The sequence below is a fragment of the Ranitomeya variabilis genome, chromosome 5, assembly GCF_051348905.1.
Source record: "Ranitomeya variabilis isolate aRanVar5 chromosome 5, aRanVar5.hap1, whole genome shotgun sequence".
NCBI classification, from domain to species: Eukaryota; Metazoa; Chordata; class Amphibia; order Anura; family Dendrobatidae; genus Ranitomeya; species Ranitomeya variabilis.
This window is the reverse complement of record NC_135236.1, coordinates 140,460,388-140,532,476: the sequence shown is the minus strand read 5'-3', so window position 1 is coordinate 140,532,476 and position 72,089 is coordinate 140,460,388.

Here is a 72,089-nt window from a genome sequence, read left to right as displayed (position 1 = left end):
CATCACCTGTCCTTTATTGTCCTGTCGTAGTACCCCTGCAGCATGGGGACCCCGGTCCACCCCGACGCGCATTTCGGTCTATGAACCTTCCTCAGGGGGCTACCAAGGTGAAGCTGACCCGGCATTGGGGGCTTCGACTAACCAGGGGGTGGAAGAGATGGAGGAAGTGCTGCATGAAGTAGACCCCATGCAGGCAGCCCGGGCAGATAATCAACAACAGCATCGACAGGTCTTGTGGGTTAATGGTAAATGTATGCAGGGACTAAGAGATTCCAGGGCAACTTTGACCCTTGTGAAGCATCATCTCATCCGGGACCAAGAGAAGACAGACCGGACAGTGCCAGTCCGTGTAGCAGGGGGAGCCATACATCAAAAAAAGAGAAAAAATGTTCCAGCTTCTTAAGAATAAAAATACAAAATTTATTAGAACATATTTAAAGTGCAAAATGCTCCAGAGACATCACCATAACACGTGCAAGGCAGACATGTCTGCCTCGCACGTGTTATGGTGATGTCTCTGGAGCATTTTGCATTTTAAATATGTTCTAATAAATTTTGTATTTTTATTCTTAAGAAGCTGGAACATTTTTTCTCTTTTTTTGCTGTGCTTCATCACATCTCATCAGGACGGGGTTCTGCGCTTCCTACAGGATTGGTGAGCTGGCTTACTTTCGTACTTGTTTCATGGGAGCCATACATCGACTGCCCACTGCCAGGATTGACCTAAACTGGGGAGTCGGGAATGGCCTTGATGTTGAGGTCGGCTTGATGGAGGATTTGCCGGCAGACATCTTGCTGAGAAATTACTTGGGGCACATGTTGTCTGCCTTCTCGGTTGCCCCTCTGGCTGAGACATATCGTGTGACCACCCAGAGACAAGCTCGAGCTGCGGAGGCGGAATCACAGTCAGAGGAGGCCCAGGTAAGACATCCCAGCCCAACACGTATTCCCATAACCAGACACATTTCTTGGACCACCCCAGCTGAATTTAAGAGGGAGTTACTTGAGAATCCTTCATTGGAGGGATATCGTGGGAAGGCACAGGAGGGGAGAGGGGTACTGGAAGGGGAACAGTTTGTATGGAAGCAGGGACTCCTCTACCAGATCACAGAGCAGCACCACGCAGGGACGAGCCCCACTATAAAATGACAGCTGGTAGTTCCCAAGAAGTATAGGCAGGAGTTACTGCGAATCTCTCATGACATACCCTTGGCTGGGCACTTCAGCGTCAGTCGCACCAGGGATCGTCTGACACAAAACTTCTTTTGGCTGGGGGTAACCTATGATGTTCATCAGTTCTGCCAGACCTGTGACAGTTGCCATTAGGGTTGAGCGACCTTTAGTTTTTTAGGGTCGAGTCGGGTTTTGTGAAACCCGACTGTCTTAAAAGTCGAGTCGAGTGAAATCGGCCGACCACCGTGAAAAATCGGGTTTCGGCCGAAACACGAAACCCAATGAAGGAAACATATATATTTTTTTTTTCTCTCTCTCTCTCTCTCTCTCTCTCCCCCTCCGTCCCAGCACAGAAAATTTCGTACTGCACATTCCAAATCCCTACTGCGCACAAGCGATAACATGACGATAGGCGTTCACTCCCCTAAGACCTATGTCATCACTCTGCCCACGCTCATTCATTGGCTGAAAAAATGGCGCTAAACGCGTCATACGAAACGCGACTTTGGCGCCAAGATCGCGTACCGCATGGCCGACCCCGCACAGGGATCGGGTCGGGTTTCATGAGACGCCAACTTTGCCAAAAGTCGGCGACTTATGAAAATGAACGACCCGTTTCGCTCAACCCTAGTTGCCATCGCATTGGCAAGAGGGGAGATCGATGCAAGTCCAAATTACGCCCCCTCCCCATTGTGGAGGAACCATTTAGCTGAGTAGCGGTCGATCTGATAGGACCATTAGCCAAACCCAGTCCGTCAGGGAAAAGGTATATATTGACAGTGGTAGATTATGCCACACGGTATCCAGAGGCGGTTGATTAACCTAACATACTGGCAGAGACGGTGGTGGCTGCCCTGCTCCAGGTTTTCTCACGGGTTGAATTTCCCCAGGAGATTATCTCGGACCAGGGTACCAAGTTTACAGCAGAGGTGACCAACCAACTGTGGAAGCTGTGCGGCATAAAGTTCATTAGAAGCGCCCCGTACCACCCGCAAACCAATGGGTTGTGTAAACGCTTTAACGGGACGTTAAAACAACTCATTGGGACTTTTACCAGGACCTACAGGGACTGGGAGAAATTCTTGCCACACCTCCTGTTTGTCTATTGGGAGGTGCCCCAAGAATCCACAGGGTTCTCCCCATTCGAACTGGTATACGGGAGGTGGGTAAGGGGACCCCTAGACTTAGTGCTAGAACACTGGGAAGGGGAGGGCATCATAGAAGGGGTACCTATTGTACCCTATGTGCTGGAATTCCGGGACCGCCTACAGGAGCTGACCCAGGCTGTACATAAGAACATGCAGGTGGCCCAGCAGTGCCAGCGCATATGGTACAATCGGAGGGCCAGAGAACGCACCTTGGAAATAGGACAGAAGGTCTTGGTGTTAGAGCCCACTAGGCAGAACAAGTTCCAAGCTGCATGGCAGGGGCCCTACCAGGTAGTGGGGAAAATAGCTGACACCACCTATAATGTCACCGATTGTGCCCAGGGTTATCCGCATGTTCCACGTGAATATGCTGAAGTCCTACCGGGAGCGCCCTGAAGAGGTAGTGGCCATCTGTGCACCTGAAGCAGAGGACTTAGCCAGACTTCCCTTGCCTGATGTCTTAGGGGAAAGGACTCAGTCTAAAACATGGGACCAGGTAAACTTGGGTGAAGACCTAGGTCCCCAGGAGAGACAGCAGGCGGAGGCGTTGAGGCAGCGACAGAGGATGTTTTCGGGGAGACCAGTGTACACTCACCTGGCACAACACAAGGTTGAGACCCAGGATCAAATCCCACTGCGACAACCCCCCTTCCACGTCCCTGAGTCTGTACGAGAAGGGATGTGACAAGAGATACAAGAGATGTTGCGTTTAGGGGTCATTGAAGAGTCAGATAGTCCATGGGCATCCCCGTAGTGTTAGTGCCCAAGAAGGATAGGACTACATGGTTTTGTGTAGACTATCGTAAGCTCAATGAGAAAATGGTGACGGATGTGTATCCCATGCCTCGTGTGGATGAGTTGTTAGACTGGCTGGCGGGGGCAAAGTATTTGACCACCATCGATCTATGCAAAGGCTACTGGCAGATTCCCCTTAGTCCTGATGCTATTCCCAAGTCGGCATTTCTCACCCTGTTCGGCTTATTCCAGTTTCAAGTTATGCCATTCGGGATGAAGAATGCCCCGGTAACCTTCTAGAGGCTGGCTGACCGGCTTCTGGATGGTCTCCAGGACTATGCTTGTGCCTACCTGGATGACATCGCCATCTACAGCGCGACATGGGAAGAGCATCTAAATCACCTAGAGACAGTGTTGGACAGGATCCACAAGGCCGGAATCACCTTGAACCCAAACAAGTGTCATGTGGGCAAAGCAGAGGTTCAGTATTTAGGGCATTGGGTGGGAAGTGGGAAACAGCGACCAGAACCAGCCAAGATTGAGGCCATAGCCAAATGGCCCACCCCATGCACTAAAACCCAGGGACAGCGGGGTATTACAGAAAATTCGTTCCCAATTACAGCAGCGTAGCTAAGCCCCTCACTGATCTGACCCGTAAGAACCAACCCTGCCAGGTAACCTGGACCCTAGAGTGTGAGGAAGCCTTCCGCCAGCTAAAGGACGCCCTCACCAATACCTCTGTATTGGCCGCACCCGATCCAACTAAACGTTTCCTTGTTCACACAGACGCTTCTATGTTTGGATTGGGGGCACTAATGAGCCAAGTCAGGCAGGATGGCCAAGAACACCCGGTAGCTTACCTGAGTCAGAAACTACTGCTCCGTGAAGTAAGCTATGCAGCCATCGAGAAGGAGTGCCTGGCGGTAGTATGGGCACTCAAAAAGTTGCAACCATATTTGTATGGATGACAGTTTTCCCTCCTAACGGACCATAATCCCCTAGTCTGGCTTAATCGGGTCTCCGGAGACAACGCCAGATTACTGCGGTGGAGTTTAGCGCTACAACCTCTGGACTTCACCATCCACTACAGACCCGGCAAACAAAACGGTAACGCCGATGGACTAAGTCGACAAACGAAACTTGTACCAACCCCATAAACTTCGGTTATCCCCAAACCGATCCGTTAAGGATCAGACTGTGTATGCCGATCGCGTCGCTGAAAAGGGGAGCCGTGTTACGGAACCCCCCAGCACCCGGAATATGTTGTGCAGTTCTATGTATGTATATTAGGTTCCATGTGAGATGCATGTCCCTAATGCATCAGCCCACAGGCTGCGCCCCTGGGCAGAGGGGACAAGATATCCCCCTTCTGACCTCCCCCACCTTTGTAATTCCCACAGTAAATATCGGCAGGCTCCGGCCAACTGCGGCTATTGTAATGTATGTTTGGCCTGCCGCTTTTCAATTGGTCCGCCCTCTGTATCTGTGTGATATATTCTGTGTCCTGTGAGTAAAGGGTTGACACACTGGAAATACGTGGAGAAGCAGTGATTTTTTATATGCGCCCATGTAACCAAGCAATTCCAGCCAGTGTCCTTCATTCAGACTCCAGCCAAAGCAGAGTGGACCTCCTGAAACACGGCTGGTACTGAAAGAGGTACTCCAGCACGATAGACCCCGTTACAATGGTAATTTAAGTAAAACTGAAGATTATGTAATGAATAGTGTTGAGCATTCCGATACTGCAAGTATCGGGTATCGGCCGATATTTGCGGTATCGGAATTCTGATACCGAGTTCCGATATTTTTGTGATATCGGAAATCGGAATCGGAAGTTCCCAGTGTATGGTTCCCAGGGTCTGGAGGAGAGGAGACTCTCCTTCAGGCCCTGGGATCCATATTCATGTAAAAAATAAAGAATAAAAATAAAAAATAGGGATATACTCACCCCTCCGGCGGAGCCTTGACCTTAGCGGTGTAACCGGCAGCCTCCGTTCCTAAGAATGCAGTGAGTTTAGGACCTGCGATGACGTCACGGTTTGTGATTGGTCACATGAGCGGTCACATGAGCGGTCACGCGACCAATCACAAGCTGTGACGTCATCGAAGGTCCTTCACTCTGCATTCTTAGGAACGGAGGCAGACGCTTGCAGCGGTGAGAACCAGGGCCCGTCCGAGGGTGAGTATATCCATATTTTTTATTTTTATTCTTTATTTTTTACATGAATATGGATCCCAGGGCCTGAAGGAGAGTTTCCTCTCCTTCAGACCCTGGGAGCCATCCAGGATACCTTCCGATATTTGTGTCCCATTGACTTGTATTGGTATCGGGTATCGGTATCGGCGAGATCCGATATTTTGCCGGTATCGGCCGATCCAATCCGATACCGATACCGATACCTTCGAATATCGGAAGGTATCGCTCAACACTAGTAATGAACATTATACCATTAACCTTACTGGTAGGGTTCGTGGATAGCACTAAATATAAATACTGATGAAGTGCGCAACCTGGGGTCTACCGTGCTAATGTGAATAATGGCGGAACACACAGCAAGCGATAGCTAGCTCACACTGAGTTAAACGTCACTCAGTGTATAGCACACAAGGCTGTGTCACTTGCACACAGCAATGGAAAAGATGCTCTGCAGTAGAGCTGTGTCAGTCGCACACAGCAACAGAGCAGGTATGGCGCTAAACATGATCCCTGTTAATCTCACTGGAGTATGCAATCCTCACAGGGGCAAGGGAACAGGTATTGGAAACAAACACAGGGTGTGCACGCACACAAACTCCTCAACTACGGAGGTGTCGGAATTCTAAAGGCTACACGCTTGCCCTGAATTCATCCAAACTCCTCTCCGGAGGTGCCAGAATTCTAAAGGCTATACGCCTGCCCTGAGCACAAGCAGACAGAAATTAAAAAAAAAAAGAAAATGGACGTGTAAGTGAAAAAATTTGTATATGAAAAAAATCTCTCTTGTTTTTATTATTTCTTGTGGGTTTTTTTATGTGATTGTATGTTAGGAATCAAGTTCCCACTGCTGCACAGGGGGAATCTCGAGCCGTGTCTGCTGCGGTCTCCCATTCTGCATCGGCCGCAGTGGAGCCTGCTCAGCAGAGACGTCGGTCACAGCGTCTCACTGAGTCTGATACTGTGCAAAGGGTTACTGCTGTCTCTCCAGGCTCTGCTATTGTACCCTGCAATGATCTGCTGCGAGCAGGCTTTTCTGGGACTAAGTCCAGCTTTGCACACACTGAGCATGCCCAGGGTAAGATCTCTCAGTGGAGATCAAGGGTCACATGCTCAGGTACCGCAGCAACTTCCATTGGTCCTCCAGGAAGGTCCTGTACCTGATCAAGTTCTGTGGCAGCCTTCCAGCGGTCCTTCTTGGAAGGTCCTGTAAGTGCTGACGCTATATAAGGTTCTCATGACAGCTAGTGTCAAATATGTACGAGCTCAGCGCCAGTGTGGTCGTGTGTGTGGTCAGGGACCTGGCTGAAATAAGCCCCTAGAATAGGGTTGAGCGAAACGGGTCGGCCATTTTCAGAAGTCGCCGACTTTTGGCAAAGTCGGGTTTCATGAAACCCGACCCGACCCCTGTGTGGGGTCGGCCATGAGGTCGGCGATCTTCTGAATCTGGTATCGGAATTCCGATACCGAGTTCCGATATGTTTGCGATATCGGAAATCGGTATCGGAATCCACATTTAAGTGTAAAATAAAGAATTAAAATAAAAAATATTGATATACTCACCTCTCCGACGCAGCCTGGACATCGCCGCTGGTAACCGGCATCTTCCGTTCCTAAGAATGGCGCTTGAAAGACCTTTCGATGACGTCACGGCTTGTGATTGGTTGCGGCCGCCCACGTGACCGCTCACCGACCAATCACAAAGCCGTGACGTACTTTTCAGGTCCTAAATTCCTCATTCTAAGAATTTAGGACATGAGAATTACGTCACGGCTTTTGATTGGTCGCTGAGCGGTCACGTGGGCCACCGCGACCAATCACAAGCCGTGATGTCATCAAAAGGTCCTTCACGCGCTCATTCTTAAGAAGGAAGGCTGCCGGAAAGAAGCAGGGCGCGTCCGAGGGTGAGTATATACCTAATAGGAATATACTCACCCTCGGCTTCTTTCCGGCAGCCTTCCTTCTTAAGAATGAGCGCGTGAAGGACCTTTCGATGACGTCATGGCTTGTGATTGGTCGCGGCGGCCTACGTGACCGCTCAGCGACCAATCAAAAGCCGTGACGTAATTCTCATGTCCTAAATTCCTAGAATGAGGAATTTAGGACCTGAAAATTACGTCATGGCTTTGTGATTGGTCGGTGAGCGGTCACGTGGGCGGCCGCGACCAATCACAAGCCGTGACGTCATCGAAATGTCTTTCAAGGGCCATTCTTAGGAACGGAAGATGCCGTTTACCAGCGGCGATGTCCAGGCTGCGTCGGAGAGGTGAGTATATCAATATTTTTTTATTTTAATTCTTTATTTTACACTTAAATATGGATCCCAGGGCCTGAAGGAGAGTTTCCTCTCCTTCAGACCGTGGGAACCATAGTATCCCATTGCACTGCATTGGGTTTCGTGTTTCGGCCGACCCCGACTTTTTTATAGGATCGGCCGATTTCACTCGACCCGACTTTTGAGAAAGTCGGGTTTCGTGAAACCCGACCCGATCCTATAAAAATAAAAGTCGCTCAACCCTACCCTAGAATGCTGGCACCTCCGGCGAGGAGTTTTGTGTATGCAGTCAGGGACCCGGCTGAAATAAGCCCCTAGAATGCTGGCACCTCCGGCGAGGAGTTTATGTGTGAATTCAGGGCTGGCTAATAGCCCATAGAATTCCGGCTCCACCGGAATGGAGCTGCGTGTTAGTTGGACTGCATGACCACTGTCGGCTCTACACATTAGCTGTGTCCCCTGTGAGCTAAACAGGGCACAGCGTTCTCTTTAGTACGGGCTCTGTGAAGTAACAGAGTTCGTTTATTCTAATTTGCTTCGCCGCCTTACTTAGCAGTAGGTTCTTTCCTGCACGGTGGATCCCGGGTTGCGAACGCACCTATCCCATCTAATATATATATTCGGTGCGTTCCGCCAACCCTAATATTGTATATATATTGATTTTCTATACTGTGTACATAAATATATCAAATCTTTTTATATCCTTGTTGTCCAGTGCCTATTATAATGGCTTATGGTTATTACTTATTAGTTATTAATGTACAGTACAGACCAAAAGTTTGGACACACCTCATTTAAAGATTTTTCTGTATTTTCATGACACTGAACATTCACACTGAAGGCATAAAAACTATGAATTAACACATGTGGAATTATACACTTAACAAAAAAGTGTGAAACAACTGAAATTATGCTTTATATTCCAGGTTCTTCAAAGTAGCCACCTTTTGCTTTGATGACTGCTTTGCACACTCTTGACATTCTCTTGATGAGCTTCAAGAGGTAATCACCGGGAATGGTTTCCACTTCACAGCTGTGCCCTGTCAGGTTTAATAAGTGGGATTTCTTGCCTTATAAATGGGGTTGGGACAATCAGTTGTGTTGTGCAGAAGTCTGGTGGATACACAGCTGATAGTCCTACTGAATAGACTGTTAGAATTTGTATTATGGCAAGAAAAAAGCAGCTAAGTGAAGAAAAATGAGTGGCCATCATTACTTTAAGAAATGAAGGTCAGTCAGTCCGAAAAATTGGGAAAACTTTGAAAGTGTCACAAGTGCAGTGGCAAAAACCATCAAGCGCCACAAAGAAACTGGCTCACATGAGGACCGCCCCAGGAAAGGAAGACCAAGAGTCACCTCTGCTTCTGAGGATAAGTTTATCCGAGTCACCAGCCTCAGAAATCACAGGTTAACAGTAGCTCAGATTAAAGACCAGGTCAATGCCACACAGAGTTCTAGCAGCAGACACATCTCTACAACAACTGTTAAGAAGAGACTTTGTGCTGCAGGCCTTCATGGTAAAATAGCTGCTAGGAAACCACTGCTAAGGACAGGCAACAAGCAGAAGAGACTTGTTTTGGCCAAAGAACACAAGGAATGGACATTAGATCAGTGAAATCTGTGCTTTGGTCTGATGAGTCCAAATTTGAGATCTTTTGTTCCAACCACTGTGTCTTTGTGCGAGGCAGAAAAGGTGAAAGGATGGACTCTACATGCCTGGTTCTCACCGTGAAACATGGAGGAGGAGGTGTGATGGTGTAAGGGTGCTTTGCAGGTGACATTGTTGGGATTTATTTAAAATTGAAGGCATGCGCTGAACCAGCATGGCTACCACAGCATCTTGCAGCGGCATGCTATTCCATCCGGTTTGCGTTTAGTTGGACCTCCAGACTCTGTAAGGGCTATTTGACCAAGATGGAGAGTGATGGGGTGCTATGTCAGATGACCTGGCCTCCACAGTCACCAGACCTGAACCCAATCGAGATGGTTTGGGGTGAGCTGAACTGCAGAGTGAAGACAAAAGGGCCAACAAGTGCTAAGCATCTCTGGGAACTCCTTCAAGGTTGTTGGAAGACCATTCCCGGTTACTACCTATTGAAGCTCATCAAGAGAATGCCAAGAGTGTGCAAAGCAGTCTTCAAAGCAAAAGGTGGCTACTTTGAAGAACCTAGAATATAAGACATAATTTCAGTTGTTTCACACTTTTTTGTTAAGTATATAATTCCACATGTGTTAATTCATAGTTTTGATGCCTTCAGTGTGAATGTACAATTTTCATAGTCATGAAAATACAGAAAAATCTTTAAATGAGAAGGTGTGTCCAAACTTTTAGTCTGTTCTGTATGTATGGTCCAGATATGTGCACATGTCTTTTATCTATTCAGTATTACTGTTTGCCGCTATTCACCTAATAAAGGCAATTTTTTATTGAATATATTCTGTCCGGTATATTTTTTATGGTAGTCCGTCTTGTTGGGGTTTCTCTCCTTTAGTCTCACTTGAGTGGTCAACACTCTTTTTTACATAGCACCTAGAGCTATCACCATATTATTATTGTATATTATTTTATTTATAGCTTTATAATTTATATGAGTGTGGACCTTTAAGGGTCTCTGTGGTTTATAAAGTTTTTAGCACAAGTAGAAGATTTTATATCCCATTCAATGTATGGATTGTTAAAATTCCCCAAAATAAGAACCCTATTATTATTTGCTGCCTTTTTAATTTCCTGCAGCATTTCCTTCTTTACCTGTTTAGTTACATTAGTAGATGTTGGGTGTCAGGATTCTTCCGCTGTGCAGGATAGATTTCAAGCATTGTCTGGTGCTGTGATCTCCCATTCAGCTCCAGCCGAGGCAGGTGCTGCTCAGCACAGACATCAGTCCCAGCATCTTTCTCAGACTCGTGGTATACACTTGGTTACTGCTGGCTCTCCAACCAAGTCTATGGGAACCATTAATATCCTGGTGCAGTCCTGCGCTCTGGAGTCTAAGTCCAGAAATCACCTTACTGAGCATGTCGGTGATGTGGTGTCTTCTCATTGGTGGTTGGACGTTAGCTGCTCTGGTGATGTGGCAGCTCCGGTTGGTCCACGGGCGATGCCATAGCTGGCTGGGCGTGAGTGTTTGGCCTGGAGCCTAAGGTTTAAAAGGCTCTCAGCGGTACACTTGTATCACTTATGTATGGTGTTTTTGACTGGATACTCTACCACTCTGTTTGCACGTGATGCTCTATACACTGAGAGATCTTTTGTTGGCAGGTAGGGTTATGACTGGGTAGCTACCCCTTGGCTTAGCATCAGTTTCCTCCATGTGTGTGGTTATCACAGCTGAATTACAGAGCAAGTCCAACCCTCAGGCTACACCTCTCAGGGAGAGCCTCAGGGCTTGTACCTAGCATCACATTAGTTCTTTACTTTGGCTCTGCATCTGCTTCATTCTTGTGCGCGATTGGTACAGTTCAGTCACAGAGCAAGCGCAACCCACGTGCTATCGTCCCTGTGACGTTTAACAGGGTATAGTACTCAGCATATTGAGTGCAGTACCTCTCAGGCCGCCGTCACACATGCGAGTTTTACGGACGTAAGAGCGCAGAAACTACGTGCGTAAAACTCGCATAACATACGGCACAATGCTTCTCAATGGGTCTCGTCCTATCAGCCGTATATTACGGATCCGTAATATACGGCGTTCTACGGCCGTACAAAATCGCAGCATGCTGCGTTTGTCAGCGTATTGCGCAAATAATACGCCAATGAAAGTCTATGGGGCGAGAAAAATACGGATTCCACACGGACCAGCAGTGTGACTTGCGAGAAATACGCAGCGGTGTTAGTGAAAAGTCGGTAATTCAATTGCCGGCTTTTCATTTCTCCTGCCTAAACCCGACAGGATATGAGACATGGATTACATACAGTAAACCATCTCATATCCCCTTTTTTTTGCATATTCCACACTACTAATGTTAGTAGTGTGTGTATGCAAAATTTGGGCGCTGTAGCTGCTAAAATAAAGGGTTAAATGGCGGAAAAAAATTGGCGTGGGCTCCCGCGCAATTTTCTCCGCCAGAGTGGTAAAGCCAGTGACTGACGGCAGATATTAATAGCCAGGAGAGGGTCCATGGTTATTGGCCCCCCCATGGCTAAAAACATCTGCCCCCAGCCACCCCAGAAAAGGCACATCTGGAAGATGCGCCTGTTCTGGCACTTGGCCACTCTCTTCCCACTCCCGTGTAGCGGTGGGATATGGGGTAATGAAGGGTTAATGCCACCTTGCTATTGTAAGGTGACATTAAGCCAGATTAATAATGGAGAGGCATCAATTATGACACCTATCCATTATTAATCCAATTGTTTGAAAGGGTTAAAAAACACACACACACACACACACACACACACATGATTTAAAAGTATTTTAATGAAATAAACACAGCGGTTGTTTTAATATTTTATTGCTCTCTCAATCCATTTTCAGACCCTCGCTTGGCAAAACAATAAACGCACAAGATACATACCTTCTGCTGACCCGTCACGTCCCACGAGGTCATCCATCTGAAGGGGTTAAAATAATTTACAAGCAGGAGCCCTGCAAATGCAGCTGTGCTCGTGCTTGTAATTCCCCGGCGAATGAAGGAAATGTAGGTCATTGACCTACATTTCCTTCAGTCGCGGTGATGCGCCCCTGCTGGATGTTCTCATGAACTGCAGCCTGGGAACTTTTTCCCACGCTCCAGGTCATATGAGGACATCCACCAGGGGGCGCATCACCGCGACTGAAGGAAATGTAGGTCAATGACCTACATTTCCTTCATTCGCCGGGGAATTACAAGCACGAGCACAGCTGCATTTGCAGGGCTCCTGCTTGTAAATTATTTTAACCCCTTCAGATGGATTACCTCGTGGGACGTGACGGGTCAGCAGAAGGTATGTATCTTGTGCGTTTATTGTTTTGCCAAGCGAGGGTCTGCAAATGGATTGAGAGAGCAATAAAATATTAAAACAACCGCTGTGTTTATTTCATTAAAAAACTTTTAAATTATGTGTGTGTGCTTTTTAACCCTTTCAAACAATTGGATTAATAATGGATAGGTGTCATAATTGACGCCTCTCCATTATTAATCTGGCTTAATGTCACCTTACAATAGCAAGGTGGCATTAACCCTTCATTACCCCATATCCCACCGCTACAGGGATTGGGAAGAGAGTGGCCAAGTGCCAGAACAGGCGCATCTTCCAGATGTGCCTTTTCTGGGGTGGCTGGGGGCAGATGTTTTTAGCCACGGGGGGGCCAATAACCATGGACCCTCTCCTGGCTATTAATATCTGCCGTCAGTCACTGGCTTTACCACTCTGGCGGAGAAAATTGCACGGGAGCCCACGCCAATTTTTTCCGCCATTTAACCCTTTATTTTAGCAGCTACAACGCCCAAATTCTGCATACACACACTACTAACATTAGTAGTGTGGAATATACAAAAAAAATGGGGATATGAGATGGTTTACTGTATGTAAACCATGTCTCATATCCTGTCGGGTTTGGGAAGGAGAAATGAGAAGCCGGCAATTGAATTACCGGCTTTTCACAGATATCGCGCTGTAGTAAATATAAATACAGACTATATATATATATGTGTCTCAATGACATATATATATATATACTGTATATATGTTTTCCCGAACATTTGAGCACATAAATCCATTAGATGTCGGTTTTGCAAGCCTGCGAGAAAATATCGCAGTACGGATGCCATACGGATTACATACGGAGGATGCCATGCGCAAAATACGCTGACACACCCTGCCTACGGATCACTATTTTGGGAACATTTCTCCGTATTACGGCCGGATTACGGCCGTAAAATACGGACCGTATTGTCTTACGCCGAGTGTGACGCCGGCCTCAGGGAAGTAACTGAGCTTGATACTTTATGTTCAGTTCCTACTGTGTGGAGTTAATGCAGCCTGATTAAGGTTAACGCTCACTGCTTTGTTCCGCCATTGTTCACACTGGCAGCAGTTATACATCTCTGTACGGTGGACCCCGGATTGCGATTGCACTTTAATTTATATTTTATTTAGTGCAATCCGCCAACTTTAACAGTAGGCTTGTAGTAAACTCCAATTAGCAGCTTTCCATTATATCCGTCCCCATGATCATTTACCCATACTGACTCTTCATTGTTGCAGCTCCCCCCAATGTCGTCATTGAGCACTGGTCTTAAGTTAGATTTAATAATAATAATACATACATTTTCTGTCTTTCCTGTCCTTTCTAAATGTAGTGTAAAACCTCTGTTTGTCATCCAGTAATGATTTTTGTCCAGACAGGTCTCCGTAATACCCACCACATCGTATTCTGTGGCTGACATAAGAGTCTCCAGTTCATTTAGTTTGGTTGTAAGACTTCCTACATTTGCCAGTAGACATTTAATACTTTTAGCACATTTATTACTCCTTTTCACCTTCCCATGGTCCTTGCTTTTCCCAACCACCCTAAATCTTCAATGATCCCAACTGTCTTACCCTCTCTATCTACTCTATCTATTCCCATTTTAGCACATCTTCCCTCCCTCCCCCAGATCCTAGTTTAAATCTCTTCCTTCAATCTGACCATTTTTTTTTACCAAGCACAGCTGCACCCTCCCCATTGAGGTGCAACCCGTCCCTACCAGAGAGCCTGTAGCTGATAGAGAAGTTGGCCCAGTTCTCCATAAACCAAAACCCTTCCTTCCTGCACCAATTTCTAAGCCACTTATTTATCTCCATAAGCTCCTGATGTCTTTCTAGTGAAACTCTTGGCACTGGTAGTATTTCTGAAAACACCTCCTTGGAGGTCCTGGCCTTCAGCTTCTCTCCTAGTTTCCTGTAATAGTTTTTAAGGACCTTCAACCACCCTATAACATTGTTATTGGTGTACCATGACTGCTGGGTTTTTCCCAGTCCCTCCCACCAATATGTCTATCTGATCCACAATATACTGAACAGGAGCACTCGGCAGACAACACACAGTTCGGCATTTATGGTCTCGGCAGCAGATGACCCTGTCTGTCCACCTAATTATAGAGTCCCCTACCACCAACATCTGTCTGGCCGTTTCTACACTCCAATGTCCCATCTTCCTACAGCAATTGTTTTCCTGGTTGCTAGGAGCAGTTTATTACATCTGAGTTTCCACCTCCTGTAGGTGTTCATTCCCGAAAATGATCCACAGCAGAGAGCAAGTTTGCTCTGCCATCACTATTACAGTCTGTTGGCCCTGTCAGCGCATGTGTCCAGATCCCATTTCAGGGGGATTTCGGACATATGCCTGGACGGGGACACAGAACGCAATGTGAAAGCTCCCTTACAAGGAGGAAAAGAGTTAAAATGAGAGCAAAATGTTGAAAACATCTCGATTTATTCACTGTCTAGCATTATCTTCAGAATAACATACCTTGGAATGCTATGAGGTAATCAAAGATTGAGGAATGTTCTGCCACCCTGAATACCCTCTGGCATTCAAATCATCAAGAGCCTCTTCTGGCAGCTCCATTTGCAATTGATGACCAATGACGTCTCAGATGTGCTTAATCAGAGATATATCTGGTGACACTGCAGGCCATAGTAGGAAAAAGGCTGCTCACACTAGCTAGAGCAACATACAGCCTGAAGTCATGTTGAAAATCATCTCCTTGGATACTTTCCCATTCCCTCATGAAGGCCTCTATATGGCATTGCCATATGATTTGTAGACCGATCTTCATCTATCACTGCATCCAAGACAGATGAGGATAGACCTCTATTCCAGCCTCCATTGCCCACTTATTTTTCACCACAAAAGCCTTTAAGAGTGGTGACATGAGATCATTGGAATACCTGTAATTTGAGATCTGACTCATAGCTCAATGTTGTGCAAACTTTCTGATGACTTGTGTAGTCACTTTCTGATGCTTTAGGCTTGGTAATATCTAATGTGATGTCTAATTTTCACATGCAGTACAGAATGGATCCCTGTGTGACATTATTTGAATTGGACAAAATCACGTGGGCAATGCCATGAAGAGGCCTTCATGAGGGAATGTCTCAGTGGTTTTACTTCAGAGATTCAGTGTTGGGTTATGTACTATATGGTAGCTGGACTCCTGAAATCTTCTAGCTACACTACATTAACATAGTCATGGAACCAGTGGCACGGCCTTATCTGTAATGTGTCCCAAGAGATGTTTCTCAAGAGGACGTCAGGCTACATGTTCATTATACTGCTGTGAGCAGCCTGCAGGGCATAATCATGCTTCCAGTCTCCGAACTTATCTCCATCCAGCATATCTTGGATATCATTGGTCTGCAATTGCAAAGAGAGCTGCTTGCAATGGATTTTGTTGATTTGCTTGCCTTTGTGCATTCAGCATGGCAGAACAGTAATGAATTTGGTGTCTCTTCTCAATGGAGTGCTTCTTCATGTGCATTACCAGAAATTTTAGTCCAGTTATGGACTGGTGTAACCTCTATGGTGTAAGTTTACCTCTAAAATGGTGCAGCCTATGACGAATTCAGTGTGTGGAACGGGCAGGGACTGGCTTGAAAACACCAAAATTCACAACACTTTGCTACTTTTCAAAGTGTTGTACTAAAATAAAATGTTAAACACTTTGATGAATCAACCTACACAGTATGTGTTCTTTCCTATATTATCGTAGGTAGAAGGATTCATTGTCCAGAACCATGCCCTATAAGACGTCTTCGATTAGAATTGAAAATGTATAAATTATTTTTGACAAATGTAAAACAACATATCTTCATCATGACTGAGACATTAACTATATTACTTACACTTACAGTGGATTGATATTTGTAGAGATGTCCCTGTCTCCTTTCTTCTTCAGTAGGAAGCTGCTTTCTATAATGGGCACTCAGCATGAAGTGGACAACTGTTAAATTACTTGTGGCAGATACAAGTTGTGCTGATTGAGGGCAGGAAATAGCTCACACTAGGTCCCATCGTCGTGCTATAATAAACTCATCTTATATCCATGAGGGGCATTGAAGAGATTGGCAGCTATTAGACTTTTAGTAACATAAAGATGTTCTAAAGTGTCACGATGTGAAAAGAGCTGAGAAAAAGCTCAAGTAAAAGCAAACATACAATTGATCAACTCATAAAGCATAATTATATATTTATGTACACTGCTCAAAAAATAAAGGGAACACTAAAATCCCACATCCTAGATATTACTGAATTAAATATTCCAGTTGTAAATCTTTATTCATTACATAGTGGAATGTGTTGAGAAAAATAAAGCCTAAAAATATTCAACGTAAATCACAACTAATATGCCATGGAGGTCTGGAGTTGGAATGATGCTCCAAAATCAAAGTGGAAAATGAAGTTACAGGCTGATCCAACTTCAGTGGAAATGCCTTAAGACAAGGAAATGATGCTCAGTAGTGTGTGGCCTCCATGTGCCTGTATGACCTCCCTACAATGCCTGGGCATGCTCCTAATGAGGCGGTGGATGGTCTTCTGAGAGATCTCCTCCCAGAGCTGGACTAAAGCACCCGCCAACTCCGGAACAGTCTGTGGTGCAATGTAACTTTGGTGGATGATGCGAGACATGTCCCAGATGTGTTCAATCTGATCCAAGTCTGGAGAACAGGAGGGCCAGTCTATAGCTTCAATGCCTTCATCTTGCAGGAACTGCTGACACACTCCAGCCACATGAGGCCTGGCATTGTCCTGCCTTAGGAGGAATCCAGGGCAAATCGAACCAGCATATGGTCTCACAAGGGGTCTGAGAGATCCCATCTCTAATGGCAGTCAGGCTACCTCTGGCGAGCACATGGAGGGCTGTGCGGCCCTCCAAAGGAATTCCATTCCTACTGACACACTGCCAAACCAGTCATGCTGAAGAATGCTGCAGGCAGCAGATTGCTCTCCACGGTGTCTCCAGACTCTGTCACCTCTGTCACATGTGCTCAGCGCAAACCTGCTTTCATCTGTGAAGATCATAGGGTGCCAGTGGTGAATTTGCCAATCCTGGTATTCTGTGGCAAATGCCAAGTGTCCTGCACGGTGTTGGACTGTGAGCACAACCCCCATCTGTGGATGTTGGGCACTCAGACCATCCTCATGGAGCTGGTTTCTAACCATTTGTGCAGACACATGCACATTTGTTGCCTGCTGGAGGTCATATTGCAGGGCTGAGAAAGTGTTCCTCCTGTTCCCCCTTGCACAAAGACTGAGGTAACAGTCCTGCTGCTAGGTTGTTTCCCTCCTACGGCCCCCTCCACATCTTCTGGTGTCTGGTCTGTCTACTGGTAGCACCTCCAGCCTCTGGACACTTCGCTGACACACAGCAAACCTTCTTGCCACCGCTCGCATTGATGTGCCATCCTGGAAACCGCTGTCTCTAACATCATGTCCTCCCTCTTTCTGAAACCGAAGTAAAAAACTGAACTTCTTGTGTTTCCTCCCTCTACTAATGTACCTATGCCCGACATTGCCATTTCCATATGTGGCTCCACCATTACTCCCCAGCAACATGCCCGTTGTCTTGGGGTCATACTTGATTCCGAGTTTTCATTCAACCCCCACATCCGATCACTTGCTCGCTCTTGTTATCTGTACCTCAAAAACATTTCCAGAATTCGACCCTTTCTTTCTCTGATGCGCATGACGGCACCACGGAGAGAGGGGATCCACCCACCAAGGACAGGAAACCTACAGATAAAAAGGTGGTACCTCTCTCCTGCATCAGTTGGTTTCCTGTCCTTGATGAGAGACCTACAGACTCACCTCAGAAGATGACACCATCGTGGAATTCTGGAGCCAACCAGTCCGATTCAGGCAGCGGGGGTCCCCCTGCCTCGGCTGGTGTGGTGACCCGAGGCACTACCGCTGGGGCTAGTGGGCCTCTAGGGTGCGCGAAGAGAGGTGGCATGGAACCTCGGCCACCTCTCTAGGTAAGGAAAAACAGCAGCAGTGGATCCAAGTGGGGTCCTTCTATGGATAGGGGCCAGCGCTCTGCTCCCCCAGCGTCAGTCTGCAAGCAGAAGTTCCGGGTTCCAGCAATGTGCGGCGGTGTGCAGCGCCATCTTGGTTCTCTCTCTGCTCTGCGCATGCGCGAGATTGGGCGAGATTTGGCATGGCGCGGGTCTGCGTGGGGCCGTGGCTGGATCGACGCACCGCGCATGCGCGAGTTATGGCGGTATTACCGCTCTCTGCACTTGCGCTAGATTGTCACGACTGCTGTTCTCTGCGCAGGCGCGGGATTTGAATCGCGATCTCGCATGTTAACTGCGCATGCGCGGGCAGGCAAGATGGCGCCTGCCACCACTACTTATGCAAACCACACTTGGGCAAAGTGCTTCCAATGGAGACTGACCAGCGTTCGCCAGCCATGAGCAACCCTTAGCAAGTATCTCCTAGGTCATCTCCACTGCCGCCGCCTCAGCAGCAGCAGAAGCGACGACCCCAGAAAGGACACCAGGATACTACCGGCAAAGGATGCTCTGGATCACTACACAGTAAAGAGTCCAGTACAGCGTCCGACACAAGGGATAAACCGATGACAGATCCCGATCGTCCCCAACCGGTATTTATGGGTCCATAAAGGTGGTGAGTGATCTACGTGAAAGTTAGTGATAGTAAGGGCATATATTTGTTTTTTTCTCACTATAGGGGAAGAAAAGCACAGGGAAATCTAAGCATAAGATATGTGCTCTGTGTAGAGAGGACCTTCTATCTACGTGGGAGAAGAGACTTTTCAATGATTGCTTTCAACAGACAGTGTCCGAAGGGCTTCCCGGGTTTGCCGCAGACCTTAAAAACCTGATTAGGGACCAAGTATAAGATACTTTTAGATCCCTTAAGGAAGGTAAAAAGAGAAGGAAGACCAGGCACAGATCCACAACTCCTGAGTCTAGCGATTCGGGGGAAAATGTGGATTCAGATACGTCTAATTCTTCCTCCTGCTCATCATCATCATCTTCCTCTGGAGGTCGTAGTTGTTTTCCTCTAGAGGAAACGGACAGTCTTGTTAAGGCAGTTAAAAGCACTATGGGGCTGACAGACCCTCATCCAAAAAGATCGGTTCAGGACATAATGTTTGGGGGTCTCTACTAAAAAAAGAGAAGGGCCTTTCCTCTAAATGAGAAAATTCTAGCGTTGATTAAAAAGGAATGGAAAAGACCTGTAAGGAAGGCTTTACTTATGCCAAAAAGGAAATACCAATTTGATGACCAATCTTGTTCCTTTTGGGAAAAGGCACCTCAGTTAGATGTTGCCATTGCTAAAGCGTCTAAAAAATATGCCCTTCCATTTGAGAACATGGGGGTCTTGAAAGACCCAATGGACAAAAAAGCAGATGCTTTCCTCAAAAATTCAAGGGAGGCAGCTGGTGGAGGGCTAAAGCCAGCAGTTGCTGCCGCATGCACATCCTGTTCCCTAATGGTATGGTTAGACCAATTAGAAGTCCAGCTAAAAACCAGGTCATCCCATGACTCAATCTTAAATTACTTGCCAGTAATGCATGGAGCTGCTGCCTTCTTAGTGGATGCCTCTGCGGATTCAATCAGACTATCTGCTAGGTCAGCGGCATTTTCTAATGCTGCAAGACGAGCCCTTTGGCTTAAATGTTGGCCAGGAGATCTCCAGACAAAGTCTAAATTATGTGCAATTCCCTGTGAAGGAGAATTCCTATTCGGGCCTACTCTAGATGACATCTTAGAGAAGGCAGGTGATAAAAACAAATCACTCCCCTCCCTTGGTTTCCCTTCCTACAGGAGGCCCTTTCGGAGCAAGAGGTTCTTCTGAAGGAAAACGGGAAAAAAACAAGACAAGTGGGAAGATAAGAGAAACAAAAAACAAGGGATTCTGTTGTGAATTCTGCTCTTGGGCTCCCTCCGGAGGTTGTAAGTGGTAGCGCTGCTGTCTCTGAATCGCAGCAGTTATCAGGTGTGTTCACTTTTTGCAATTTTGACTGGGCTATTTAGTCTTGCTTCACCCTTTAGTCAGTGCCAGTTGTCCATTGTTCCTGGAGGATTCACATCCCTGCCTGGTCTCTTCTGCTTTGCAGTTCATTTCAACAAAGATAAGTTCTGGCCTTGATTTTTGCTGTCTACATGCTGTGGCCTTATTGTTCAGTTCTTTTCCATGTTTTTGTCTTGTCCAGCTTGGTCTGCATAAGGATTTGTTTAGCCAAGCTGGTATCTCTGGAGATACAGATATACCCTCCATATCTTTAGTTAGCTGTGGAGATTTTGTATTTTCTGTGGTGGATATTTTCTAGTGTTTTAATACTGACTGCCTAGTACTCTGTCCTATCCTTTCTATTTAGCTAGAAGTGGCCTCCTTTGCTAAATTCTCATTTCCATCTGTGTATGTTTTTTCCCTCTCCTCTCACAGTCAATATTTGTGGGGGGCTGCCTATCTTTTGTGGATTTTCTCTGAGGCAAGATAGTTTTCCCTTTTCTATCTCTAGGGGTATTTAGTCCTCTGGCTGTGTCGAGATGTCTAGGGAGCGCTAGGTACATTCCACGGCTTTTTCTAGTTGCGGTGTTAAGTTCAGGGTCTGCGGTCAGTACAGGTACCACCTTCTCCAGAGTACGTCTCATGCTGCTCTTAGGCCACCAGATCATAACAGGATTCATATTTAATAAGATCCCTAACGACACCAAAAAGCCTATTTAATGAAGGCGTGCCCCAGGTGGGGGGAAGACTGTCCCTCTTTCTCCCAGCCTGGGAAAAAATTACCAACAGTCCTTGGATTTTGAACATAGTAAAATCAGGACTAAAGCTAAAATTTCTCAGTCTTCCTCGTCCCTCCTTTATGACGACATCCCTGAGGTCTTCAGAGGAAGAACAGGTAGCTTTAAAAGAAGTCATGGGACTAGTGAGCAAAGGGGTTCTCCTGGAGGTTCCCCCACAAAAAAAGGGCAAGGATATTACTCCCCTCTATTCCTGAGGAAAAAAACGGACGGTTCTTTCAGGACTATCACAAATCTGAAAAGTCTAAACAAATTCCTAGAAGTTCAGTCGTTCAAAATGGAAACAATAGAAACGTCAATAAAAATGCTGTTTCCTCTGTGTTTTATGGCAGTCCTGGATCTGAAGGATGCCTACTATCAAGTCCCTATCCACAAAGATCACCAAAAATTCCTCAGGATAACAGTCTACATCAGGGGGGTAATATACCATTTTCAATTCTCAGCTCTCCCATTCGGGCTGGCTATAGCTCCACAAATCTTCACAAAACTAGTGGCGGAGGTAATGGCTCACCTGAGGGAACAAGACACCCTGATAGTGCGGTACCTCGACGACTTTTTGGTAATCGGTTCCTCTCCTCAACACTGCAAAAAACAGTTAGAGACAATCATGCACTCATTAGAAAACCTGGGCTGGTTGGTGAACCTGAAAAAATCCAATTTGTTACCGTGCCAAATCCAGGAGTACCTGGGTCTCACTTTGGACTCCGTAAAACAAGAATGCAGTCTTCCAGCACAAAAAATCAAAAACTTTATGGGGCTAGTATCCAGAATGTGAGATCTCCCCTCCATAACCCTCCGCCAAGCTATGTTCCTCTTGGGGTCCATGACGGCCTGCATTCCTGCAGTCCAATGGGCTCAACTCCATTCGAGGGACCGTCAATGGCAAATTTTGTCAGAAGAAGTCTCTTTAAAAGGGAATTTAGAAGGTTGGTTCAGTTTATCTCCAAACACAATTCTGTCACTAGATTGGTGGACATAACAAAACAATCTTTCTCCTGGAGTGCCGTGGGTAACCCCAGTCACGGAAGAAGTAACAACAGACGCGAGCCCCAGCGGGTGGCTGAATGATCTGTTAGCTCAGGGGGCTAACAAACTCAGGCCCAGTGTATAAAACAACGCAATGTGAGTGGCAGCAAGTGGCTGGCTGATATACGACAAACTAAGAGGACTGAGGTATATCCACATTGTGAGAATTTCAATCTCACTTTTTTTTTTTGGACACAGAACCCAAACTCAGGCCCAGTGTATAAAACAACGCAATGTGAGTGGCAGCAAGTGGCTGGCTGATATTCGACAAACGAAGAGGACTGAGGTATATCCACTTTGGGAGAATTTCAATCTCACTTTTTTGGGGGGAGACTGAACCCAAACTCAGGCACAGTGTATAAAACAATGCAATGTAAGTGGCAGCAAGTGGCTGGCTGATATATGAAAAAAATACAAGGACTGTAGTACAATTTCAATCTCCCTACAATGATCTCAGGACAAGTATGGCAGCAATAAAAAGGACTGCTGCACACAAAAGTGTGGACAAATAAACAAGATAACTGCAGAAAGGAGCAACATAATTTTTGCTTTTAAAAAAGAAGTTGGTTTGCACAGCAGCAGTGCAAACAGCAATGCAGCTATCAGGGAGCCTTATAAGGCAGCCTAATAAGCTACAGAGCTGATGCACAAAGATATAGCCTCCACTGTCCCTGCAAAACAAAGGTGGTGTTGGACAGTGGAAATCGTTACAGCACAAGCGGTTTGGGGGTTAATCTTCCCTCCCTAACTATGTCCCTTCTTCTTACGAAGCTGCAGAAACCTCTCCCTATGCTAAGAACGGCAGAAGTAAGATGGCGGTCGGCGTGCACGCCCCTTTATAGCCCCTGTGATGCCGCAGAAAGCAAGCCAATCACTGTCATGCCCTTCTCTAAGATGATGGGGACCGAGACCTATGTCATCACGCTGCCCACACTCTGTGTCCTCCTTCATTGGCTGAGAAATGGCGCTGAATGCGTCATATGAAATGCAACTTTGGCGCGAAGATCGCCGACCTCATGGCCGATCCCACACTAGGATCGGGTCGGGTTTCATGAAACCCGACTTTGCCGAAAGTTGGCGATTTTTGAATTTGTCTGATCCGTTTCGCTCAACCCTAGTGCTCACCACACATCTAGATAAGCTCCTTGGGGAGTCAAGTTTCCAAAATGGGGTCACTTGTGGGGGGTTTATACTGTTTAAGTACATCATGAGCTCTGCAAATGCAACATGACACCCGCAGACTATCCCATCAAAGTCTGCATTCCAAGCGGCGCTCCTTCCCTTCCGAACCCCGATGGGTGCCCAAACAGTGCCCCCCCACATATGGGGTATCAGCGTACTCAGGACAAACTTGTAAACAGATTTTGGGGTCCAATGTCTCCTGTTACCCTTGAGAAAATAAAAAATTGCAGGCTAAAAAAATCATTTTTGAGGAAAAAAAAAGGATTTTGTATTTTCACAGCTCTACGTTATAAATTTCTGTAAAGCACTTGGGGTTTAGAGTGCTCACCACACATCTAGTTAAGTTCCTTAAGGGGTCTAGTTTCCAAAATGTTATCACTTGTGGTGGGTTTCCACTGTTTAGGCACATCAGGGCCCCTCCAAACGTGACCTGGCGTCCCATCTCAATTCCAGCCAATTCTACATTGAAAAAGTAAAACGGCACTCCTTCTATTCCAAGCTCTGCGGTGCGCCCAAACAGTGGTTTACCCCCACATATGGGGTATCGACGCACTAAGGAAAAATTTCACAACAACGTTTGTGGTCTAATTTCTCCTGTTACCCTTGTGAAAATAAGAATTTGTCTGCGAAAAGATCATTTTTGTGTAAACAAATGCAATTTTTATTTTCACGGCTCTACTTTATAAACTTCTGTGAAGCACTTGGGGGCTCAAAATGCTCACCACACATCTAGTTAAGTTCCTTAAGGGGTCTAGTTTCCAAAATGGTGTCACTTATGGAGCGTTTTCACTGTTTAGGCACATCAGGGGCTCTCTAAACGTGACATGGCATCCGATCTCAATTCCAGCCAATTCTGCATTGAAAAAGTCAAACAGCGCTCCTTCTCTTCCAAGCTCTGCGGTGTGCCCAAACAGTGGTTTACCCCCACATATGGGGTATCGGCGTATTCAGGAGAAATTTCACAACAAAATTTATGGTTAAATTTCTGTTTTTACACTTGTGAAAATAAAAAAAAATGGTTCTGAAGTAAAATGTTTGCAAAAAAAGTTAAATGTTCATTTTTTCCTTCCACATTGTTTCAATTCCTGTGAAGCATGTAAAGGGTTAATAAACTTCTTGAATGTGGTTTTGAACACCTTGAGGGGTGCCGTTTTTAGAATGGTGTCAAACTTGGTTATTTTCTATCATATGGACCCCTGAAAATGACTTCAAATGTGATGTGGTCCCTAAAAAAAATGGTGTTGTAAAAATGAGAAATTGCTGGTCAACTTTTAACCCTTATAACTCCCTAACAAAAAAAGATTTGTTTCCAAAATTGTGCTGATGTAAAGTAGACATGTCGTAAATGTTATTTATTAACTATTTTTTGTGACATATCTCTGATTTAAGGGCATAAAAATACAAAGTTTTAAAATTGCAAAATTTTTAAAATTTTCACCATATTTCTGTTTTTTTCATAAATAACTGCAAGTAATATCGAAGAACTGTTACCAGTATCATGAAGTAAAGTACAATAAGTCACAAAAAAACAGTCTCAGAATCAGCAGGATCCGTTGAAGTGTTCCAGAGTTGTAACCTCATAAAGTGACAGTGGTCAGAATTGTAAAAATTGGCTGGGTCATTAAGTACCAAATTGGCTCTGTCACTAAGGGGTTAATATGACTTGAGTTTATTTGTGAAAATAATGGTAATTTGTCAAAAATTTCACAATTTTCCAACTTTGAATTTTCGTGACCTTAAATCACAGTGATGTCACTCAAAATACTTAATGAATAACATTTCCCACATATCTACTTTACATCAGCACAATTTTGGAACCAATTTTTTTGTTAGGAAGTTATAAGGGTTAAAATATAACCATCAATTTCTCATTTTTACTACGAAATTTACAAAACCATTATTTTTAGGGGCCACATCACGTTTGAAGTCCCTTTGAGGGGTCTATATGATAGAAGATATCCAAAAGTGACACCATTCTTAAAATTGTTTCACTCAAGGTCCTCAAAACCATATTCAAGAAGTTTATTAAACCTTCAAGTGCTTCACAGGAATTTTTGGAATGTGGAAAAAATGAACATTTAACTTTTTTCTCAAAATTTACTTCAGATCACATTTTTTTTATTTTGACAAGGGCAACGGGAAAAATTGGACCCCAAAATTTGTTGTGTAATTTCTCCTGGGCATGCCAATACCCCATATGAGGGAGAAAAACACTGTTTGGGTGCATGCCTGGAGCGTCATTTGACTTTATGAATGTTACATTTGCTGGAACAATTAGCAGATATCATGTCCCGTTTGGGGAGCCCCTGATGTGCCTAAACAGTCGAAACCCCCCACAAGTGACCCCATTTTGGAAGCTAGACCCCTCAAAAAATGTATATAGATGCGTGGTAAGCACCTTGAACCCCAGGGTGCTTCATAGAAGTTCATAACGTTGGACTGTGAAGATAATAAAATCACATTTTCCGCACAAAAATTTTGCATTTTCATAAGGGTAACCGCATCTTCATGCTGTATAAACTGTCCACTCTGCACTGACAGAGAATCTTGCTGATAATGCACTGTGCATGATTAGCAAGTTTCCTAGCTCTGGTGACGAGGATGTCATCATGATGACATTGTGTCACCATGGCAGCGATCGGACCTGCAGCTGTCAGCCCTCTGTCGACTCCCAGAATGCTGAGATTGTGTTAAGGGCATGTTTTCATAAAAAGGCTTGACAGAGGTTCAATATAGTAGACCTAAGAGTGCTACATATCTTTTTTCAGGATAACTGGAGCTTTGCAGAATTTTTGATTCACAGCAATTCGATTAGCTGCTAATCAACTTCTTTGGGAAAAAATTGATGAAGTTGACTAATTTGAAATTTAATCTCTAGTTAATAGATAAACAACATGACAGAGTTCTATTGTAACTATTTTAATCTTTTTGGGAAGGTCCATTACTTACATCTAAGTTGCAATAGATTCTGTGCATAATGTATTGTAGTAGCAAACATGGTGTTCATTAGCATTACAAAAATATTTAGAATTGAGAGTTCTCAGTAGTTGATACCTTTTAATGGCTAACTGAAAAGATGGTAACAAATTGCAAGCTTTCGAGGCTACACAGGTCTCTTCATCAGGCATAGACTAAAAGAAATTCTTGAGAATCACATATTTATGCACAACATATCACAGAGAAAAATAACAGAAAAACATGGATAAGACAGGTGACATGAAGCAGAATTACCATGAGTGATAAACAGTTATGTCCATAAATATTGGACCAGTTCTTAGATAAGGAGTGTTTTATTGTCCTATTATTGGGGTCTGGTTCTGTTGTGATGACCCCACATTGTCTGAGGGGCAAATTCCTTAGTGGCTTAGTTGATGTAAAAAGACATAAATCCATGAGACACATTCATTCCTGCACTAAGAGTGTCAAAGGTCATCATCAGTTTATATTCCCATATTCTTCTGTCTCTTTGAGATTTGAAGCTACCTTTTAATACAAATTAAAAATGTAAAACTTGTCCATTTATAATGACCACGGACAAGATAAAGATCTCCAATTCACATCAGGACTACAAGATACCAGGTACTTTCAGCTGCGTCATTTCTAATGTGGTGTACCTAATCATTTGTACTAAATGTCCAACTCAGGGTCTGTATGTAGGGGAGACAGGGCAGAAACTGAGAACTAGAATTAACTCTCATTGCCATACAATAAGAGAAAAAAGAATGGATCTACCTGTGGCAATACATTTCTGTCTCCCGGATCATAACATTATGGACATGAAATTACTTGTATTAAAAGGTAGCTTCAAATTTCAAAGAGACAGAATAATATGGGAATATAAACTGATGATGACTTTTGACACTCTTAGTGCAGGAATGAATGTGTTGCATGGATTTATGTCTTTTTACATCAACTAAGGAACTAAGGAATTTGCCCCTCAGACCATGTGGGGTCATCACAACAGAACCAGACCCCAATCAGAGGACAATAAAACATTCCTTATCTAAGAACTAGTCTAATATTTATGGACATAACTGTTTATCACTCATGGTAATTCTGCTTCATGTCACCTGTCTTATCCATGTGTTTTCTGCTTTTTTTTCTCTGTGATGTGTTGTGCATAAATATGTGATTCTCCAGAATTTCTTTTAGTCTATGCCTGATGAAGAGACCTGTGTAGTCTTGAAAGCTTGCAATTTGTTACCATCTTTTCAGTTAGCCATTAAAATGTATCAACAACTGAGGACTCTCAATTCTAAATATTTTTCTAACCACTGGCTAACACGGTACCAATATATATATATATCTTTCCTGTATCATTAGTATTACAGACACCTGTACAACTCTCCCCAGCATGCACCTGCCGACTATTATCTCACCACACATAACAGAGCATGGTTGACAGCAAGTGCAGTAAGACAGATCAGAGCTTCTTAGAATTTACCATTTACATTTCAGTTAGATTTAAGACTTTTGGTGAGTGACATTCCCAGATTTCATTGTACTTGTGAAAGGTCTTTCCACTGAAGTGATGTAACAGATTATGTAACCGTAATGTCAGTCACAGGTCACAAGGAAAACTTGATTTTTTCTCTTGACTTAATGACCATAGGTTCTCATGTAGAACAGATTTAGACATTGCTCTGCTGTATTTTTTTTTTTGATGAATGTCAACTAAGGGCGGACACATCTTACTATCTAATGGGATCCAATGTGTTAGAGTGCCCACTGCCATCTTAAAAGCAGTTTCCTACTACCAATTAAATTGCATATGAGGGCATTTAGATTTTGCAAGTGCTAATAAACGTTGTAGCTCACAATTACTGGTGGATTGTTCTAGAGAAAAAACAGTGCTTTATGATCAGCTTTTGAGTAAGAGGGACACATATTTACTTCTTGCAAAGGAGCCTGTCTTTCTCCGCCACTGGATACAACATAACAATATTATGATATATGTTATCAATTTTGGTAGATAAAAAGATGTTAGATATGCCACAGCAATATAGTACCCTGTTGAGGACACTGTCTTGTTGGACATGTAACTACCTGTCATTTCTCATTTCTTATCATGTAATTTTTGGAAAAATGGTTGAATTTTGCTAGAAAAATAAAAAATATATAAAACAAATTCTACATTTACGGCAATTATATATGTCTGTTTTTGTACATTTGTCTTATTAGTCCAATTTGACAACAATACATGCCACACTTGTACTGCTACTTGCTCCCACATTTTGTTTCCTGTATATGTTCTTATCTCCCTAGCATTTGCTCTAGTGCCGTAAAAAATGTATGGTAAAAGAAAATGTGGCAATAGCAATAAACAAGGTAATTTAAAAGAAAAAAAATTACCTTACTATGACCCTGAATGTGGGAGCCACTAGGAGAAACACCACTACCACTGGCACCATTACTACTAAGCGTAGGCCACCATAGACCTTCTTTACCTCCATCAAATATATTAATGAAGAGGAATCAGAGAGCATTATTAATTATTTGGGACATCACCTGTGTTAGTCAGAAAAGGATTATATGAATTCTAACAGCAACACAAATCAGTTTGAGTTAGTGTCCTGGACAGAATGTGTTCTTAAAGGGAACCTGTCATGTGAAAAATGCCATTAACCTGCAGAAATGGGGTTATTTTCTGCAGGGTATTAGTGTTCTGTTAGCGCAAGATAGCCACACTGAGAGCCCCGCTACCAAGAGGAAATTAACTTTATTCCTACCTGCAGGATTGGTCTGTCAATCATAGGGGTGACACCAATATGATTTCAGTCACAGCTATGTACACAGAGACTTGTCACTGTAACCGTGCCCCCGCGATGACTGACTGTTTGCTCATCATTAGGGCCGGCTGTCAGTCAGTGCCGAGGGCACAAACCAGTGACTGAAACCCTGCCAGCATCACCCTGTGACTGAAAGCTAAGAAATAACATTAGTTTTCTCCCGGCAGTGGGACTCTAAATGTGGCGGCTGAACAGTATAAGACCGGTTTCACACTTGCATTTAGCAGGTCGTCATATGGCTGTGTACTTCCTCTCTTAAGCTTCGCCTACACTCCCCCTACTTCCGCATGCATCCTGCGGATGCGTCCACATGCGGCGTTTTAATGTGCCCGCCGACTGCACGGGAGCGCAACGTTTTGCGTTCCCGTGCAGTCGGCGGGCATGTCAAAACAGTGCATGCGGATGCATCCGCATACAACGCATGTCCTTGCTTACCCAATGTTAAATATAGGTACGCAGGATGGCGCAGGATGCATGTGGAAGTAGGCGGAGTGTAGGTGGAGCTTAAGGGAGGAAGTACGCAGCCATATGCAGACCAGTCAAATGCAAGTGTGAGCTTGGCCTAAGAACGCTATTAACCTGAAAACTAACCCTATATCCTTTTGAGTGGGCTGTTGGTTACTAACAGGATATCACTTGTTAATATGATAAAGTCACTTTGACATTATTAATACTACTTAGGAGGCCTCAGAATGTTACTCTCAAAATGGATTCAAAACACTTCAAGGGGCATTTGGAGTGTTACACACTTATTGTAACATCTGTCTGAGGACACAGGCTCAAAAAGGCTAACTTGGACAGACTTGGCACAAGCCACTCCATCTGGCAGATAGAAGCTTTGACACCCTATAACCCCTATGCAGGGATCTGGACTTAAAATGGGGCCTTACGTAAGGGCTGCTGTCTAGTGATGCAAACCAGAGGTAGGAGTGGTCACCAAGCAGGGTCAAAGCTGAGATGTAATGTAAATGACAAAATCAGGATCTGTAAGAATAGTCAGAAAACATAAGCCAGGGTCAAAACAAAGAGCAATGAAACAACAGACAGGACTGAACCAGAGAAGCACAAGACTATATCTGTCAGCTTCCAACAGTAAGGTGGAAATTAGAGTAGGGTGTGTTGCTCCCTGGAGCAGGGAGCTTATTAACTCCAGCTGGACAGCACACATACCCATACTCCCAGACAGGATGGTACGTCTGGCCCCAGGCATCCAAATCTAAGAGCCTGTACCATCCAGAGCCTCTGATTCCAATGTCTCTTCTATCACCAGCATCACCAGCAGAATGAATATGGTGGAGCCTGGAGATAGAAGCAGGTATCGCAGGAACAGGTCATGATGGAGATGTGATAGATATTTTCCAGGCAATTAAAGACTTTTTAGCTATGTGACTTTCAGCTAGTTTATTCTACCCCAATAAACTTTTTCCAGAAAAATTGGCAAATTCAGCAAAATCAAATTTACAAAAATCTGCTCAGTGCTCTCGCAGAGGATCGGTGGTTTGTTCCCCCATGATGTTTGGAACAACCTTCCTGCTGTGTTCCTTTAGAGACTGTGTGTAAGGGTACCTAGAAGAATTGATGCTGTTTTGAAGGCAAAGGGTATGTTGATGTGATTAATATTTCTCTTTTGTTCATTCACACTGCATTTTGATAATTGCTAAAAAATAAATCAACACTTCTATTTTCGGAAGGATTCTTTCTTTGCAACATTTTTTGCACTGGCTTAAAACTTTTGCACATTACTGCATATATAAGCATATTTTAACAGTATTATTACTAAATAAAATGCTTTTATTATATCACATACTGCAGTAAATACATTTTCTTGCATTTAGTTAAAAAGACTTTAACAATACTCTGTATCTTCTTGGCATTCCCACTCATTTAGCACCACTGACGATTAACTGACACTAATACAACATTTACTGCTATTTGTTGATTGTTGCCAGCATCTAATAACATGCAGTACTTGACACATTGACTGCGTGACACCCTAGAGTTATTTCAGAAGTAGCACATAATTTTATCACTTGATCTACAACACACATTTTGATACGGAGTACAAGAGGTGACAATGCACCACTGAGCCTTTTAATTTATTAAATACCAAGCACATACAGATAGTGAATGCCTTTCACATGACATTTTACGGAAATGCCTGTCTGCATATTCAACTGGATACCGTAATTGAGAAAATATCTTTTATTCTGACAAGTGCAAACTGCTACTTTGGATATCTGAGAACAGGAGCGATCTAGATTGAGACAGGATTATTATTTTTACAATAATTATTAGAAAAATAAGTGACAATATTTGCTTTGTGATCTTATTAAAGTGAATGCCTATGTCAAAGATGTTTGCCATATTGTTACAGATATACAAAATGTCATTTATGAATTTATGATATTTGTTCCCATAACAATTACCTGCAGACATGAAAGATGTAAGAGTTCTCTTCGGCAAACAGACACGGTAGACAGACAATCACTAAGCAGGCACGCACTAGGTTAGAGATCATTGTCAAGTGACTGCTATTAAAGCATATGTGCATGCATACTGAATTACAAATCAGGAATGTATGCAAAAACTTTGGCGCATTTACAAAAAATGCAAGCTAAGAAGGGGTCCCAAATACAGAATAAGTCCTAGCGCAAAGAGCAGCGGTGAAGTGATATGCGCAGGTAACTGAAATTGAAGTGAAATGTTATGTTCATAATTCCATGCACCTCATTTAACCCCTTGATAACCGCCAATACGCATTAAAACTGCGGCTGCTAAGGGTTCTTATTCCCTCATTGCTGTATTAAAACGGCAATCGGGCATAAGGCCGTATCTCCCCCATGAGTCAGAAAATCTCTGGGGCCTCGGCTACCCCCTGGATTACATGATCAGAGACGGATTTTCTCGTGATCACCGTTATTCACTAAATAATGGTGATTTAAAAAGAAAAGTGTACCCACTGTTACAATGATTTCTCTCTCTTCTGACATGATATACATGTCAGATGAAAGAGAAATGATGTCAGTGAAAACCCCTGAGACCTCAGCCATCTCAGGGCCTTCCTGATCCATCCCACAGCCCTCTGTGTTATCTTTCTTAAAAAAAAAAAGGCAGTACGCCCACCCAGATCTGCTAGCCGGTACCCAACAACAATAGGAAATGTTTCCTATTGCTCCTTTTGCTCACTGTGATAGACCCAAACATATTGTTGAGGTTAGGATTGTGTTAGGATTGGGTTGTATTAGGGTTGGGGATATGGTTAGGTTTGGGGTTAGGGTTGTGTTAGGGTTAGGATTGGGGTTAGGGTTGAGGTTATGGTTGGGGTTGAGTTGTCTTTTTTTTCAAAAGTTAAAAAAAAAATGATCATGATATGACGGCTAGTGTTGATCGCAAGTGCTCGCTACTCAAGTTTGCATCAGGTGCTCGGGTATGCCCAAAGTATCTCAGATCCCCGCAAGTTTTTTATGGGTGTATAACAAAACATGCAGGGCGGGACCTCAAGCATGTCGCTTGAGCACCCAAGATATTTGGTGCATACCCAAGCATCCAATGCAAACTGGAGTAGTGAGCACTTGAGTTCAACACTATTGACGATGTATTCAATATACCGACCTAATGTTATCAAATTCTGTGTAGTACCTGTGGGTTCAAAATGCTCACTACATCCCTGGACAAAATCCTGGAGGGGTGTGGTTTTTAAAATGTGGACACTTGTGAGGGGTTTACACTGTTTAGGCATATTAGGGGCTCTCCAAAAGTCACATTGCCTCACCAAATTATTCTAGCAGATTTTACTTTAAAAAAGTCAAATGGCGCTCCTTCACTGTGGGAAAGTGCCGCTTGGAAATGAAGCGGCCTGCACAGCTCATGCGCTGAATTATGCTGCACCTGTATCTGGGGGTATATATAATAGGGCAGGATTACCAGCGCTGATTGGTCACAAGGATCCTTTAACATAGCAATGTTATGCCAGCCACGGGAGAGCCAGAGCCATCACCATTGGAACGGCACCAGCACTGGAGGTGAGAATATGTGCTATAATTTTACTGGAGGGAAACATAAGGCTTCTGAAGGGGTTGTCAGAATAGCGGACATCTCCTTTAAGCATGAACATTTCTTTGCTACTATCACTTAATTGTTGGACAAATGTGCTATGCTATGTATAATCTTTTACAGTGACTTGAAAAAGTATTCATGTCCTGTAAACGTTTCTACATTTTTCACGTTACACCTACAAACTTAAATGCATTTTATTGGGATTTTATGTGATATACCAACACTAAATAATAAGTATTTGTGAAGTGTACAGGAAATTATACATTATTATATAAATATTTTAAGATTATAAGTCATAAAATTGTGACAGGCATTTATAATTAGCCCCCTGAGTCAATACTTTGTAAGACTACCTTTCACTGCAATTACTGCTGCAAACCTTTTGGGGTGTGTTTCTACCAGCTCTGCACATCTAGAGGCTAAAATGTTTGCCCATTGTTCTTTGCAAAATAGATTCTAGCTCAGTGAGATTGGATGGAGAGCGTCTGTGAACAATAATTTTCAAGTCTTGCCACAAATTCTCAATGGGATTTAGGTCTGGACTGTGACTGGGCCATTGAAACACATGAATATGCTTTGCTCTAAACAATTTAATTGTATTTCTGGCAGTATGTTTAGAGTCAGTGTCCTGCTGGAAGGTGAACCTATGCCCCAGTCTCAAGTATATTGGCGCCTTTAACAGGTTTTCCACCAAGATGGCCTTGCATGTAGCTCCATCCATCTTCCCATCACCTCTGACCAGCTTCCCAGTCCCTGCAGAAGAAAAGCATCCCCACAGCAGGGTGCTGCCACTGCCACATTCGACGGTGGGTATGATGTTTTTAGAATGATGTGCAAGGTTAGTTTTTTGACAAGCATAGCCCTTTACATTTAGCCCCAAAAAGTTGAACTTTGGTCTCATCTGTCCAGAGTACCTTCTTCCACATGCCATGTATGGGCACTGCTAGCATGTGGAAGAAGGTGTAGTTTGTTTATATTTCCCATGAGAGGATCCCCTCTTACCTAGTATTTCTTGTGTACGCACATATGCTTTGGTATACACTCATGGCTTTAAATTCAATATGAATGCACACAACTTCTTTGGCTGACATCACATTACTATAACTTCTAGCCAAGTGTTCGTGCTTATGCAGTAATTCATTGTTTGTATGTTGTTTGCATGCGATGTGGTGGGTTTGCCATGAGTGTTTACCTATGGAACACTTTCATCTAGCATGTCTACAGGTATTTGATAGTGATTACTGTTACATAAATTATCTGCTCATACACTCCTTTCTCACCCCTGAAGAAGCCAAAGGAGGTGGTGGTGTATCATCTGAATTTGATTAGTAATTGTATTTTTGCTTAGAATTTTGCTTAATCCCTTCCCAATATATGACATACTGGTGTATCATACGTTGGATCCTTATCTTTGATGCAGGCTCCGGAATTGAGCCTAAATTTTTCCAAGCAGATAAATGCTGTCACAAATCATCTGCCCGTGACAGTGTTAAAGTGGAGTTGTGCTATACACGCTGCTGTGACCACTTGAATGCCACTTTCAAACCAAGATAGCAGCATTTAACGCATACGAACTAGGGGACATGCCATTACACTTTCTTATTGCCCTACTCAAAACACAATTGTGGGTTGATGATGGCTTGCTTTAGTAGCTGTGGGCCTCTTGAATGTGACCATATGTAGCATGATGGAGCTCCTATGAAGACCAGCATCCGACTAAGCTTCACAGTAGACTGATTTTTGCTATAAACTATATTGTAATACTGTGGTATTGCAGCATATACTGCAAGCCATCAGATGATCACAGGTTCAAGGGGACTTAAAAAAGAGATAAGAATAAAAAAAACATAAAAATAAAAATTGCCTCAGTTTTTTTCTCATTAAAAATGTAAGAAAAAATATACATGTTTGGTATCAATGCATCTGTAATAGTTTGGATGATCAGTCTATCATATTAGAAAATGAATTAATCCAATCCATGTGCACCATAATGCAGGTAACTGTTCTCGGTGGTGCATTGTCCTGTGGAAACAGATTGTTCAATGCATACTGTTAAGTATAGTTGGTCTGTGAAAACAGGCTGTTAAGCGATCACTATTTGGTACAGGTTTAATGACTGGTGATTGTTTAATGCTACAGTCAGACCTCAATGTGACAAATTGATTTAGAGTCATGTAGTCTGGAGAATTAGATCTTTCATATTTATATACCTCTCTATCTTATTATCTATCTATAAAAAACACATGACCTTGGCAAGGTTGACTCTCCGTGACCTTCCCCCTTTTTCCCTTGAATAAACACGCCACACCAGTACTTTTGGTTAATAACGGCCTCAGCAGCCAATTTATTATTATTAATAATAATAATAATAATTAAAGACACTTGGTGGGGCCCTCGAAGCTAACCTGATCCTGGTCTGGTGGTTAAAACGTCAGCATTGCCTCTTCCCTCCCATCCTTACTTCCAGACACGTTTTCCTTCAGGCTCGGAAGCACCATGAATTGAGGGAAGAGGTTGCCTGTATACCGTTAAACCTGTACCCGACTTCCATCGTCGGGTACCCACCCATCGGTACCGCGCACCCGACCTCCAACATCGGGTGGCCCTCCGGGTCCCATGATAATGTGACCCCGACTTGCCTCATCGGGTATCACCCAAGTCTCACCAGACCACCACCAACACGTAACCATCCACAGTAGGGCCCCGGAAAAAAACCCTGTGGGGGAGACCTCCAGGGAACCATGGCGTTGGATTGCCCTTCCCCTGGGCTTAAAGGTAACTGCCAAATTAAACATGTTTGCATAAGTATCCTTCATATCATAAGTAGAATAGTTGATCCGGCTACTGCGACCCAGTCGTTCTTCTCCTCCTCTGGGATGGGTGGGTAGGGCTTGTTGCCTGGCCATCCTGGGAGTGAAAGAGGGTTACGGCTCCTCCCTGCATCCTTTTATCCCCCTTGATCTCCCTCCTTCTCCCTCGTGCCTAGGTCACTTCCCATATGTCATTTCCCCCTTTGTCAATCCTTTACTTCCTCCTCCCCTCCTTCCTTGTTGTTCTCCCTGCCTTTTCCCAAAATCCCCAATCACCTGGTCACTGGCTACCTGCCCCGGTCATGCCCCCATCCTTCCGACCCTCCGTGCCTCATCCGGGGGTTGCTTTAGTGCAAAGTAATATGTGGACCGTTCCAGTATTTTAAGTATATGTGCAGTACTTAACAATTAGTAAATCATTTATTTATTCTTGGGTCTGAATGGTAAACCACAATTATAAACTTCAGCCTTGCTGGTGGAGCAGTCAGCATGGTGGTTAAACATTCAGTGAAGAAAGCAATACATCTGTTTAGACAGCCTCTTATAAGGATTTCATACTACTTGCACACCCCAATCTTAAGCACAGTATTCTCCACTGTAAAGAGATGTCAATGCTGGAACTCCTGGTGCTTGCATAATATTATTATGCCAGATGAGCTCTGCAGCGGCCTCTAATGTGCTGACGTGGAGGTGAGTATCTGTTATTATATTCACAAAGTGTATTATAAAGTTGCACATAATGAATAGGCCAAATAATTTCCACTTTGAAATATGCAAATTGTCTCTTCAGAGAGGAAGAGGACTAGAACTCTTGTGCCATCTATTGGAAGTAGCAATCCTAACAGTCAATGTTGACCCTTTAACGAGCCTTGTCACATGACTTAAGATAAAGCCAAACCAGAATCTCAATTTGCAGACACTGTGTTTCGGGGTACTGCCCCTCGTCAGTGCAAAGTGGAGATCTGGTTTGACTGAGTGAGACACGTCTGACCGGGATCCAAGAAGTATTGCTTCTCCTTTTGGAAAGTGACATGTTAAGCATGTCAAGATGAGGAGACTTAAAGTTGCAATGCTCCTCTGGGAAATATGCAAATTGTCTCTTGCAAATTGAGATTCTGGTTTGGCTTTTATCCTAAGTTATGCGACAAGGCTCATTGAAGTGTCGACATTGACTGTTAGGATTGCTTCTTCCAATAGGTGGCACAAGAGTTCTAGTCCACTTCCTCTCTGAAGAGACAATTTGCATATTTCCCAGAGCAACATTGCAGCTTTAAGTCTCATCATCTTGACATGCTTAACATGTCACTCTCCGCAAGTAGAAACGATACTCCTTGGATCTCACTTTGAAATACAAATTTTCAAAACTAAAACACAAGCAAAAAAATTACAAACAACACCGTAATACCACTCATGCTCATGGAAGAATAAAGCATACTCTTTTAATGTCACATAATCAATTTCTTCAAGCACTTCTCTTATCAATGAAAAGTAGGTGGGTTTATCTGTAAAATTTTACTGGGAAGCCCTGATATCCTATGCTCTCAGAGCTCCGATGGCTTATCCTACAGTTGGTATATTAATCTATGGAACAGCAATTGAACAGGATGCAGCTACAATTCTTAGTGAATGTGGCCATCCATCCTGGAACTAAAAGGTAACTACAAACTCACGCATACTCATCCTACCTAATACCCTATGTTTTCCTCCCGCTACTTTCTTGGTAACCAACTACTTGCTTCTAAGATGGACACTGTTGAGGTATGGGAAGTGCAGTTGTAAGCCAGATCAACACATTGTCACTTTCTTTTTCTGTGGAGGGGTGCTTTAGACTAAAGGGAATACATATAACTGACCAGCTCACCCTCAAAAAGAAAAACGTAATCACGACACTGCTGAGTAGAGATGATTGAACCTGTATATGTTCCGGCTGGCCAGATTCGACAAACATAAAGCAAAAAGTTTGGTTTGGGTCCAAACATGATCTTGAACTTGACCCCAGACCCGAACCCAAGAAAGAGAAGTCGATGGGGTCTTAAAAAGGGTGCTTTAAAATGGCTATAAAATTATCATAGTCAGGGATGGGGGCTGCAAAAGGATGCTAAATGGGGGTAAGAGCAGGATGATTGCCCTGCCAGCAAATGTGGATAGGAAAATAATAATCCGGAACCAGGAGGCGAAGGTCCAAGTGGAGGAGGAGGTTGAGGTAGAGGTTGGAGTGGAAGAAGAGTAAGAGGAGGAGGTAGCCAACACTGAAGGATAGCATCAATAGGGGATGTGGCTGTGCTGCTGCTGGTAGTGGTGCAGGTGCTGCAGGGAAAGAGAGGATGGGGTCAGTCTGTGTCTGCTATCAGGGCTGTGGAGTCAGAGTCTGAGTTGTGGAGAGTCAGAGTCGTTGTTCACTTTGGTGGAGTTGGAGTCGGTACAAAATGTACCGAATTTGACTCCTAAAATATTAAATAAATTGGGTACAGTAGGTAGTTAAATACAGTATGTGCTGTATTTTTTTCCATAAGAATTTGGCAAAGTTAGGAAAACTTCTATAAATGACTGTTATATTCCAGATCTAAGGATGTAGGCTTTTAATTAAGGTTAAATCTGTGCTACACTTAATATACATGCTTAGTAGTGAAGCAGTGCTGTGGAGTCGGAGTCGTGGAGTAAGAGTTGGGAGTCAGGGAAATTGAGGAGACAGAGGTTTGGCTTACCATCTCCAAAGGCCCACCTGCTATGTGTCCAAATTAAATACCTTCCTCTAGTGCACGCAAGAGGCGGGACATTCTGCATTATTTCGTAGGCACAAGTATTGCTGGACGAAAGGTGAGGCCAGAGAAAAGAGAGGTGGTTTTAAATTGGTTGTCTGAGAGTGCCTTCAGTTCCTTAGCTTTTTCTTCCACTTGGTCCCCTGCTGAAAGCACATATTTTGCACCTGCGGCCAATAGAAATCTGTCTTCCACTTCAACCTTGCAAATCAGGCCAGCCGCCTGAGTCACAAGTCATGAAGCAGTCACTTCTGCTTTTTGATGACTCTGCTGGCTGTGTTTCCATAAGTCATCCACCTGGACCTGGCCGACAATTGCAAGAAATTGAGTGCACTTATGTCCAACCACTTGTTCTGTTGGTTTATGAGAATATGAGAGGGGTAGTGCAAACCATCAGTTGTCCACTGCAGCACATCTCTGATGATAATGATGATGATGATGATGATGAAATACAGGTGCCAACTGCTGCAGCTTTCTGCTATGTGCAGTCTGGCAAGGAGGGCAGGGGTGAAGACTGGGTGGAACATCATGCAGAGAATTATTATTATTATTAATTTTTTTAGAGCACCATTGATTCCATGGTGCTGTGCATGAGGAGAGGTTACATACAAAACACAAATAGAAATTACAATGAACAAACTAATAGTGACAGACAGATACAGAGGGGAGAGGACCCTACCCATGCAGCCTTATATTCTGCAGGATAATGAGGAAGGAGACAGTGGATTTGGAGGCTGCAGCAGCTCTCGTGTTGGTGAGGTGGCAGTGGGGTCATTGCAGGCTGTAAGCTGTTCTAATGAAATGGGTTTTCAAGTTGAGCTTCAAATTTCAGAATGTAGGGAATAATCAGATCTGTTAGGACACAGAATTCTAGAGGATGGGGGGATACTCGGGAGAAGTCTTGCGAGCGATTGGATGAGAAACATATGATTGAGGTGGAGAGAAGGAGGTCTTGGGGAGACCAAAGATTTTGTGGTGAGAGATGCTAGGAGATTAGTTCAGAGATATATGGGGAAACAGATTATGGACGGCTTTGTAGCTCAGTGTTAGTAGCTTGAATACTGTTCTGCACAGTAATAGCTACACTGTAGCAACTTGCATCGGACCAGCAAAAGCACAGTCACAGAAGCACTTTGAAAAAAAAACGAAAAAAAAAAACACCATAAGGCCAGTCTCAAATGTCCAGATAATTCTGGTACCGGAAAAATCGGTACCGGAGTTATCCGTGTCCGTGTGTCCGTGTGCTCACGTGGCACATCAGTGCCGTGTGCCGCCCGTGTGCCGACTGAGGACCTCCCATAGAGGTGGAGCCGCATATTCATCACTGTAATGAGCGGTACCATGTGACCGCTCACACAGGACAAGCTGCTGGCGCTGAGAGTAAGCATAGCGGGAGCTGGGTGAATATTTTAATGCAAGCGGTCTGGCGCACAGGGGGTGGGAGGCGGGAGGTGACCAGGAACTTTATTTTAAACACAAAAATGATTAAAAAAAACCCTTGATTTTTCATTCCTTCTCTCCAGCGAACGCTGCTGGGGAGAAGGAATGAATGCCGGCTTCAGCACCACACGCAGGGGGGACAGCACTAAACTCTAGTGCTATTTCTCCTGCAGCAGTACGTGCACCCGGAGGAGAGTGCACACTGTTCTACGTGTGCGGGACGCTTTGCGGACCGTGCTGCCGGAGAAAAACGAACATGTCTCCATGTTTTGCACACGGACACACGGTCCGCGAAAAATCACTGACATGTGCAGAGACACATTGATTTTAATGTGTCTACGTGTGTCAGTGTCTCCAGTACGTGAGGAAACTGTCACCACACGTAGCGGAGCCACTGACGTGTGAAACAGGCCTAAGAGGAAAAACCTCCACTAACTTCTAGAAAAAAAAAAAACAGTATACAGGTAAAGGTGCTTACCTGTCGCGGCCTCCAAACAAATACACTATCAAGGTGCAGTGGACCTTAAGGTTAAGATGGCAACTACACAGGTGCAATAATACCAATGAGGCAGCCAGCCTACAATCAGGGATTGGCCGCTTGGCACACCAGTGCAGACAAATAAACTGTATGTGGCATGTTCACACAGAAATGCAGAGCATCTGACTCAAAGCCTATTAGTGACACCATATGGCGGGCTTAATCAGTGCTAACTAATGCATCCTGTGTGAACAGCGGCCACAGTATACAGAGCCAACTAGGGTCCAACTGCACCCCGAAAAATATAAAGTGCACAAAAACATAATTATGTATGCAAAGTATTGGTTTATATTATGGCCACAATACTTAAGCCGGCAACCCGCGTCAAGGGTCCTTGTATCTTGCCAGTCCTATTCTAAACAAAAAACACCATAAGAGGAAAAACCTCCACTAACTTCTAGAAAAAAAAAACAGTACACAGGTAAAGGTGCTTACCTGTCGCGGCCTCCAAACAAATGCACTATCAAGGTGCAGTGCAATTCCAGACAATTTTGAATTGGAAAGTCCAACGGCGCTCCTTCACTTCCGAGCTCTGCCATGCACCCAAACAGTGGTTCCCCCCACATATGGGGTATCTGCGTACTCAGGACAAATTGTACAACAACTTTTGCAGTCCAATTTCTCCTGTTACCCTTGGTAAAATAAAACAAATTGGATCTGAAGTAATTTGTGAAAAAAAAGTTCAATGTTCTTTTTTTGTTTTTTAAACATTCCAAAAATTCCTGTGAAACACCTGAAGGGTTAATAAACTTCTTGAATGTGGTTTTTAGCACCTTGAAGGGTACAGTTTTTAGAATGGTGTCAGTTTTGGGTATTTTCTATCATATAGACCCCTCAAAGTAACTTCAAATGTGATGTGGTCCCTAAAAAAAATGGTGTTGTAAAAATGAGAAATTGCTGGTCAACTTTTAACCCTTATAAATCCTTAATAAAAAATGCATTTTGGTTCCAAAATTGTGCGGATGTAAAGTAGACATGTGGGAAATGTTACTTATTAAGAATTTTGTGTGACATATCTCTGTGATTTAATGGCATGAAAATTCAATTTGAAAATTGCAAAATTTTCAAAATTTCCATTTTTTTGACAAATTAATGCAAGTAATGTTGATGAAACTTTACCACTACCATGAAGTACAATATGTCATGAGAAAACAGTGTCAGAATCACTGGGATCCATGCAAGTGTTCCAGAGTTATAACCTCATAATTAGACAGTGGTCAGAATTGTAAAAATTGGCCCGTCATTAACATGCAAACCACCCTTAGGGGTAAAGGGGTTAAAGGACCATACTCCCACAGGCATGTGGGTGCATAGAACACACAAAGGCCTAATGGACAGTATTCCCAAAAGCAGAGGTGTGCAGAGTACACACATTGGCTTTTAACACAGTACAAGGACAGCACTATCAAATAGATGGGTTGCAGAGTACACAGTGGTTCTTTTTACAGAGTGCACAATCACTATCCGTCCTTCACTTTATACAGGTCAGGTCTCATGCTGCGCAGTCCCATCACAGCCATGCCAATACTCATAAAGTGGACTTCCATCCCTGTCTCAAATCACTAAGAGATTAAAAGGGTCTTACTCAAGAATACCCCTGTATTTTGCACCATCCATCTTCCCCTCAATTTTCAAAATTTCACCAAATTTCATTTTTTTTGACAAATAAGCACAAGTAATGTTGAGGAAACTTTACCACTAACATGAAGTACAATATGTCAAGAGAAAACAATGTCAGAATCACCGGGATCCATGCAAGTGTTCCAGAGTTATAACCCAAATTGGACAGTGGTCAGAATTGTAAAAATTGGCCTGTCATTAACATGCAAACCACCCTTGGGGGTAAAGGGGTTAAAGGACCATACTCCCACAGGCATGTGGGTGCATAGAATGCACAAAGGCATAATGGACAGTATTCCCAAAAGCAGAGGTGTGCAGAGTACACACATTGGCTTTTAACACAGTACAATGACAGCACTATCACAGAGATGGGTTGCAGAGTACACACAGTGGTTCTTTTTACAGAGTGCACAATCACTATCTGTCCTTCACTTTATACAGGTCAGGTCTCATGCTGCGCAGTCCCATCACAGCCATGCCAATACTCGTAAAGTGAACTTTCATCCCAGTCTCAAATCACTAACAGATTGAAACAGGTCTTACTCAAGAATACGCCTGTATTTTGCACCATCCATCTTCCCCTCAATTCGGACCGTTTTCTCTGTCCCTGCTGCCGAATACCATTCTTAGGCATGATGCTGAAACCACCATGTTTCACTTTGGGGATGGCGGTCTTTGGGTAATGAGCTGTGTTGGTTTGGCCCCAGACAGAGCCTTAACTTTTGAGCACAGAAAGTTCAATTTTGGTCTCATTTGACTACAACACCTTATTTTATATATTTGGGGAGTCTTCCCCATGTCTTTTGCAAAGTCAAACATGCCTTACAATTTTTGTGTGTATGTAAAGGATTTTTTGTGCCCATGCTTCCATAAAGGCCACTTCCTTGCAGTGTACATCTTATTGTGGTCGTATGGACAGATACTCCAATCCATGTATGCCCTGCATGGGAAGTCTGCAACCCCTTAAGGGTTACCTTTGCTCTCTGTGCTTGTTCTCTGATTAATGCCCTTCTTGTCCAGGCTGAGAGTTTTGGTGGATGGCTCTTTCTTGGCATGTAAGTTGTGGCACCATATTCTTTCCATTTGATGATAATGGATTTGATGATAATACAGGGGGTCATCAGTAGAGATGAGCGAACTTGTTCGGAAAACCTCCACAATCTCAAATTAGGCATGAACGTAGCACATTCAGATTCGTGTTCGGTTTCCCGACCATTTTTACTCAAAATTGGCAAAATTCGGTCACACTTCGGTATATTATTATTCATTTATATAGCACCATTAATTCCATGGTGCTGTACTTGAGAAGGGGTTACATCAAAATACAAATATCACTTACAGTAAACAAACTAACAATGACAGACTGGCACAGAGGGAAGAGGACCCTGCCCTTGCGGGCTTATATTCTACAGGTAAATGATCGCATTTCCACTAATGCTTTTGTTAATAAAGTTTGATATTATTATTATTATTAGGACTTTAGGATAGTGGTTCTGTATGATGAGCGGGGGGGGATGTGTTTTATGAGGGGAAGGTGTGTGTTTAAGTCAGAGGAGCAGCAGAATGTAATTTTTTTTATTATCTTAATGTGTGTACTTTCCGGCAGCCAATTAGGGCACAGAAGACATCCACAAAGTCCAGACACAAGGGCTTCTATCATTGGCTGCCAAAATCACATGTCCCTCTCCATATAAGAAGCAGACATGTTGTTTTTCCGACACCATTTTCTCAGTGAAAAAGCACAGAGATGCCGTTCCTGCTGATGCAAGTTGTCACATAGTTAGATAGGATCCTGTCCTGTGTGAAATTGACCTTCCTGGATCTAACTAGTTTTTGCTAGTAGTGATGTGCAGGCAGAAGTCCACATTTCCTTCTCAAAAGCATTTGGGCTAATACTGTGTTGCAGTCAGGACTCAGGAGGTAGCATTTGCTAGTCAAAATCATTAGGGCTAATATTGGGGTGCAGCCAGGAGGCCCCATATCTTAATCAAAATCGTTAGGGCTAATATTGGGGTGCAGCCAGATTTAAATCTTTTGTGCTAGTTGTGTGGTCCAGCCATCAGTCCACATTTAGGCATATAAATCTTTTGTGCTAATTCTGTGGTCTTGCCACACAAATACTGATGATTACTTTAGTGACAGGTGACTGACAGGTCATGGCCTAGGGTTGTAACAGAGCTTTTTAAAATAGGGGAAGGGTACATGCAACATGAGTTGGAAAAGCAAGGTTGTAATAGAAAGGAGAATAGGCTTAGTGTTCAAGATGTACAAGGTGTTCTAGGTGGTAATGTTACTGAAGGCTCTACTGAACAAACACAAGTCCTATCCAAAGACAACTTGTGTTACTGGATGGGCTACTCGACTCCCTTTCTTTGGCAGCCAAACAGTGGTACATGTTGTAGATGAGGGCCAGAAAGGGCATGTGTTTTGTGAATGGCAACCATTGGAACCTTTAAAAGGAACCTGAAGAACCACCTCTTCCAACAAGCCTACAATCTACTGTAATCATCTTTCCACCATACTGTTGAACAAGCAACTCTACCCTCACCTATTTTATCTTCACCAAGCCCTTGTATACTGTGAGCCCTCATGGGTAGGGTCTTCTCTCTTCCAGTACCAGATGGTGACTTTTATTGATTAATTTTATTGTACTTGTTTTTATTATGTATATCCCTTTTCACGTGTAAAGCACCATGGAATAAATGGTGCTATAACAATAAATCATAAAAATAATACCACTGTGTGGCTGCCAAAGAAAGGGAGTTGAGTACCTTGTCCAGTAACAAAAGTTGTCAAAAAGCTGAGCAATTATACTATTTCTACTCTGGGGAACTTAATGTCACTTTAGTGGTGTGTGACAATATTTTTTTGAAATGTGGAGACTCCAAGTTGGGTCTCTATCTGGTGGTTTGCCTGTAGTGGAAGCGGTGACAGAGCCCCATTATACTACTTCTACTCTGGGGAAATTGATGCCCCTTTAGTAGTGTGTGACAATAATTTTTTTTAAATGTTTTTCACTCCAAGCTGTGTCTCCATCTGGTGGGTTGCCTGCAGTGCAAGGGGTGTAAGAAGCCCATTATACTATTTCTACCATGTGGAAATTGTTGCCACTTTAGTAGTGTGTGGCAATATTTTTTTAAAAAGTTTGTACTCCAAGTTGGGTCTCCTTTTTGTGTGTTGCCTGTAGCAGTAGGACTCAGAGACCATCAGGCCTGCACTTAGTTTCAGTCAACTACCTGTGTTACTATCCTTAATTTTTTTAAAACATTTGTGGTCTACCAAGCTGAAATTTGTGCCACCTGAGTGGCTTAGCAAAAAAACAGATTAGCCATTTTATGAGGGATCCCAGCACAGCAGACTTAGGGTACCGTCACACATTGAAATTTTCATCGCTGCGACGGCACGATTCGTGACGTCGCAGCGTCGTATAATCATTGCTCCAGCGTCGTAGACTGCGGTCACACGTTGCAATCACGGCGCTGGAGCGATGCCGAAGTCCCCGGGTAACCAGGGTAAACATCGGGTAACTAAGCGCAGGGCCGCGCTTAGTAACCCGATGTTTACCCTGGTTACCAGCGTAAACGTAAAAAAACAAACAGTACATACTCACCCGTCGGTGTCCTTCAGGTCCCTTGCCATCTGCTTCCTGCTCTGAGTGCAGCCGTACAATGAGAGCAGAGCGCAGCACCGCTGTGATCTGCTCTCACTTTCCGGCCGGCACTCAGAGCAGGAAGCAGACGGCAAGGGACCTGAAGGACACCGACGGGTGAGTATGTACGGTTTGTTTTTTTACGTTTACGCTTGTAACCAGGGTAAACATCGGGTTACTAAGCGCGGCCCTGCGCTTAGTTACCCGATGTTTACCCTGGTTACAAGCGAAGACATCGCTGGATCGCTGTCACACACAACGATCCAGCGATGTCAGCGGGTGATCAAGCGACGAAAGAAAGTTCCAAACGATGTGCTACGACGTACGATTCTCAGCAGGGTGTCTGATCGCTGCTGCGTGTCAGACACTGCGATATAGTAACGATATCGCTAGAACGTCACGAATCGTAACGTCGTAGCGATGGAAATTTCAATGTGTGACGGTACCCTTACACCGCTCCCTCACCCACCTTGTCTTAATTGACTTTTCAATTGGCTTCAAATTAAACCTGTAAATGCTGACCAGGGCTCTGTTATCTCATGCATTGCCCATGGATGATTGCTGCTGTGTCATTATTAAATGTTTATTGTGGGTCAATTGATGTCACTTTTCCTGGTGTCTGCCCCTAATTTTTGGAAATGCTTGGACTCCAAGTAGGGTCTCCTTCAGGTGTGTTGCCTGAACAGACCATGTGACACTTAGACTGCACACAGGTGGATTTCTTTTCACTAAGCATGTCTTATGAAGGCAATTGTTTGCACCAGAAATGTGTAGGGGCTTCATTGCAAAAGGGGTGAATAATACATATGCACATGCCAAATTCTAGTTATTTGATCCCAGAAATTTAATTTATGCTTATTTTTCTGACTTCACTTCACTAACTTAAACTATTTAGTGCTGATGCATCACACACAAATCTAATTCCAAGGTTGTAATGCCACTGTATTCTATTATCAGAAAATTATTAGAGATGAACGAGCACTGAAATTCATATTTCATTTACTTCATACTTACATGTTTTAGCACTACAAAGTGAAACTCTATTTGTTTGATATATATAAAGATGGCTAGTGCTACTCTTCGCTTGCACCTGTACACACCAGTTTTCTGTTTTGGGAGTGCCAGTCAGTTTTTTGTTATTTGTATGTTAGCTTTCTGACTGAGCACTCCACCCTCCAGCCTATGGTGGTTTTAATTGCAGCAGGATCCTACCTACCCATAAATTCAGGTTTTATCCTAAGATAGGTATTCACATTAAGCAGGTCCCCAGCAAACCAGAGATCACCTTGTCATTGGCTGCAAGGCATGCATTAATTGGCCAAATTATGTGCTAGCCATCTCCATTTTTTATTATTATCTAGAGCAGTAATGCTATATAATTCATGTTTCATATTTACATGCTTTAGCACTACAGAGAGCAACTTTATCTGTTTGCTATATATAGAGATGGCTACTCTTAGTCCTGTACACACCAGTTTTGTTTTGGAAGTGCCAGTCAGTTTTTTGTTATTAATAATTATAAGATACAACAAAAAGATCTCAATGTAGTGACTTTCCTTTTGGTATTTCCTTTTGTAATGTATGGACTGTTTATGTTCATTTTCTTATGTGTATTGTATCCTTTTTATTGACAAACACATAGATACAATGAAAATAAAAGAAGACAAACAAAAAGAAACATTTTAACCATGGTTTGTTTGTTTTCTCTTTTCTTAGGAATACGAAGAAAAACAGTTGTAGAAATGATCACAGCCAATTGACTGAATGTCAGGGTGTTTAGGGCAAGATTGCTAGTGTATGTTTGTAAAATGGTCTTATTTATCACCCTGAAGATAAGGAGAATGCACTACTGTGTTATTTTCCAAGACCTATTCATCAGACAGAGAGACATTCTAGACACATTGATGAATAAACTTCAATTATTGACATAGCAGGATGTATTATTTATCATGGATGAAACAAATGGGAACCTTGCAAGCTTCAGACATTCAATCATGATCCATTTACAGTCATATACTAACACAACGCAAGTCGCAACTAGAATATGATACCTAATAGTATTTTTCCAAACTATTTAGCTGTTGACGCATTTCACCAAATACATATTTTGGGTTGGATATGAGAGGGAGATAATGCTCTACAGCAGCAGAAAAAAAACTAAATTTTCAATATATTATCAAAGTTAAAGAAGCACTCCCATCAAAGTTTTTATCCTCTTAATATATTGCAATCGTCATATTATATAGCATGGGGTACTTACAATTGCTCATGTTGCCTTTATACCAAGTTACTTCTTTTTTTATCTGCTCTATGTAGAAACAGGAAGTCTCTTTTTTCCTGCATGAGTCATCCCGATCCTGCTGTTCCACTCCTCCTCCCTTCCAGGGACTTTTGCAGTGATGATGACTCCTGCATGGAAAAGAGACTCTTCACGTTTCAACATAGTGTTTATAAGGATTCAGCTAGTCTGCTTTTAATCATGTAATGTCATAGACCTAATTGGAAAAAAAAATAATTGGGTAGAAGGGCAAAAGTGTAACTACACAGTGAGATATAATATGATGACTGCAATATACTGTGAGGATAAAAAAAAATTAAGACTGTTATTTGTAATATAAAAGCATTTAGACATTTCGGCAATTTCATAGTTCCCATAACTGGAGAGAGTGCTCATATATATGATTCTCAAATATAATGTGTTAAACCAGTTAGGTCATGTTTGTAGAGGATTGTAGAGGGCCTATGATCTTCATAACCTCTCAGCCAACCCTGACATATGGCACTAAATTATGTAATTGTCTCCAGCAATTTATATGTTTAGATGAGAACCATTTCCTATTCCATTTCCTTTTAAATCCCTTTATCTACTACTAGGTCACTAACTTCTATGTATGCCAGCACCTCTAGGATTTAAGATAATCAGAGGGCCCACCATAGTACATCCAATAGCAGAACCCCCACTTTGATGTGGGCTCCGGTGTTGAGCCCGCATCAAATCCGGGACATGTCAGTTGTTTTGAACAGCTGACATATGCCTGCAATAGCGCAGGTGAAATTGCGATCCACCCGCGCCTATTAACTAATTAAATGCTGCTGTCAAACTCTGACAGCGGCATTTAACAAGTGCTTTTGGCCATTCGGCCAGAAATGCGCTCACCGGTGACCCCATCACATGATCAGGGGTCATAGGTGAGTCGGCATGACAACCAGAGGTCTCCTTGAGACCTCTATGGTTGTTGATGTCGGATTGCTATGAGCGCCACCCTGTGGTCGGCGCTCATAACAAGGCTATAATTCTGCTACATAGAGGTGATCGGAGCATCGCCTCAATGTAGCAGAGCCGATCAATTTGTGGCAGCTTCTAGCCTCCCATGGAGGCTATTGAAGAAAGCCAAAAGTAAAAATGAAAAAAAAAATAGGAAAAAATGAAAAATATATAAAAGTTTAAATCACCCCCTTTCGCTCCATTCATAATAAAACAAAAAAAATCAAACCTACACATATTTGGTATTGCCGCATTCATAATAGCCCGATCTATCAATAAACAGGATTAACTTGATCGCTAAATGGCATAGCGATAAGAAAAGTCAAAACGCCAGAATTATGTTTTTTTGGTCGCCGTGACATTGCATTAAAATGCAATAATGGGCAATCAAAAGAACATATTTACACTAAAATGGTATAATTAAAAACGTCAGCTCGGCATGCAAAAAATAAGCCCTCACCCAACCCCAGATCACAAAATTACACAATTTTTTTTTTTGTATCAAAGTTTCGCATTTTTTTTTACCACTTAGATAAAAAGAAACCTAAACATGTTTGGTGTCTATGAACTTGTAATGACCTGGAGAATTATAATGACAGGTCAGTTTCAGCATTTAGTGAACCTAGCAAAAAAGCCAAACAAAAAACAAGTGTGGGATTGCATTTTTTTGCAATTTCACCGCACTTGGAATTTTTTTCCCATTTTCTAGTACACGGCATGGTGAAATCAATGGTATCTTTCAAAGGTACAACTCGTCCTGTAAAAAAAAAAGCCTTCACATGGCCATATTGATGGAAAAATAAAAAAGTTATGGCTCTGGAAAAGAGGGGAGTGAAAACCGAAAATCGAAAAAAGCTCCAGGGATTAAGGGGTTAATAACGTATTTTACTGTTTAAATTAGTTATTTGCTCCTTCTAATTTTTTTCAATGAACCCCTTCTTTTATACTATATGAGAGCACATGTGTGTTCTACATCATTCATCTGGTGAGATCATTTATACATGTTTCACAACCTCTCAGTCCAATTCTGACTACTTCATTACATAATGGAATTGTCTCCAGCAATTTATATGTTTTGATGAGAACCATAATGATCATCATGCCATCATATAAAATAACAAACTAAAATTAGGCTGCTTTACATACAGCAATTATCACCACAATCACCTAAAAGAATTTAATAGGACAACATTCAAGAAAGAAGACAACAAAGCAATGGAGTAATCTGATAAATCCTCTTCTATATATTGGTACTATATTAGGCAAACATCAATTAAATCTCAAAAGACATGGAGACATGTTCCGAGGTATTATATTTTGCGACTAGAGATAATTTAATCTTTTCAAATTCAAATTTGCCTGGTTTGTAAAATGTTTCTCCAAAATTTTGATTTGCCATAAATTGCAGTATATTGCAAAAGCTTCAATTGCTCTGAAGAGATGTGTTTAAAGGGAACCTATCACCCTGTTTTTTAAAGATTAGATAAAAATAGTGTGAAATAGGGGCAGAGCTGGGCTTTACATTAGTGCCTTTTTGGTGCCTTTACACCCCTGTTAGGCTGCCGAAATACCTTTGTGAAGTGGCCGTTTTGTCCTGTCACTCAAGTTGGTCAGGTCGGATGGGCGTGGTCACAGCGCTGTTTCTCCCCCAGATCAGGCTCATCATTACGTTGGTGGCGTAGTGGTGTGCGCATGTCCAAAGAGAAGATCCACTGCCCAGGAGATTCAAAACAGCGCGGTCTACGCTATTCGCCGTTTACCGGTGGGCGCGGCCATCTTTCCTGTGGCCGCGCGTGCGCAGATGGAGCGCTCTGCTGCCCGGGGCTTCAGGAAAATGGCCGCGGGATTCCGCGCGTGCGCAGATGGAGATCGCGGCGGCCATTTTCCTGAAGCCCCGGGCAGCAGAGCGCTCCATCTGCGCACGCGCAGCCACAGGAAAGATGGCCGCGCCCACCGGTAAACGGCGAATAGCGAAGACCGCGCTGTTTTGAATCTCCTGGGCAGTGGATCTTCTCTTTGGATATGCGCACACCACTATGCCACCAACGTAATGATGAGCAGGATTCTGGGGGAGAAACAGCGCTGTGACCACGCCCATCCGACCTGACCAACTTGAGTAACAGGACAAAACGACCACTTCACAAAGGTATTTCGGCAGCCTAACGGGGGTGTAAAGGCACAAAAAAGGCACTAATGTAAAGCCCAGCTCTGCCCCTATTTCACACTATTTTTATCTAATCTTTAAAAAACGGGGTGATAGGTTCCCTTTAAAGGGAATCTGTCACCCCAAAAATCGAACATGAGCTGCGGCCACCGACATCAGGGGCTTATGTAGATAAGCCCCGATGTATCCTGAAAGATGAGAAAAACAGCTTATATTATACTCACCCGGCGGCGGTCCCGGTTCAATCCGCGTCCGATGGGCGTCGCGGTCCGGTCCGGGGCCTCTTATCTTCTTACGATGACGTCCTCTTCTTGTCTTCATGCTGCAGCTCCGGTGCAGGCGTACTTTGCCTTCCCTGTTGAGGGCAGAGCAAAGTACTGCAGTGCGCAGGCGCCGAGAAAGGTCAGAGAGGCCCAGCGCCTGCGCACTGCAGTACTGTGTTCTGTCATCAACAGGGCAGACAAAGTACGCCTGCGCCGGAGCTGCGGCATGAAGACAAGAAGAGGACATTATCGTAAGAAGATGGGAGGCCCTGGACTGTACCGCGACGCCCATCGGACCCGGACCGCAGCAGGACCGCCCCTAGGTGAGTATAATATAACTCTTTTTCTCATCTTTCAGGATACATCTGGGGCTTATCTACAGCATTACAGAATGCTGTAGATAAGCCCCTGATGCCGTAGGCCGCAGCTCATCTTTGACTTTTGGGTGACAGGTTCCCTTTAACACTATAGCCTCATTTAAGACTGTATTCAACTCTTTTTCAAGCTCTTTAGCACAGATACAACTTGACGGTATTGCTGTAAGAGGCAAAATCATCCAGCTGCATCAGGAATGATTGACAAGCCATATATCCCATAATTGCCCTCCATTTCCTCTTCACTAGTACATTTGGAGGCAGAGGAGACCATCAGCAGCTTGCGTTTGGTAGTGCTACTATCCAGGTGCCAGTGGTGGCTGTGCTCCTATAGTCTTATATCACTTTTTCTTATAATTATATACTTTTTGTATAATGCTATAATTAATTTTTAACACTAGTTATTCAACAATTGTCAAATAGGATTTAACAAGAATTGCAAGGTAGATAGTTACATGTGCACAATGTAAAATGTGCAGCAGGCCATAGTATAGATATGGCATGTATGGTTGTCAAATTAAGATTGTAAACAGGTGAGCAAAACAGAAATGCACAGTTAAATGTCTGGATTTTGAAATACAGTTGTTTCTACTTAATAAAATTCAACTCGTTTCCCAAAAAAAGTGTGATAAGACATGCTAAGTGTTCAAGTGTGGTGTGTACAAATGTAAATTTGGCTAGTAAAACAATTTTATGAAAAAACATTGCTTGCAACTCGCGTACATTGTGAAATGGAAAGTCTCAGTCAAATGTCTGGATTTGGGGGAATTTTCTTTTGTATTTTTAAAAAACAAATATTCCCACTTTACCAAAAGTATTGCACAAGAAATGCAAAAAATCAGTACAGTTGTTTGTGAATAGTAAACACACCATCTCTGTTTGATACTTATTTCAGATATTTTTCTGTCAAAAATATTGTGGTGCCTTGCTGCAGCTTTCTAGTGTATTAAGAATGAAGCAAAACAAAAAATGTGTAATTTTAGTTTAATGCAGCTGGACAGATTTCAGCTACTGTATACAATCACCATAAAATGCTGGCTGCATTCCCTGCCTTGGCTTCTAAGTAGGCTTTGATAGTTAAACCTGCTACACTATACCATTTTATATCATCCAAATAAGGTAAATCTGTCTTGACATAGATAAAATCTTAAACGTTTTTTTCAAACTATTAAAGAGCATATGACTGATCCACAAAATCCACAGATCATACATACAGACCAATGCATTTCTGGTGCATTAAGTCCCCTTCCTCAATTAATGCAATAGCTGAAAGGTATAATGGGGATGCAGCGTTGTCACGCCTGCAGTTATGTCAGCCTTCCTTAGATGATACAATCTTCTGGAAAGTGTAAAAAGTCAGGAGGCTTGTTATTAGCTATTCATGTGATTTAAATAGAAAATTGTTCGCATTCACCAGAACCTACAAATTTCATAAATTTTGCACTAAAATATAATCACATTGAGTGAATTTGCTCATCCATATTTGTGACCATTGTGATTTAAGTAGTGCAATCTCATAAATTAAGTTAGAGAACTAATGGGATAAGTAGTGACATCTGTACCTGCCATTTTGGGCAGATGTAGAGGTTCTTGTTATACTTTCCACACAGAGTAAGATAGAAATACAGTTATTTAACAGAACAAGACTTGCCCAGCTAGTAGAATTCTGATTTCATAGAAACATTTTGAGCAAATTTGGGCACTAGCTAAACTTATTGCAATTTTGTAGTGGGTAATACATGATACATAACACAGATTAGCTTTTTCAAATTCTTAAAACCTTTTTTTTTGCTCCCCTACTCATGCATATTTCTTAGTTATTTCATGGTGTATACATTTTTGCTGTTTTAATGTGGTGCTTTGATGAATTTAACCATAGTTTCAAATAAAGACCCTTTAGCAAATGTTGCTGTATTTGATGGAACACAAAAGTTGATTCAGTATAAGTTTCACCGAATAATAAGAAATTTATTAAAAAAAAGTTTGAAACAATATAATCCTCACTATGACATTTCTTTTATTGCTGTATTTAAACACCATATTGTAAACATATTTTGAAGTGAACTAGTTTTGCACATTGAGGATGGCCTTGTACATCTAATATGCTCTAATCCTTTGTGGTAGAGCTAGAAATAAACATCAGTATTGAGGTAAATTGCTTAGATGAAGAAGCTTTGTACTCAGCTCACGTCACCGCAGTTGCCTTGATCTTATTCAAATGGCAGGTTCCACTCCTGTTGTAGTCTACTATAAGTCATGGTCTAAACTATATGGTTCAAGAGACTCTTCATAAAAGTGTTACTGTTTTTACATCTAATAAAATAAAGATTACATTTAGACTATCCACTTCACCACCTTAGATCAACAGGGGTATACCCAGGTACCACTATACAGCGGTAAGGTGCAGGGGCCTCCGGAGAGGTGAGTATATCAATATTTTTTATTTTAATTCTTTATTTTACACATTAATATGGATCCCAGGGCCTGAAGGAGAGTTTCCTCTCCTTCAGACCCTGGGAACCATCAGGATACCTTCCGATACTTGGTGTCCCATTGACTTGTATTGATATCGGGTATCGGTATCGGCGATATCCGATACTTTTCGGGTATCGGCCGATACTATCCGATACCGATACTTTCAAGTATCGGACGGTATCGCTCAACACTAGTCGAGGCCCATGCAGATATGCAAAATGACGTTAATCAACTCTCTGATGCTCACCATTTTTACCCCTTAGTGGAAATACACATGAAGATATTATTATTGTAGGACAAGATTATATTTTTGAAGTTCCAAATCACAAGGTTAAAGATGGATATATCCTATCAGTGAAATCATGACAATATTAAGTAGCCTGAACACTAAAGATGAGCGAGCATTAAAATGCTCGGGTGCTTGTTGCTCGAGCCAAGCAATTCCTAATACTCGCATGCTCGATTTGAGTAACGAGTATAATGGGAGTCAATGATAAAGCCAAGATTTTTTACAGCAGACCCGACAAAGAGGTCTGGTGGGCAGTGAAAATGTTCAAATGGAAGGAGAACATCATGGTGTCTGTTGTGAATTCCGTTCTCGGGATCCCTCCTGTGGTCATGAGTGGTACTGTGTGAGTTTGTTCTTGGGCTCCCTCTGGTGGCCTTTAGCGATATGGCTGGTCTTGGCTGGGCTCAGCTGCTTCATTTCCTGCCTAGGCTGGGCCTATTTAATTCACCTGGACCTTTACTTGTCGCCTGCTGTCGGTGTATTCAGTCCTGATTCTCAGCTCTCCTGAATATTCCTTGTGACCAGTCTCCTGCTGGAGAAGCTAAGTTTGCTAGTTTATTTTGCTCATTATTTCCTTGGAAATGTTTCTCAGTGTATGATGAGTTCAGTCCAGCTTGCTTTATGTGATTTTTTGCTTGCTGGTTAGTTCTGGGGTGCAGCGTGCGCCCCCCACATCGTGAGTCGGTGTGGGGGTTCTTGCATTCTCTGCGTGGCTTATTTTTGATAGTTTTGTATTGACCGCACAGACTCCTATCTTCTATCTATCTAGTGTTAGCGGGCCTCATTTGCTAATCCTGTTTCATTTCTACGTTTGTGTTTTCCCCTTAACTCACCGTTATTATTTGTGGGGGGCTCTCTAATACTTTGGGGTTATTTCTCTGAGGCAAGTGAGGTCTTTGCTTTCTCTTTAGGGGTAGTCAGTTTCTCAGGCTGTGAAGAGGCGTCTAGGATTTTAGGAACGCTCCACGGCTACCTTTAGTGTGTGTGGATATGATTAGGATTGCGGTCAATATAGTTTCCACATCCCCAGAACTTGTCACTATATTCTGGTCATATGTGTCTGGTCAGTTTTGAGATACTACCACCGGATCATAACAGTACAGCAGGCCCTAAAGTGTTAATGCAGCAGAAGAGGGAGAAGAGAAATCCTGAAGTCTTTTTTTTTTTTTTTTGTGTCTCTGCACTGTGTTTAGCCTCTCTCCTCCCCTTAATCTTTGGGTGGTTCTGAACTCAGCTGCAGATATGGACATTCAGAGTCTGTCTTCTAGTGTGGATCATCTCACTGCAAGGGTACAGGGCATTCAGGATTATGTAGTCTGCAGTCCTATGTCAGAGCCTAAAATACCAATTCCTGAGCTGTTCTCCGGAGATAGATCTAGGTTTTTGAACTTTAAGAATAATTGTAAGCTGTTCCTTTCTCTGAGACCGTGCTCCTCTGGTGACTCTGTTCAACAAGTTAAAATTGTTATTTCTTTGTTACGTGGTGACCCTCAAGATTGGGCATTCTCTCTGGCGCCAGGAGATCCTGCATTGCTAAATGTGGATGCGTTTTTTCTGGCGCTTGGAGTGCTTTATGAGGAACCAAATCTGGTAGACCAAGCAGAGAAGGTTTTGCTGGCTCTCTCTCAGGGTCAGGATGAGGCAGAAATTTACTGTCAGAAGTTTAGGAAGTGGTCTGTGCTCACTCAATGGAATGAGTGCGCCCTGGCGGCGATTTTCAGAAAGGGTCTTTCTGAAGCCCTTAAAGATGTTATGGTGGGGTTCCCCATGCCTGCGGGTCTGAATGAGTCAATGTCTTTGGCCATTCAGATTGATCGGCATTTGCGGGAGCTCAAACCTGTGCACCATCTGGCGGTGTTTTCTGAGCAGAAACCTGAGCCTATGCAATGCGACAGGATTCTGACCAGAGTTGAACGGCAAAACCACAGACGTCAGAATGGGTTGTGCTTTTACTGTGGTGATTCTGCTCATGTTATCTCAGCATGCTCTAAGCGCACAAAAAGGTTCGCCAAGTCTGTCACCATTGGTACTATACAACCTAAATTCATTTTGTCTGTTACTTTGATTTGCTCTCTGTCATCCTACTCAGTTATGGCTTTTGTGGATTCAGGTGCCGCCCTGAATTTAATGGATTTGTCATTTGCCCAGCGCTGTGGTTTTATCTTGGCGCCTTTACAATTCCCTATCCCACTGAGGGGAATTGATGCTACACCATTGGCCAGGAATAAACCTCAGTACTGGATTCAAGTGACCATGTGCATGACTCCTGCACATCAGGAGGTGATTCGCTTTCTTGTGCTACATAATTTGCATGATGTTGTCGTGTTGGGTCTGCCATGGTTGCAGGCTCATAATCCAGTCCTGGATTGGAAAGCAATGTCTGTGTCAAGTTGGGGTTGCCAGGGAATTCATGGCGATGCTCCTTTGGTGTCAATTGCTTCTTCTACTCCTTCTGAAGTCCCTGAATTTTTGTCGAACTACCAGGATGTATTTGATGAGCCCAAATCCAGTGCCCTACCTCTTCATAGGGATTGTGATTGTGCCATAAATCTGATTCCTGGTAGTAAGTTCCCTAAGGGACGACTTTTTAATTTATCTGTACCAGAACATGCCGCTATGCGGAGTTATATAAAGGAGTCTTTGGAGAAGGGACATATTCTCCCGTCCTCATCCCCTTTGGGTGCGGGGTTCTTTTTTGTGGCCAAGAAGGATGGTTCTCTGAGACCCTGTATAGATTATCGCCTTCTAAATAACATCACGGTCAAATTTCAGTACCCCTTGCCACTGTTGTCCGATCTGTTTGCCCGGATTAGGGGGGCTAGTTGGTTTACCAAGATAGATCTTCGAGGAGCGTATAATCTTGTGCGCATAAAGCAGGGCGATGAATGGAAAACAGCATTTAATACGCCCGAAGGCCATTTTGAGTACTTGGTGATGCCTTTTGGGCTTTCTAATGCCCCCTCTGTGTTTCAGTCCTTCATTCACGACATCTTCCGAGAGTATCTGGATAGATTTATGATTGTGTACCTGGATGATATTTTGGTCTTTTCTGATGATTGGGACTCTCATGTGAAGCAGGTCAGGATGGTATTTCAGGTCCTGCGTGCCAATGCCTTGTTTGTGAAGGGCTCTAAATGTCTCTTCCGAGTCCAGAAGGTTTCTTTTTTGGGCTTTATTTTTACTCTTTCTACTATTGAGATGGACCCAGTCAAGGTCCAGGCTATTCATGACTGGACTCAACCTACTTCTGTGAAGAATCTTCAGAAGTTCTTGGGTTTTGCTAATTTTTACCATCGCTTCATCACTAATTTTTCTATTGTGGTTAAGCCTTTGACGGATTTGACCAAGAAGGGTTCTGATGTAACGAATTGGTCTCCTGCGGCCGTGGAGGCCTTTCAGGAGCTGAAGCGTCGGTTTTCTTCAGCTCCTGTCTTACGCCAGCCCGATGTCTCTCTTCCCTTTCAGGTCGAGGTTGATGCTTCTGAGATTGGAGCAGGGGCTGTCTTGTCGCAGAAAATCTCTGATGGCTCTGTGATGAGACCATGTGCTTTCTTTTCAAGAAAGTTTTCGCCTGCGAGCGGAATTATGATGTTGGTAATCGAGAGTTGTTGGCAATGAAGTGGGCATTTGAGGAGTGGCGACATTGGCTTGAGGGAGCCAAGCATCGTGTGGTGGTCTTGACGGATCACAAGAATTTGACTTATCTCGAGTCTGCCAAACGGCTGAATCCGAGACAGGCTTGATGGTCGCTGTTTTTCTCTCATTTCAATTTTGTGGTTTCATATCTTCCGGGTTCAAAAAACGTGAAGGCTGATGCCCTTTCTAGGAGTTTTGTACCTGACTGCCCGGAAGTTTCTGAACCGACTGGTGTCCTCAAAGAGGGGGTGATTTTGTCTGCCATCTCTCTTGATCTGCGACGAGTGTTGCAGGAGTTTCAGGCCAATAGACCTGACCGTTGTCCACCGGAGAGACTGTTTGTCCCGGACAGATGGACCAGTAGAGTTATTTCCGAGGTTCATTCTTCAGTGTTGGCGGGTCATCCTGGATTTTTGGTACCAGGGATTTGGTGGCGAGGTCCTTTTGGTGGCCTTCCTTGTCGCGGGATGTGCGTTCCTTTGTGCAGTCCTGTGGGATATGTGCTCGGGCCAAGCCTTCATGTTCTCGTGCCATTGGATTGCTTTTGCCTTTGCCTGTCCCGAAGAGGCCTTGGACGCATATTTCCATGGATTTTATTTTGGATCTTCCTGTCTCTCAGAAGATGTCTGTCATCTGGGTGGTTTGTGATCGTTTTTCTAAAATGGTCCATTTGGTGCCCTTGCCTAAGCTGCCTTCCTCCTCCGATTTGGTGCCTGTTTTTTCAGAATGTGGTTCGTTTACATGGTATTCCGGAGAACATTGTGTCCGACAGAGGATCTCAGTTTGTGTCCAGATTTTGGCGGTCCTTTTGTGCTAAGATGGGCATTGAATTGTCTTTTTCGTCAGCCTTCCATCCTCAGATGAATGGTCAAACCAAATGAACTAATCAGACCTTGGAAACTTATTTGAGATGTTTTGTTTCTGCTGACCAGGATGATTGGGTGACCTTTTTGCCATTGGCTGAGTTCGCCCTCAATAATCGGGCTAGTTCTGCTACTTTGGTTTCACTTTTCTTTTGCAATTCTGGTTTTCATCCTCGTTTTTCCTCGGGTCAGGTTGAGTTTTCTGACTGTCCTGGGGTGGATTCTGTGGTGGATAGGTTGCAGCAGATTTGGAACCATGTGGTGGACAATTTGACCTTGTCCCAGGAGAAGGCTCAGCGCTTTGCTAACCGCCGTCGCTGTGTGGGTCCCCGACTTCGTGTGGGGGATTTGCTATGGTTGTCTTCTCGTTATGTCCCGATGAAGGTTTCCTCTCCTAAGTTCAAGCCTCGTTTCATCGGTCCTTATAAGATTTTGGAAATCCTCAACCCTGTGTCTTTTCGTTTGGACCTCCCAACATCGTTTGCCATTCATAATGTGTTCCATAGGTCGTTGTTGCGGAGATATGTGGTGCCTGTGGTCCCTTCTGTTGATCCTCCTGCTCCGGTCTTGGTCGAGGGGGAGTTGGAGTATGTGGTGGAGAAGATCTTGGATTCTCGTATTTCGAGACGGAAGCTTCAGTACTTGGTGAAATGGAAGGGCTATGGTCAGGAGGATAATTCCTGGGTTGTCGCCTCCGATGTCCATGCGGCCGATTTGGTTCGTGCCTTTCATTTGGCTTGTCCTGATCGGCCTGGGAGCTCTGGTGAGGGTTCGGTGACCCCTCCTCAAGGGGGGGGGTACTGTTGTGAATTCCGTTCTCGGGATCCCTCCTGTGGTCATGAGTGGTACTGTGTGAGTTTCTTCTTGGGCTCCCTCTGGTGGCCTTTAGCGATATGGCTGGTCTTGGCTGGGCTCAGCTGCTTCATTTCCTGCCTAGGCTGGGCCTATTTAATTCACCTGGACCTTTACTTGTCGCCTGCTGTCGGTGTATTCAGTCCTGATTCTCAGCTCTCCTGAATATTCCTTGTGACCAGTCTCCTGCTGGAGAAGCTAAGTTTGCTAGTTTATTTTGCTCATTATTTCCTTGGAAATGTTTCTCAGTTATGATGAGTTCAGTCCAGCTTGCTTTATGTGACTTTTTGCTTGCTGGTTAGTTCTGGGGTGCAGCGTGCGCCCCCCACATCGTGAGTTGGTGTGGGGGTTCTTGCATTCTCTGCGTGGCTTATTTTTGATAGTTTTGTATTGACCGCACAGACTCCTATCTATCTTCTATCTATCTAGTGTTAGCGGGCCTCATTTGCTAATCCTGTTTCATTTCTACGTTTGTGTTTTCCCCTTAACTCACCGTTATTATGTGTGGGGGGCTCTCTAATACTTTGGGGTTATTTCTCTGAGGCAAGTGAGGTCTTTGCTTTCTCTTTAGGGGTAGTCAGTTTCTCAGGCTGTGAAGAGGCGTCTAGGATTTTAGGAACGCTCCACGGCTACCTTTAGTGTGTGTGGATAGGATTAGGATTGCGGTCAATATAGTTTCCACATCCCCAGAACTTGTCACTATATTCTGGTCATATGTGTCTGGTCAGTTTTGAGATCCTACCACCGGATCATAACAGGTGTCAAGGAGGTACTGGGTAGACTACAGCTGATTACCCGGGCCCCTGCAATATCCCTCAAACTAGGGAAACCCTGTCTGTCCCTCTCCCAGAGTTTACACTGAAGGTGTGCATGTCTGGGCCGCCAGGCCTGACCCCGAGTCCTGTTTCAGTACTAAGCCGAAACCTCCACCCGCCACCCACCCTCTCACCAACCCCTACAGAAAGCACAGACAGGGAAAACAAAAAAACGCACCACGCCGCAGACACACAGGAAAACACTATAATGTGCACAGGGCAAAACAATACAAATATAGGAAGGAGAAATATAACGAAGGATAACACACCACCAGATACGATATTTCCTCTCCTAGAACACCACTCCAGACCGAGATCACCAGGCACAAGACACAAGCTATAATCGGCGATGCCCAAAGCCCAGCAAAACTATTTAAAGGCAATGGGCGTGACTAAGCCTCCAACAAGAGTACCAGCCAGATTAACCCCGGACAATCTGGATCAATCTAGCCGGCGCCACTGAGCATATAGTGGACGAATGAGGAATTACCGCTGTCTGTCGGATGCCCTAGTGTGAACAGCGTCTGACATGACAGTACCCCGCCTTCTACGAGGGCCCTCATGACTTATAGGACCCGGCTTGTCCGGATGGCGGCGGTGAAACATACTGACCAGCCGGTCTGCATGTATATCCGAGGCTGGTACCCAAGACCTCTCCTCTGGCCCATAACCACGCCAGTATACCAGGTACTGTAACGTGCGGCGCACCACTCGAGAGTCAACCACCTTGGAGCCTTCAAACTCTAAACTGCCATCCACCAAGACTGGAGGAGTCATCGGCGCAGCATCCACAGAACCCACCACCTTTTTTAATAATGATCTGTGGAACACGTTGTGAATCTTATATACTGTAGGGAGCTCCAATCGGTAGGCAACCGGGTTAATGATGGCGGCGACCCTAAACGGACCAATAAACCTAGGACCCAATTTAAGGGATGGTATTTTGAGTCTTATGTTTTTTGTGGACAACCACACCCAGTCACCCACACTCAGGTCCGGACCGGGCACACGTCTACTGTCAGCCACACATTTGTACCTTGCAACCACGCTCAACAGGCGCTGTTTCACTTTCCTCCAGATGGAAGACAGTTGTGCTCCTAACAGGTCCTCCTCCGAGATGCCGGAAGAGCCCCCCTGACTCAAAGTACAAAATTGAGGATGGTGCCCGTAAACACAAAAGAACAGAGACTCACCAGAAGATTCCTGGCAGTGATTAATTATGGCAAACTCAGCCAAAGGAAGGAATGTCGACCACTCCTCCTGGTTGTCAGAAACAAAACAGCGTAAGTACTGCTCCAAATTTTGGTTCATACGCTCGGTCTGACCATTTGACTGAGGATGAAATGCCGAAGAATGCAACAACTTGATCCCCAGCCGAGAGCAAAATGCTTTCCAAAATTTTGCCACAAACTGAGTACCCCTATCAGACATGATGTCAGATGGGACCCCGTGAAGTCTGACCACCTCCTGCACAAATACCTGAGCCAGAGTCTTAGCGTTAGGCAACGAAGGCAAAGACACAAAGTGTGACATTTTTGAGAACCGATCAACAATCACCAAGATGACCGTGTTCCCAGCTGAGGAGGGCAAGTCCGTGATAAAATCCATGGAGATCTCCGACCATGGCCTACTGGGTACCTCAAGAGGAAGTAGTGTGCCAGCAGGACGGGAGCGGGGCGTCTTAGCCCTAGCGCACGTGATGCATGCTGACACATATGAGACCATGTTCTGTCGGATTTTGGGCCAGCAAAACCAATGCGACACCAACTCCAAAGTACCCCTAACCCCTGGGTGACCAGCCAGGACAGCATCATGATGCTCTGCCAATATATTTAGGCGAAGATGGAGCAGTACAAACGATTTGTTAACGGGAAGTTCTGGTGGTACTTCCTCCTGAGCCTCGGCAATCTCAGCCTCAACCTCTGTCATGAGAGTCGAGACCACTACACCTTTTTGGAGGATGGGTACCGGTCCTCCCGAGGTTCTCCCCAAGGAAAACACCTGGACAAAGCATCCGCCTTAGTGTTCTTATACCCAGGTCGGTAAGTAACAAAAAAGTTTAACCGCATGAAAAACAATGCCCAGCGAGCCTGCCTGTGGGACAGACGCTTGGCTGACTCCAAATAAAGCAAATTCTTATGGTCCATAATAACAGTAACCCAGTGAACCGACCCCTCCAAAAAGTGTTGCCATTCCTCAAAAGCCAACTTGATAGCCAACAACTCCCTGTTGCCGATATCGTAGTTACGTTCGGTGGGCGACAGTTTCTTGGAGAAATAGGCGCATGGACGCAACTCGCTCAAGGATGAGCCTTGAGACAGCACCGCCCCCACTTCAACCTCAGACGCATCGACTTCCACGGTAAATGGTTTCGATACATCCGGTTGCACCAGAATGGGAGCTGAAGCAAAACTGTTCTTCAGAAACTCGAATGCGCGAACAGCAGGCTCAGACCAGGCGGAGAAATCGGTACCTTTTTTTGTCATGTCAGTGAGCGGTTTAGCAATGGTAGAAAAGTTTTTGATAAACTTTCTATAATAGTTACAAAACCCAAGGAACCGCTGGAGCGCTTTTAGGTTATCAGGCCGTTCACAACGCAGCACCGCTTGCACCTTAACGGCGTCCATTTTAAACCCAGAAGCGGACGCAATATAACCCAAGAAAGGCAACTCCTGAACCGAAAATACACATTTCTCCAATTTAGCATATAGCTTATTCTCTCTGAGTAGCTGTAACACCTGCCTAACATGCTCTAAATGAGTATCACGGTCACATGAATAGATGAGAATGTCATCAAGGTACACAATAACGAATTTTCCCAGGACATGAGAGAACACATCGTTTATAAAATGTTGAAATACAGCAGGCGCGTTTGTCAAACCATATGGCATCACCAGATTTTCAAAATGACCCTCAGGAGTATTAAAAGCCATTTTCCACTCATCCCCTTGACGGACTCTTATGAGGTTGTACGCCCCCCTGAGGTTAAGCTTAGAGAACCACCTAGCACCAGCCACCTGATTGAACAGATCGGGTATCAGCGGCATAGGGTATGGGTCACGAACCGTAATCTGGTTTAACTCCCTGAAATCCAGACACGGGTGTAAACCGCCATCTTTCTTCTTAATGAAGAAGAACCCTGCTGCCACAGGCGAGGACGAAGGCCTGATGTGCCCTTTGCTCAGACTCTCAGCGATGTAGTCTTTTAAGGCTTGCCTCTCAGGACCAGAGATGTTAAACATCCTAGCTTTCAGCAATTTGGCCCCTGGTTTTAACCTAATAGTGCAGTCATAGGGACAATGTGGTGGCAATTCTGAACAACCCTTCTCAGAAAACACATCTCTGAAATCCAGCAGAGACTCAGGAATTCTAGGAGTCACAGCGGACACACACGTGGCCAGGCAATTCTCCTGACAGAATCCACTCCACTGGATGATGTCCTGTGTTTTTCAGTCAATCACCGGGTTGTGCATAGCCAACCATGGAAAACCCAGAACCATTTGTGCAGGCAGATTACTGAGAACCCTACATGTAACTTGCTCCAAATGTAGGAACCCAATGTGGAGTTTAACCTCAGCCACAAACTCAGTAATCTCCCCCTGTGGGAGAGGAGCGGCATTGATGGTGACCACCCGGATAGGATGAGGCAGTTTTTCGATCCTGAAACCGGCTGTGCATGCAAACTCATCAATAAGATTAGTGGCAGAACCACTATCCACAAACACAGTGATTGGCAGCTCTCTGCCAGCCACCATAACTTTGGCAGAGAGCATACATTGAGAAACCACAATGGAGGATATGCATAAGTTCAGATTGGCCTCCTCCACACCCTCTGAGCTTAGTATTTTTTCTGCCGTTGTGCTTTTCTTAGATAGCAGAGGACAAGTATTAACATAATGACCAGTTTTACCACAGCAAAAACAGGCTCTATGCTTCCTGAGCAAAGGGGCATGATGCTTCACATGTGACACCCCTGCGATTTGCATAGGCTCCGTGGGCTCACCTGCAGCAACCTCACATGTACCTATGCTCTCTCCCATAGGCGGAGTCTCTTGCACCCCCTGACGCAGACGGCGATCAATGCGGATAACAAGACTCATAGCTGATTCTAGAGAAGCAGGAGTCTCGTACATCAGAAGGGCTTTTTTAACCTTTCCTGAAACCCCATGAACAAACTGACTCCGCAGTGCGGGATCATTCCACTGTGTATCTACCGCCCAGCGGCGAAATTCAGAACAGTAATCCTCCGCCATACACTCCCCCTGGCGGATAGCGCGAATTTTAGATTCTGCTAGACCCATTCTGTCAGGATCCTCATAAATGAGTCCAAGAGCAGAAAAAAACCTCTCCACTGAGTTATATGCAGCAGAATCAGATGGTAAAGAAAACGCCCATGCTTGAGGATCCCCGTTCAGTAATGACAACACCAGGCCCACACGCTGAGCCTCATTACCTGAGGAGATCGGGCGCATACGAAAATATAGTTTACAAGATTCACGAAAAGTAACAAATTTACTGCGTTCCCCAGCAAACCTTTCAGGTAAAGGAAACTTTGGCTCAGCAACTCTGCCTGCAGATTCAGCTTGCACATTAGATACTACTAGACCCTGTTGCTGAACTGTCCCCTTCAGCTCAGTGACCTGCAGGGACAGCGCCTCCAACTGGCGGGTTATGGAAGTCATGGGATCCATGGAATACAAAAAATATGGCCGATTATAATGTCACGGAGGTACTGGGTAGACTACAGCTGATTACCCGGGCCCCTGCAATATCCCTCAAACTAGGGAAACCCTGTCTGTCCCTCTCCCAGAGTTTACACTGAAGGTGTGCATGTCTGGGCCGCCAGGCCTGACCCTGAGTCCTGTTTCAGTACTAAGCTGAAACCTCCACCCGCCACCCAGTGATAAGACCTCTCACCAACCCCTACAGAAAGCACAGACAGGGAAAACTAAAAAACACACAACGCCGCAGACACACAAGAAAACACAATAATGTGCCCAGGGCAAAAAAAAACAAATATAGGAAGGAGAAATATAACAAAGGATAATACACCACCAGATACGATATTTCTTCTCCAAGACCACCACTCCAGACCGGAATCACTAGGCACGAGGCACAAGCTATAATCGGTGACGCCCAAAGTCCAGCAATACCATTTGAAGGCTGTGGCCGTGACCCAGCCTCCAACCCGAGTACCAGCTAGATTAACCCTGGGCAACCTGGATAAAAATCTAGCCGGCGCCACTGAGCATATAGTGGACGAATGTGGAATTACCGCTGTCTGTCGGACGCCCTAGTGTGAATAGCGTCCGACATGACAATACTACATACATACTACATACACTCACTGGCCACTTTATTAGGTACACCTGTCCAACTTCTTGTTAACACTTAATTTCTAATCAGCCAATCACATGGCGGCAACTCAGTGCATTTAGGCATGTAGACATGGTCAAGACAATCTCCTGCAGTTCAAACCGAGCATCAGTATGGGGAAGAAAGGTGATTTGAGTGCCTTTGAACGTGGCATGGTTGTTGGTGCCAGAAGGGCTGGTCTGAGTATTTCAGAAACTGCTGATCTACTGGGATTTTCACGCACAACCATCTCTAGGGTTTACAGAGAATGGTCCGAAAAAGAAAAAAAATCCAGTGAGCGGCAGTTCTGTGGGCGGAAATGCCTTGTTGATGCCAGATGTCAGAGGAGAATGGGCAGACTGGTTCGAGCTGATAGAAAGGCAACAGTGACTCAAATCGCCACCCGTTACAACCAAGGTAGGCCTAAGAGCATCTCTGAACGTACAGTGCGTCGAACTTTGAGGCATATGGGCTACAGCAGCAGAAGACCACACCAGGTACCACTCCTTTCAGCTAAGAACAGGAAACTGAGGCTACAATTTGTACAAGCTCATCGAAATTGGACAGTAGAAGATTGGAAAAACGTTGCTTGGTCTGATGAGTCTCGATTTCTGCTGCGACATTCGGATGGTAGGGTCAGAATTTGGCGTAAACAACATGAAAGCATGGATCCATCCTGCCTTGTATGGAGCATCTTTGGGATGTGCAGCCGACAAATCTGCGGCAACTGTGTGATGCCATCATGTCAATATGGACCAAAATCTCTGAGGAATGCTTCCAGCACCTTGTTGAATCTATGCCACGAAGAATTGAGGCAGTTCTGAAGGCAAAAGGGGGTCCAACCCGTTACTAGCATGGTGTACCTAATAAAGTGGCCGGTGAGTGTACATACATACATACATACTACATACATACATACTACATACATACATACATATTACATACATACATACATATTACATACATACATACTACATACATACATGCTACATACATACATACTACATACAGTACATTCATACATTACATACAATATATACATACAGACATACAGTACATATAACATAGATTTCATACTCACCATTACTTGTCACTTTGTTCCCCAGTGTCATCTGTAAAAAAAGATTACAATAACAAACAACAAATATACTCCCTGTCCGCAGAAATCCACAAGTGTCCCACGACGATCTCCCGTGGAGAACGGCAGCATCAGCTGATGCGACCGCTCTCTAGGGGCTCCAGGAGCACAATGACGGGAGAAAGGTATGTAGTATGTATGTAGTATGTATGTAGCATTATTTTTACATTCAACACATTAGCTGGATGATGGGACTACTACTGTCCCATCATTGGCTAATGTGTCAATCACTGTCACTGTTGCAGGCATCATCCGATGGGACTTGTAGTCCCATCGGACAATGCCTGCACACACGCACAGACACCCGGCACGCCATACAGAGCCTTGGCATGCCTGCACAGAGCCCCGGCACGCCCGCACAGATCCCCGGCAGCCCGCACAGAGCCCCGGCAGCCCGATAAGAGCCCCGGCAGGCACGCACAGAGCCCCGGCAGGCCCGCACAGAGCCCTGGCAGGCATGCACAGACCCCGCCCGCACACACACACGCAGTCTCCACCCACGCACCGCCCACACTCCATTATAGTGCATCATTGCACTATGGGAACTTCCGATTCCAGTATCCAACATCACAAAAATATCAGAACTCAGTATCGGAATTCCGATACAGCGAATATCGGCCGATACCCGATATTTGCAGTATCGGAATGCTCAACACTAGTCAGCAGTCCTCCTCATGATTGTGGAGCCTATTGAAACAGATTAAGGGACCATTTTAAATGCTTAGGAAGCCTTTGAAGGTGATTTTTGTTAATTATCCTAATTTACTGAGATTATCACTTTTGGGTTTTCATTGGCCGTAAGACATAATCATCAACATTAACAGAAATAAACACTTGAAATAGATCACTCTGCTTGTAATGACTCTATATAATATATGAGTTTCGCTTTTTGTATTGAAGAACTGAAATAAATTAACTTTTTGATGATATTCTAATTTTGTGAGAAGCACCTGTAGTTTTGAATAGGAGAACTCTGAACCTCTAGTGTACATGAAGGGCATATCAGGTAAGTAATTATAGCAGGAATAAACTACACCTTGATGTCACTTTACAGGAAAAATGCACACAGCGATGTCACAGTAAGGGTATGTTTCCACGGTCCGTCTTGGGGCCGGTATCGGCGCAGCGGCGAAGCCGCTCGGCGATAAGCCCCGCCCCCTTAATGGGACGCGATGGTGCCGGATGCGTACAGTACACATCCGGGATCATCGCACCCCTCGCCATAGGGCCCTGTGATATGCCTTGCGGGGACGCTGCGTCCCCGCAAGGTGTACGGACATGCTGCGTTCTGAAAAGACGCGCAGCATGTCCGGAGTCGCAGGGCCGCCGCGTGCGGGTTTCCACGCATAGTGGAGACGGGATTTCATAAAATCCCCTCCACTATGCTGGAACATCTGGACGCTGCTTGTTTGACGCTGCAGCGTCAAACAAGCAGCGTTTACTGACCGTGGAAACACAGCCTAATAGGTTAATTATATTTTCTACAGAAGGAAAAACGCTGTCTGTTTATTGCAATTTGCTGAATATAGCTACCTTATAGGTCAGCATCCAACATGCATTGAGCCTTGCAAACTGAAAAAAGCCAAATTCCTCTAAAAGTATAGGACACTTGCCTGCAAAAGTTTGTCATAGTGTTCTTGCCTTTCATCAGTAAAGAGTATAGTACTAGTAGGCACTGGGTGAGGCCTTTATTATAGAATTAGTGATTAAAGTGTTTACTCCTGGTGGTCTATGTTAGCAAAGTGGTTCCTATCAATGTCATTTTGCTTTATTAATTCATTTAAATTAATTTAAATTAATTTAGAAACAGAAAAATGCTTCTGCAAAGGTTTTCTTGGAGAAAGTAGTTTAAAGGGGTTGTCCACTACTAGGGCAACCCCTTCTTGATCAAAACATTTGGTGCCTATAAAATAAAAACGCTTATACTCACCTCCAGTGACAACGCCATTCCTGAGGTATCGGCACTCCTGGAGCTCTTGCGAGGTTGTATGACACGTGGTGTCCGGCGCCCAATCAGTCCTGGCATCACTGTACCTGCCTTCGTATGAATTGAACATGAAGAGGCAGTCAGATAGCAGCCACAGCTCTGGCTTCCTTTTCATGTTCAGTTCATTTGAATTTGGGGACAATAGCACTAGTGCTGTTGCTGGGTGCCACATGTCATACAACCACACGAAAGCCCCGGGAACGTGAGTGGTGACACCAGAGCCGCCATCAGGGCATTACAGCCGTGACTGGCATATGGGGCCCGGTGGGCAGAGGGGGCCCGCATCGGGCCCCATCTCATCTGCTCACCGGGCCCCTACCGGCAGCCGCAAGCAGACTAAACCGGGCCCTTAGCGGCGCTGCAGCTGTTTAACACTATTGACGTGCGGGCCCGCGCCCGCATGTCAATAGTTAACAGCCGCCAGCCAATCTGAGGCTGGCAGCTGACGTCAGCCGCAGCGTGCATGTCACCGGCGTCTGACATCATTGATGTCAAAGCTGAACATGGGGGCAGAAAGCTGGACACAGGGGCAGAATGCTGGACATCGGGGCAGACCGCTGGACACGGGGGCAGAAAGCTGGACACGGGGGCAGAACGCTGGACACGGGGGCAGAACGCTGGGCACGGGGGCAGAACGCTGGGCGTGGGGTCAGAACGCTGGACCCGGGGGCAGAACGCTGGACACGGGGGCAGAACGCTGGAAACGGGGGCAGAACGCTGGACATGGGGCAGAACGCTGGACAAGGGGGCAGAACGCTGGACACGGGGGCAGAACGCTGGACACGGGGGCAGAATGCTGGACACAGGGGCAGAAAGCTGGACACGGGGCAGAACGCTGGACACGGGGGCAGAAAGCTGGACACTGGTGCAGAAAGCTGGACACTGGTGCAGAAAGCTGGACACAGAGGCAGAACGCTGGGCACAGGCAGAACGCTGGACATAGGGGCAGAACGCTGGACATAGGGGCAGAAAGCTAGACGCAGGGGCAGAATGGTGCAGAAAGCTGGAGACAGGGGCAGAATGCTGGACAAGGGGGCAGGAGGCTGGACATGGGGGCAGAACGCTGGACATGGGGGCAGAACGCTGGACACGGGGGCAGAACGCTTGACACGGGGGCAGAACACTGGACATGGGGGCAGAACGCTGGGCGAGGGGGCAGAAACACGGGGGCAGAACGCTGGACACGGGGAGAACGCTGGACACGGGGGCAGAACGCTGGACACGGGGGCAGAAAGCTGGACACTGGTGCAGAAAGCTGGACACAGAGGCAGAACGCTGGACATGGGCAGAACGCTGGACATAGGGGCAGAACGCTGGACATAGGGGCAGAAAGCTAGACGCAGGGGCAGAATGGTGCAGAAAGCTGGACACAGGGGCAGAACGCTTGACACGGGGGCAGAACGCTGGACACGGGGGCAGAACTCTGGACACAGGGGCAGAACGCTGGACACAGGGGCAGAACGCTGGACACAGGGGCAGAATGCTGGACACAGGGGCAGAATGCTGGACACTGATGCAGAAAGCTGGACACGGGCAGATTGCTGGACACTGGTGCAGAATGCTGGACACGGGGCAGAATGGAGATACGGGGCATGATTGGAGACAAAGGGGGCAGGATGAAAGACATGACGGCATGACTGGAGACAGATGGGGCAGGATTGGAAACAGATGGGGCAGAATGGAGACACGGGGTATGATTGCAGACATGGGGGCATGATTGGAGACGGGGCAGAATGGTGATACGGGCATAATTGGAGACACTGGGGACAGGATTGGAGACAGATGGGGCAGGATCATGGGGCAGGATGGATACGATGGAGACAGATGAGGCAGGATGGGAAGATCATATGGGGCAGAATGGATACTCATTAGGGCAGGATGGGAGAACATATGGCTGACGCCAGGAATGAGACACACAGCGGCTAGGATGGCGAATATTATTACCATAGGGGCTAATTAAGGGATATTATTACTGCAGTGATGAATTTATTTTATTTTTTGAGTATACTGTTTTAAATGGAGGAGCGGTCCTATTACTGTGTAGAGTGATACTATGTTGCCTTCTTCATGTGGTGTAATGTAGAATTTGGGAAAATTAAGTAATGTGTTCTGCAAGAGGAACTCGAGATAACGGTGTTATTTCCTGAAGAGAGGAGCCCTGGCTGGAAGAAATGATGGCGGTCTGTGCTGGATGAAAGATGAAGGACTTCACCTAGAGACGTCACTGGTGAGTCAGTGTGTTACCTATACACTGACACTATACACTGTGTACTATATACAGAGCTCCTGTGTATAATGTCACCAGTGATCACTGTATTACCTATACACTATATACAGAGCTCCTGTGTATAATGTCACAGGTGATCACTGTATTACCTGTACACAGACACTGCATACTAACTACAGATCTCTTGTGTATAATGGCATTGATGGTGATAGTATTGTTTTTTTTTTTTATTATTGATCAGTATTGTTGTA